Here is a 72,089-nt window from a genome sequence, read left to right as displayed (position 1 = left end):
TGTGTATTATTCTACTCTTCCTTAAAACCCTAACAAAATTGATATATTTTGTAGAATCTTCTCAAGTTATTTAATAATATCATACTTTTATTTAGGGGTAGGAAGAGGAGCTCTTGAGATCCTAAAATACTCTTGACATGGGCTACAACACAACTAGGGTTCTTTAATTTAAAGGTATTTTATATGAAATGAGGATTTATCAATGTGGCTTATGATAGAATCATATTCATGGGATGTTTTAAGTAACAAATAGTATGATTATAGTTATTTTGTCCTATTTTTTCTAAGAAGTGTTAGAATTTGAAACGATAAATAACCCATAATACCTAGTACAAATGAATAGAAATAAAATTGTGAATGCAAATCAAAATAACAACACAAAGTCTCATCTTAATGTATGTCCGATTTGGGTTCGCCTTTTGAATCTTCCCCTTCATTTCTGGGAGTATTATTGTTACGAGGCTATTGGTAACTTTATTGGCCATTTATTGAAGGTTGATGATGCCACTTCTTGAATGTGACACTCCACCTTTGCCTACATCTTAGTCAAAATTGGTATCTCTTCACCTCTCCCAAGAGATGTGGTTCTAATGGTTGGGATAGGCCTTGGACACGACTGTTGGATTTCAAGGGCCTCCCCTTCCACTACTGAAAATGCTTTTCTACACGACATTTAGCTTCAAACTACTCTATTTTGCATCAAAAAGGTGCTACTACTTGATGGAAGGATGATATAGTTGATCACTTAACTATCTATGCTTCTAATTCTGATTCGGTTGGCTCCTCGCAGGAGGATGAACTCTCCTCTTAGGATGAAGCACCTCTTATTGTTGTTGATGATGTTGTCGATACCACTATTATGATTTCTCATGTACCTAAGTATTCAACTCATGTTGTCCATGTTTTGCAAATCCACTCTACTCATACCGATTTTGCTCCTGATGTCATTCCTCTGTAGTAGCCTATTGTTATTCTACAATAGTCAAGTGTTGTTTTGTAGCAAAATTTGGTTGGCACTACTGATTGCAACCCTGTGGGGACCTTATTGCTTGATCTCTCTCTTGATGGTCTTAATGATAGTATCACATGGACTATGGTTTGTCATAGGCAGAAGGGGAATTCTTCCCCCCCTAAACCCCTCCTTGAGTTGGGTTTGGGTTTTTGATGGTTAGACATGTTTTCCTTTTTTCCTATCTGACCTTGTTTTTTTGGCACTTTCTCCCATGTTTTGGTGTTCTCTTACTACCTACGGGTTGTTGTATTAAGGATCGAGACTCCTATTTTTATTTCTTTCTTAATAAAAAATAACACAGAGTCTCCAAGAGATAAATCCAAATGCTAAAGAAACAAAATAGTATTCGGAGAATGCAAGAGAAATTTGTTGTAGAATACAATTGTGGTGCAATAGAATAGAATAGATAGCTAAGACTAGCTAGGAGTGAGTATATATAGAAAATGAGAGAGGGGATATGTGGAAAGTACAACCAATGCAAAGTATCCACCACAATAGCCTAAAATAGGCAAGTGGAACTCACATGGAAGATGCCAACATCTTGCACCCACTCACACTAATACTAACTTTATTAATCCTAAGAAAACTTAGTTAAATGTATAGGAAAAAACTAGGAATAGGAAAACAAATTACCAACTATGAAATAAAAACCTACACTAACAAGAAGAAGATTGAACTTGATTGTCATTTAGAAATATTTTTTAGTAAAATCCTAGGTCTACATTAGGAAAAATAAAGTTGCACATATAACATTAATCTCATCTTGGTTTATTAAATCTTGGACATACTTTTTGGGATTCATGCATTTTTTGTTTGTATACCCTTAAACCTTATCAAATTTAAACTATTTTGGGTCTTTATACCATGTTGGGTTGAGCTTGTTTATATCAAAAAGCTTAGTAAGTGGGAAGGTAATATATTATCTTGTGGGAAATTTTTGAATACTTCTTCCCAAGGTTTTGGTAAGGGTTGTATTGTCATTTCCTAGGCTCTTTCTTGTGTTAGTATGTAGGTAAAACAAACATAATGTGTTTAGTGGATGAACTGAATATATTTTGTCTTTTTTGTTCCATCATTGACTATATTTTTTAAAAAAAAAATTGGCTTTTTTTGAATTGTTGATTATTTTTTCACAAAAATAAAATAAAATAAAACTTTTGGTAATCAAGGCCTTTTCTATTTGGACCATCTTTTGAATTATATTTTGATGGTGAAGAAATAATGAAATTGTACGTGAAAGTTCATTCCTATATTGAGATTTGTGATGAATATGTGTATAAGTTTTTTTCTTAAGTATTGGCTATAAAAACCTACTAGAAGGGCTTTTCCATCATTAGAGGAAAGATGCTTAATTTTACCCTAGTTTTATTTATTGTTGCATAGATCAAGCATTGTAGGCTAATGCTCTATGCTATATGTAAATATGTTTAACAAATTTCTCTATAAGGTTAACAAATGATGTTAAACTCCCTTTTTGGAAATATGGTAACTAGTCTAAAACCTAAAACCCTAGGCTACATGGGAAGAGGTAGAGTAATTATTCATCACTGTAAGCCACCTCTTAGAATGTCATCTAAAACTAATGGATGTGATTTGTTAAATCAACTTTGCCATATATTTATCAAATTTTGGTATTTCAAAGTGTGAGGGCAAAGGTTTTCATTTCATAAAACTATTAAAGAGGTGTAGAAAAAGTTATTCAAACTTGTACCATTTGGTAGAGGATTATCCCATTTTAAGACTTTTGAATTTATGTTTTGTCTTTCAATTATTGTTCAAAGTGATAGGAAATTTCCATCCAATAACAAATCTCAACATAACCCAAAAGAGAAATCTATGCAAACAAGTGTTTAGAATCCATATGCAAAAGAATAGACAACATACTATCAAAGATGCCACAAGATATACCATGGTAAAACCCTCAAGAGAGAAAATTATAGCCTCCAAAAGTATCCACCACTCATCTAATATTTGGTAATGAGAACATTACAATACATTTATAGAGTCCTCCATAAAAACTTCAATAAAACAAGCTCTCTACAAGAACTCCATGTGAACAAGCATGTAACCACATCCATTTCCATTCTTCAAACCCTTGCAAATGCTAAATAAGAGATGATCCCAACCACTTATCCAAAATGAAAAACTAGTCAACCTTGGACAACTAAGCTTGTGTTTACTTTTATAGAAACAAGCTCACACAAAATCACCAAGTGGTATTACGTAAAACCATGTGATTAAAATCATGAGATTACAAAACTATTGAATCCCTATTTAGTATTTGAGTACTAAGTATTCATGTTATTAATATTTCCCCAATTTTAAATTAAATACATTTTTCCAATTTGGGCCCACACTTTAAATATATTTCCCAATGTAAAATACAATACATAATGTGGCCCCAAGAATGTTAACTCTTAGTTATGCACATACTTCTAGGTCCCTCTAGGTGCACCACACATATAATAGTAAAGTAAACATTATAAACATTATGGTAAGGTGCACATCACCCAATTTAAAATATTCTCCCACTTGTTGTATGCATTTCATACAGGGTAAGAATTAACATCAAACATGAACAAGGGAACAATCCTTATGGCCACATATACCATCAAGGAATCAAATTTCTCTATGTGCTCCATCAAGATAATTCTAACAAGAATCAAGGCCAACACTCTCCTAAGCATGAATTCTTTCATCCTCCACCATATCAATGCACAAAGATAAGAAGCCCTCCAAAGAGAACCCACATTATTTCTCACAATGAAACATACATGCAACGTCCATTGATATCCCAAACACAAACACTCAATCCAAAGATATCAATATGCACCAGTAGATGTCAAGAAATGAACTCCATAGCTAAAATAATCAGTGGTGACACTCCCTTTCGGAATTCAGACGAATCACCTAGCTGAAGCAGTTGCTACCTATCATGGTATTAAAGTTGTTCACTCTCAGTGGTATAAGAATGTGTAGATCAAAGGTAACTCTCTAAATATAATTTAGAGTCTTAAATTGGTTCATAAGTCAAGTTGGTGTATTGAGGCTTTAATTAATAACTCTTTCATCTCCTTAACTTTTTTGATAAAGTCCATATTTCCCATATTTAAATATAGAAGGGAACTCCCCAACAAACTCCTTTGCAAATATTGGGGTGACTAGGAATGAGGAATTTTGGTGGCAAAGGGGTGACTCCCTTCCATCTAATATTTAAAATATCATCAATCATGAGATGCTTCATGACTAGATTAGAGGTGTCATTTAAACTTTTTGATATGCAGGAGAACAACTTAATGATTTCATAGGAGTCTAACTGTGAGATTGTCTAGAGGCAATGGAAAGCACAAATAAGAGAGACAAAATATATGATAGGAATAAACTGTATTCTATCAAGATGCAAAATATGATCAACTGGATCATTACAAGATGTTCAATGATTGTCTATACAAACAATGTAGATGAGCCTGCTTATATAGGCAAGGCTATATGGATATGTGAGCACACAAACATGACATGTGGCTCAATAAGAAACGAGGGTGGGTAGGAGAAATAATATAATATTCCACATGAGGTGGAATGTAACAACAAGATAAGATCAACACCATAAAAGGTGGAAATTATCCTACACACACTATCCCAATGTGGCACAAACACCCAAGTGTCTCATACCCAAACTACTATGAAATGCATGTACCTAAGTAAACTTAAGTATAGTGTAATAATATCCATGATGAATAATTATTTACACCAACACCCCCCCTTAAGTGCAACTTAGGGGAATGCGCTAAAGTCTACAATGCAACTAAGCAATGCAAGATGGGTCCTGACTACGAGGCCATGTCAGGTACCCATGTTCAAATGCAAATGCAATCTCCCATAAATGGAGAAAGAGAGAAAACCCAATGGGAAAAAACCCTCCCCCAAAAGAGATATGATGAAAGCACACAATGCTCCCAATGATGAATGAGAAGAACAAAAAATGTCCCCCCCTGATAAGAGAGAAGAAGAGACCATGAAGCCCTCCCTCAATGTTGAATCTCCTGCAAGGATGGTCGAATGATTTTGACTAGAATACCTCCCCATAAGGAAGAAAGAGAGCCAATTATGCACCAATAATTGCAAAGTGTGACAAAACCAGGTACCAATGTCGATGACGATGAATCACTCGCTGCAACAAAATAAAGATCGAGCATGGAGACAACCTGCTTTGAGCATCATCTGGATACTCGTAAATGGCAGAAACACTGGTAAAATCCAAGTCTCATAGGATCCTTGCACAAATGTGTACAATCTAAGTCTCAACTGGAGCCATGCACCAAGTCTCACAAGATATTCCTAATCTACGTGTACAAGAAGATTACATCAAATAGTCAACAACAACAAGATACAAAGAGGTGTGGCACTTTATGATAGTGCAAGTACAACATTGCTCAAGAAAGAGCATACATCGTGATAAAATATTCAAATGTGGAAACATGAAAATGATGCCACCAACAAAGAAGCCCTGTAGAATACTGCAGATGAAGATGCCTCCGAATGGAATTTCACCAAGAGATATAAATGAACAACTGACCCCCCATAAAAAGATCATGTTGGCACTTGAAAATAATGGCAAAGTGGACTTCTAATTTTAATTATTACAACTTCTCAAAATGAGATATAAGAGACTTCAACAAATACTGCTAGTGATCTAAACTAAGATCCAAGCAAAATACAAGTCCCAAATAGGCCAAAAATGACCAAATACTGAAAGTACAATTTCTACTCAAAATAAATGCAAACTAATGTCTGATTATGAAAGTAGATGAAAAATTATGCACTTACAAAAAAAACGGCACCTGAAAAGGAGTCCATATGAGCCCAAATGAAGCCTCCAAAGTTATAAAAATTGGGATTTCATGATTTCCAAAAAAATTGTATCCAAAAAATAGAAACCTCTTGCACCACTGTACAATAGATCATGAAATTCTACTCCAAAACAAAAAAATTGCTCGAAAAAAGGAGTCCGGATGAGTGAGATATCACTATTTGAACATTGTCTGCAAAATTATAATTTTTGGAAAATTTCCGTCGCAGCTTCAAACTTCAAATGCCTCTAGATTTGGCCTCTGAAGTCTGATTTCGATGAAATAAAAGACAAAACTAACTTTCTTGGACCTCCTCAATCCAATGTTGACCTCAAATTTGACCCATCAAGCTTCAATAAAAACCTGCAATAGAAAGTTCCAAAATATACAACCCTAAATAGCATCAAATTTCTCTCAATTGATAAACCAATGACACTCTAATGGCTCTGATACCATGTGAGATTTTTCCAAGATCTAGAGGTAATGAAAATCACAAATAAGAGAGACAAAATAGATGATAGGAATAAACTGTATTCTATCAAGATGCAAAATATGATCAACTGGATCATTACAAGATGTTCAATGATTGTTTGTACAAACAATGTAGATGAGCCTACTTATATAGGCAAGGCTATATGGATATGTGAGCACACAAAAATGACATGTGGGTCAATCAGAAACAAGGGTAGGTAGGAAATAGGTGTGGGTAGGTAAGAGAAATAATATAATATTCTACATGAGGTGGAATGTAAAATCAAGATAAGATCAACACCATAAAAGGTGGAAATTCTCCTACACACACTATCCCAATGTGGCACAAACACCCAAGTGTCTCATACCCAAACTACTATAAAATGCATGTACCTAAGTAAACTTAAGTATAGTGTAATAATATCCATGATGACTAATTATTTACACCTGTAGACGTATAAAAATGACCATATTCCTAAATGAATATTTTATGCTCATTTCTATGTTGAATTAAATTCAATTTAATTAAATTATCCGCATTCCTCAATTTAATTAAGTAAATTATTCAATTTATTTAGTTAAATTCATAAGACCCCTTTTAATTGAATAAATCAATATATTTAATTAAACCCCTTTCTAGGTACTTTTAATTAAATTTACATTTAATTAATAGTCCACCCCAAATTGAATAAATCTAATTTATTCAATATCCCAACTTACAACCAAATTGAAATAAAGCAATTTATTTTAATAAAACCTATTTTCCCTCACCCACTTGCAAAATCCTACACCTCCCACTTGCATCCTAATCCTATTCCTAATTCTTCTAGAATTCTTCTAAACCTAATCAATTAAACCAAAACCCATCTATTATCCCTTTCCCCTAAATTTGAGGAGGTCACTTCTCAAATTTGGAGTAAAGTCTTCAAAAGCCATTAAAGCCTTTATCCATTCAACAAGCTAATTTGGAAGGACTCTTACAAATTTGTCCCCAAAGTCTTCATAACCATTAATGGTTAACTCAAACCTTCTTACATGGTTAAAGAATTTCCATAAACTCAACCTCCATGTAACCCAAGGGTCTCATCAAGCATTTATTGCTTTGACCATGGTTATCCTTAAACCTTTGCACAAGAGTTTATCCTTTGGGTAAAAGCTTTATCCAATGGATAATCTTAACTTAACCTTAACCCTTAACCCCTAGGGTAACCATGAGGTCTTCTCAAGCATTAAATGCTTCCTACCTCTCCCCTCAACCCAGTCTTATGTTCACAATTGTCACCATTTCATTGGTGCCAATTGCAAACATGGATTCTCAACTTTCAAACTCAACCCTTGATTGCCTCTTTCAATCCTGACCATCCATTGCCCTATTTTTGCTATAAATAGAGCTCTCATTCCTCCATTTTTGAGATCATCCAAGACTTTAGCATCTCACTTATACTCAAATCCATTCAAGCTTTCATATTTTATATGCTCATCATTTAGTCTCTCTTTTAAATCAGGAATTAATCTAAATATGCTAATTTAGAGTATGTTCCTTATCATATAGCTTAAATCATTGAACTAATATAGTATGCTAGGATAGTATTTGTTTACTAATCTTGTCATCTTATAGCTAGTTTATTGCATTTATAGCATCATGCATAGCTTAGGATGCATCTCATATTAAATCAACAAAAAGCATCCCTCATTCTTGCATTTGCCATCCCTAAACCATTTTGCTCAGTGATCTGAGAGCAAAAACATTGGTTTGAGGGACTGTGCAAGATAGAGAACCATGGAACCATCCTTGGGAAGCTGAGTTATCCTTCATAACTCCATAGCTTGCACCAAGAAGTCCCATGGGTGTACGAGCAAGGCTCCATAGAGCTCGGTTTCTCACATTTTTAGTTCTATCAACCCGCTTTTCCCACATACAACACCAACACCCCCCCTTAAGTGCAACTTAGGGGAATGCACTAAAGTCTACAATGCAACTAAGCAATGCAAGATGGGTCCCAACTACGAGGCCATGTTAGGTACCCATGTACAAATGCAAATGCAATCTCCCATAAATGGAGAAAGAGAGAAAAACCCAATGGGAAAAAACCCTCCCCCAAAAGAGAGATGATGAAATCACATAATGCTCTCAATGATGAATGAGAAGAACAAAAAATGTCCCCCCCCCCCGCATAAGAGAGAAGAAGAGATCATGAAGCCCTCCCTCAATGTTGAATCTCTTGCAAGGATGGTCCAATGATGCTGACCAAAATACCTCCCCATAAGGAAGAAAGAGAGCCAATTATGCACCAATAATTGCAAAGTGTGACAAAACCAGGTACCAATGTCGATGACGATGAATCACTCGCTGCAACAAAATAAAGATCGGGCATGGAGACAACCTAATTTGAGCATCATCTGGATACTCGTAAATGGCAAAAATACTAGTACAATCCAAGTCTCATAGGATCCATGCACAAATGTGTACAATCTAAGTCTCAACTGGAGCCATGCACCAAGTTTCACAAGATATTCCTAATCTACGTGTACAAGAGGATTACATCAAATAGTCAACAACAACAAGATACAAAGAGGTGTGGCACTTTATGATAGTGCAAGTACACAACATTGCTCAAGAAAGAGCATACATCATGATAAAATATTCAAAAGTGGAAACATGAAAATGATGGCACCAACAAAGAAGCCCTGTAGAATACTGCAGATGAAGATGCCTCCGAATGGAATTTCACCAAGAGATATAAATGAACAACTGATCCCCCATAAAAAGATCATGTTGGCACTTGAAAATAATGGAAAAGTGGACTTCTAATTTCATTGATTACAACTTCTCAAAATGAGATATAAGAGACTTCAACAAATACTGCTAGTGATCTAAACTGAGATCCAAGCAAAATACAAGTACCAAATAGGCCAAAAATGACCAAATACTAAAAGTACAATTTCTACTCAAAATAAATGTAAACTAATATTTGATTATGAAAGTAGATGAAAAATTATGCACTTTCAAAAAAAACGGCACTGGAAATGGAGTCCATATGAGCCCAAATGAAGCCTCAATTGTAAAAATTGGGATTTCATGATTTCTGAAAAATCTGTATCCGAAAAAACAAAAACCTCCTGCACCACTGTACAATAGATCATGAAATTATACCCCAAAACAAAAAGAAATTACTCAAAAAAAGGAGTTCAGATGAGTGAGATATCACTATTTGAACATTGTTTGCAAAATTATAATTTTTGGAAAATTTCTGTTGCAGCTTCAAACTTCAAATGCCTCTAGATTTGGCCTCTGAAGTCCGATTTCGATGAAACAAAAGGCAAAACTGACTTTCTTGGACCTCCTCAATCCAATGGTGACCTCAGATTTGACCCATCAAGCTTCAATAAAAACCTACAATAGAAAGCTCCAAAATATACAACCCCAAATAGCATCAAATTTCTCTCAATTGAGAAACCAATGACACTCTAATGGCTCTAATACCATGTGAGATTTTTCCAAAATCTAGAGGCAATGGAAAGCACAAATAAGAGAGACAAAATAGATGATAGGAATAAATTGTATTCTATCAAGATGCAAAATATGATCAACTGGATCATTACAAGATGTTCAATGATTGTTTATACAAACAATGTAGATGAGCCTACTTATATAGGCAAGGCTATATGGATATGTGAGCACACAAACATGACAAGTGGCTCAATAAGAAACAAGTGTAGGTAGGAAATAGGTGTGGGAAATAATATAATATTCCACATGAGGTGGAATGTAACAACAAGATAAGATCAACACCATAAAAGGTGGAAATTCTCCTACACACACTATCCCAATGTGGCACAAACACCCAAGTGTCTCATACCCAAACTACTATGAAATGAATGTACCTAAGTAAACTTAAGTGTAGTGTAATAATATCCATGATGAATAATTATTTACACCAATACTACCTAATAATTATTCTCATATGGATTGTGGGTTTCCATTTTGCACGGTTTTCCTAGAAAGGCTATCAAAAGGTGGTTTTCTAGGATCATATGGTGTTGGAGATCTTGTGGTGTAGCCTCTTATTGATGTTTTTAGTGCTTTCCTTCTTTTTATTCATGAGGGGTGGCGAGAGGAACAGAGTTAAGCCTTTCACTTGTGACAATGTTAAAAGTAATCCTTAGGCACAGTGTATTCTAAAGGAAGGGGGGTCAATCCATTCCTTGAACATATTCATGGTTCCAACCCTAAGGCATCCAAATTGTTTTATAATGGCTAGAAGAATCAGGTTCTCTTTATGTATGGGAAGAATTTTTAAATTACAGAGGAGCTCATTGCTAGTATTAGAGGGTTATCAATGGAAGGTAGGAAGATGTTTAGAGATAGGAAGTCCTCAGAGGTGGTAGTACAACAATTCCTTAAAAGAAAGGAGGGCAGTAAGTTGATTAAGAAGGCTAATGAGGGCTATGAGGTCAAGTCTCTCAAACTCCTTTGGGCTTCAGTGGTGAAGGTAATTATGAATTTTTTTACCCTCAATGATAGATACAATACTTTTTTCAGTTTTCACTTCACCTTATTGAACCATTTTAGGCGTAATTGAAAAGTTTCTTTTCCATTTTACAATGGAAATAAGTTGTAATATGTTATAATTTGTGAGAATTTCATCCTCTTTTTTCTTATTTTTTAATGTAATATGTGTTTAGTTAAGTAAAAGAATGAATTCATAGCTTCCTATGATAATTTGTATTTTTGTTTGGTATGTGATTTTCCCCCTAGTCACAATCATGATGATTTATTAAGAAATGCCTTTGTTGTGTCTTTAGAGAAATCTCCAAGTCCTAAAAGGCTTACCACCCTATTCTCTCAAAAGTGATGGGATTTTATTGGCAAATATGCCCTCTTAGAAATAGAATAATCTGAAAAACACCACATTTTCCTTAAAAGAAATGAATGTCACTGTACTATATTTAATTTCCAAAAAGAAATGCCCTTCCATATTTATTGATTTCCAAAAAATAACTCTCTCTCTCTCTCTCTCTCTCTCTCTCTCTCTCTCTCTCTCTCTCTCCTCTCTCTCTCTCTCTCTCTCTCTCTCTCTCTCTCTCTCTCTCTCTCTCTCCTCTCTCTCTCTCTCTCTCTCTCTCTCTCTCTCTCCATGTGTGTGCATATATCCATAAATTTATCTCTCCCTTTACCTATCTCTGTCTCTATATCTATTTCTCTCCTTCTCCCTCTATTTTCATTTCTATCTATATATTTCTCTCCCCTCTTCTATCTCTAGATATGTACTCCTCTTTGTATCCATTCTTATATTTCTATTTTTCCCTTTTCCTGGACTTATATATATATATATATATATATATATATATATATATATATATATATATATATATATATATATATATATATATATATATATATATATATATATATATATTAGCATATCTATCTACCTTCTCTCTCTCTCTCTCTCTCCTCCTCTCTCTCTCTCTCTCTCTCTCTCTCTCTTTGTGTGTGTGTGTGTGTGTGTGTGTGTGTGTGTGTGTGTGTGTGTATCCATATTGGTAATGGAGATTGATTATCTTTCTAATTTAAATATTTTTTTTTTAGCTATATTTGTATCTTAGTTCTTAATGAGGGGTGTAAGATAGCTTCCCCTCCCACTTTTGTTGCTAGGGAGGGAGGGAGAAATAGGGAGTTGGTTTGTGTGTGAAAGTGTGAGGGACATATTGAGATAATGATGCAAATGGTAGGATATACATATAAAAAAAGACAAAGGGAGGGAGAGGGAGAGAAATAGAGAGATGAGAAGTAAAAAAATATAGAAAGAGGGAGTGATAGGGAGAGGAGAGGGAGAGGGAGAGATATGGATAAAAAAGGGGAGAGATATATAAACATGGAGAGATAGAGATAGGGAGAGAGAAATAGGGATTGTATATGTATGATTGAGAGAGCCTAGGATGAAGAGTAGGAGGGGAGGGATAGATGGAGAGGTGAGGGGACATACAGATAATTCTAGAGAAAAGGGAGTAGAGGGAGGTTAGTAAGTAGGGAGGAATAAAGTAAGGAGATTTAGATAAGTGTAAAGCTTGAGAGAGAGAGAGAAGGAAGGAGGGATTGAGGGAGAGGTAGAGAGATAGGTTTAGAGAGATGTATAAATAGGGACAAAGAGAGAGGGAGGGAGATGTGGAGAGATAAGTATAGATATTAGAGCATAGAGAGAGAGAGGGGGGGGAGTAGAGAAAGGGACGAAGAGAGATATGGCGATTTGTGCCAATTTATTAGTCTCCTTAATAAAAAGCCTAAATGTTTTATTATTGATTACTCCCTTAAAAGTTCCCAGTATTTTGATAGAATTGTTGAAAAATCATGAAAAATGGACTTCATATGAAAAAGTTTTGAGTATTTGATGTTTTAAAAATGAAGGATGAATTTTAAAATAATTATAATATATTTTTTATGCATAATAAAAAAATATTGAATAGTACACTTTGTAGAGCTTAGAATTAAAATTTCAATACGAAATGCAAAATTTATGCCCATTTTACTAAAATGAGCTTTCTAGACTTTTCAAAATGAATATTATTGACAAATATGTTTCCAAGAGATGTAAGTTTTTCCCCTCCATTTTTGCCTTGGGAAAGCTTTGGAGTTAGTCTTGGGGGGTAAAGCCTAAAAGATCAACTACTCCAACATGTTTAGAGGTTTCATATTCTTTCTTGGACTTTGCCCTTCCTACTGACAACATTTTTTTATCTGAATTTGATTAAATGAAAAGGGTTTATTCAGGAAATTATCATCTTTATACTAATATAATATATGCCTTATCATAAATTTAATACATAATTATTATTAATTTTTTACATACATTATGTCTAAAATCATGATTGATAGGTTGATTGAAAAACATCTATAATTTTCAAACAATTTCACATTTTTTTGAGTCTGAAAGATGCATTACACTTCATGCTTCACAAAGTATAGGTTAAAAAAATGAATTTCATTAAGTTTTTTAGCAAGTTAGGCTGTCTGGATAAATATGTTTTTAAATTCTTAATAATTTTTTTTATAACTAATCATTTTATTGCAAAAAATTATATAAAAAAATGTGTCATATTAGGGCATATGTCCTCTACTTGTATTGAAAGATTCAAAAAAATATTATTTTTTCTTGCGCTTAGGTTGGTCAGACATACACCTTTTTATTTTTAAAAAAAATTAGTACTTCTACATTGAAATTTCAATTTTTCACCAAATAGATTTACTTTTTCCAAAAATAACTGTTAGCATAAAACTAAATTAAATTTGCTACAAATTATGTTCTCATATATTTTCTAAATTATGATAATAACCTATTTAAACTTTTATCTGAAGTTGCCTAACTCTATTTTTTTTAATTTTCATTGTCACTTAAGGGCCCTAGTTTGGACCCTCATGACATTGACCCTATAATATGTAAAGACACTAAGAAATTTTTTTCCTTTTGGATTGATTAATTTAATATCAGCTCCACTACCTTGTTTTGACATAGAAATATCAAATACAAGAATCCAAATTTGATCATCATTGAGGTTTTGAGTTTACGGTTTGGCATTTTTATTAGGTTCTTGGAAACTTGGTATTTTCTTGTTGACTTTCTTGTATTAGCAATTAATCCCTTTTAAGTTTGAACTTTCCTAATTTCTCCCAAGTGTTATTCAATTTATTCATTATCACTAATGTCTACAATTAGCATGGTTGCATCCTCTTTTGTATCATCATGTCAGCCTATAAATTATCCCAAAGATCCTAATTAGGCTGATATGAGCTACTATCCTAAATAAATAAATAATTTTGATAGTGTTCTAAATTTGAATTAAAAAATTAGGCTATATTCCTCTTCTTTCTTCTCCATTAGATTCTTCATTTATCTTTGAATAAATTTCTTCATAGTCTGACATGTCAAAATATCCATGAGGGTATTGTTGATTGCTATCTGTTTCAAGATCTAGCAATTGATCTTTGAGAAAATCGTAATTATTTAATCTATCCAAAACTTTAATAGAATCAACATCAAAGCATCCTCACTAGTAGTTTGATGATCATATTCTAAAGCATTGTCAAAACAATACAAGAAAAGTGAATATATAACATTAGAGTCAATTACTTACATTGTATCTAAACAAACCATACAAGATCATTTTGATATCTGGACTAGAAACTAATGGAACATGTTCTTGAGTAGCATATTCTTAGATATTTCATTTTCATATTGAATATTTACATCAAAATAAACAAGAGTAGTAAGGATTTCTTCAACTTTGTATACCTTTAGTTCTTCTTTGGTATATACAACTTCATTAGAATGAGTGTATTATGTTATCATACGTTTTATCTTGGATTCATTTCAATTCTAACTTGGTTTTAATTTCCTTTCCTTTCAATGGTAGTCATAAGTGTGAAAAATAATGATGTAGAGAAAGGCAATTTTACCTTGACACATTTCATGTACAATGATTCATGGCATTCAATGACTAGGTGAATCTTAGTTCATCATAGACATATTTCTTTTAGGCCTTCGTGTGTACACGTGATTAAACCCCAATTAAAAATATAAATTCTTAGGCTTTTCTAATTCTCTCACAATGTATATTGATGATCTACAACCAATCATTTCATCAAACAACTCAAAATAGTGCATTATTTTTTAAACCCTCTTTCACCAGGGTCTTATAATAGTCTTCCCACAACATTAAACTAACAATCTTCCATAAATCACACATAGGATCAAATTTTAAAATTTCCTTTTTTGGAATATGGGAAGCAATGTAAAGAAGGTTTTTTATCAAGTTTTATCAATTTTTAAAGGTTCAATGAAAAGATGTGAATTTTTCTTTCTTGCTGGAAACCCTAGTTTCAAAATAGAGTAGTCAAGAGAAAAAAATGTCATAACTCACTCAAAACTCAATGAAATTTCACCAAGTCAATGTAATTTAAAACTAGAAACATAGAAGAAACTTTTACAATTGTTTTTAGGCTTTTATCTAACTATACAAGGTGACACCACATGTTTCTTTCATAAAAAACTATTAAACGGGGTAGTTAGTAGTGTTTTTGTGATAACTTGAACAAAACACCATGAAATATCCCCAAACCAATTTGAAAATGGAAAGTAAGATAGAGCTCTAACTTTCCCAAGTGAGTGAAGGTTCGTACTATGTACGAAGAGGCAGTACAATGCATGTTTTCAGGCTATTATACAGAAAAACACTTAGGAAAATGGTCTATTCAAGAGTAAAATGAAGTTTTTTCTTGTTCATAAATTCTCCAACCCATGGATTCGAGTTGGGATCACATGTTTATGCATCAAAAACCCTTTCTAACTGTCCAACTGACCAACTAACCAAGTTATTAAGCATTACAACAAATATGACAACTTGATAGTTTTTCTTAACAACTTTTTATGCAACATTCGCAATTTTTGTGCAACTTTTACAATTTTCAACATCTTGGTCTCAAACCTTCCAAAATGTATCAAAAATTATCCCAACGGGTCTTAAATGACATTGTTAGACACAAAAAACCTAAGCAGACTAAAAATCAAAAAGTGACATAATGCATGTTTATGAGGCTCCTGATGCCCCTACATCATACTACCACGGAAAAGAGATTTGAGTTTCATCTCAAATATAAATCTTCTTTATTGTCTTCCAATTACTTTGCATGTGTGCATTGTGTTCCTTTTGCTAGATCTCAACTACATTTGTGACAACTGGTGCACTTGTGCTTTCCGATCCAACAACAAGCTTGTTGTGCCAAGGCCAACTTGGTGTTATATATCCATGGTTTTCAGCTTGTCTCCACATATGAGCTTTAGTTGTGACTATAATTGGAGATTTATCTTCTCCTTCATCCACTTTGTCTTCTTTACCTACACAGGGAACAAACATATTAAAGAAATCATATTCTTTGTTTTCATACTTCACTCCTTCATCCACCTCATGTAGCTTGTCAGACATTCTTTTCTCCTCATTATTCTCCAAAATCTTTATGTTTTCAAGAATATATGTTTTTAATGCAACATTATTATGTATTTCTTCAATACTTTCTTTAGGACCAACAATAAGCATTATGATATCTTCCTTCATTGTCTCTGCATTGGTCTCTTCTTCAAGTGGTGTTTGGAATTCTTCATCTTTCCCTTCTTTCTGTTTTTTGTCCTTGCATGTTGTTCTCTTGGTTACTTTACTTCCTTTTCATGTGGCTCATTTGGAAACTCTTCATCTTTCACACCCCTATGGTTTTTGCCAATGTTTTTTTCTTATTCTCTCAAGGCAATCATCATTTGCCTTCTTCGTCTCTTGGCCAATAACTCTATAGGCCACTTCACTCTCTTTTTCATGTGTCAACCACTCCCTTGCCTTATTACTTCCAACCATTGCTTCAACAAGAACTTACATTTTTCAAAAACCTCTCCATAACTCCGTGAAATCTCTAGCCAACTCTAAATCTTTTTTTGCCATATTTTCTTTCTTGTCTTTCTTTTTGAAACTTTCCTTCTTGTCTTGAGGTTGCATCTCTATCTCTTTTCTTTTATTCTTGATACCTCACCTAGGGCTCTCTTCCTATTCTTATTTTCCTAGTCTTTTGGTACACAAGTTCTCCACAACCTGTCAATCTTCTACACAAATATTTTCAAGAAAATGTCAATATTCATCAAGATCAACAACTAATTTGTCTTTGCCCAAATCTTTAGGGCTATGATACCAAAATGATGCAAAGAAAGACTACACTGAAGTAACAGAATACATGAATTTCATATGATTTAGCATGTTCAAAACATACCTACCCCCTATGTCAAGTCATTCATTTTTTTTGATAAACCACTAAATATGGTTTAAATTGGCATAATGAAGGTTTTTTTATAAAAAAAAGTGAATTTAAAATGTCAAACTAACAAGTTTTTCAAATTGATTGTGGGAATTTTCATATAAACCTCTCAAATATATTTTTTGACATTTTTCCATGCGTAATGAGTATTTTAACATAGTTTAATGAATGTGTAACTTTGAACACTCCATTTACACTTTCAATTTGCCATATTGTTTTGATGTCAATATATTGTTACTATGGAATCTACACTGTAAAGAGCTATAAAGAAATAAGGAGTTCCTAGGATATGATTTCGAGAAAGCTGCACTTGAATTAATCACGAATCAGTCAGTTTCAAAGAATTTTTATAATAGCTAAAAAAAAAATCTATGACAATGCGACTAATAATAAAATTATGTTTCAAGAAATATATATTGCATGGATTAAAAAATAAAAATATGTTGTAATGGAATACATCTCTAATATTTAGATGTATTTCCCATACTAGAAATGGGTATGAAGATGTCTCAAAATGTGTCATCTCCTCTTAGAAAGACCCTAAATTACAACATCTTGACCCCGAAATATATCAAAAATAAAAAATAACCCTAAAAAACACCACAATATTGTTTTCATCATTGACTTAGATTTTAAATTTCAATCCCACAACATTATTTTCTCTCATTTCCATCACATGATATTATTTTCTTTCATTTTTATCATAATCCAAATCACTAGAATTTGTGCATGACTAGGGAGGAGATGCAAACAAGAAGCAAGTTACACCAGTGAATGAGTATGTCAAATACTATTAATAAAATGGAGAAGAAATGAGTTTGTTCATTCTATCTAAGAACTTTGCAACAAGATACAATGATATACAAACTTTAAAAATAAACAAGTTTAATATATTCACAAACTCTAAGTATCTAAAACATTACTCTTTCAAAATATACTAAAAATACATTTGTAATCAATTTAAGATTCATTATTCATTCTCAAAACTTGTGTTTGCATAACATAGAACAAAATTATGTGTGAATGCCTACGATGGCATCCCGAGTGATCGTTTGAAAAATGATGGATCTTCTTCTTCGATGGCTGACCCTATCGCATCTCCGATTGCTGTTGGATCTTCTGTTGTCTCTGCCTCTCTGGATGTTGGCTCTGTTCCTCCTGATGATGGGAGGTCCTCTATTCTGGACCCATCCTCTTGGCAAAAGGTTGCTGCTAGGGTTGAGGAGGGATGGATTACTGTTAAAAGTAAAAAATCTAAATTGTCCCAGTCTTCTTTTGATATGACCCTTCAATCCCATAAGGGTAGGTCAAATTCTTGATCTTTCCTGGTTGGGGTAGGGCTGCTGGTCTTTTGCAGCTTGTTGGTTTTTGGAGGGGGTTAATGTTGTTCCCCTTCTTTTGATTGGCTGGGCCATATCTCTTTTGTGTTTTGTTTCTTTAAGTGGTCTTTCATGTTTATCTTTTGGTTCGGGTTGCAGGTCCTTCTAAAACCTGTCTTGTATAGGGTTTCTGGTCCCTTAAAAACTTGTTTTTACTTAATCAAAAACATAGAACAAAATTAAAAAATATTTAAACTATGAAACATGCCTAAAAACCAAGGGTGGTCCCACAATAACATAATCAATTTTATTACAATCAATAGATTATTGAAGAAGATAAACAATTATCGTTAACAAAAAAAAGTCATAATTTGATAATAAAAAAAATATTTTAATTTTAAATGTTGTTGTTAAGGCCTATCCGACCTAGGATTGTTATGGGTCAACACCCTTGCTTTGGTGCCTATTGTTTGTATTAAGGGTAATCGCTCTTGTTTTGCTGCTTATTTTAATTAAAAAACAAAGCAAATTTAAAACTAAAGGGAAATAAAATAAAAAACATATTTAAATGTGAAAAAACAAAACCATATTATATTTGTAAATTGAAAAAGAAAATATCAACTTAAAATTTTAAATAGTTAAATTTACTATCAATCTAATTTGATTGAGTATGTTGTTTTTAATTTTATAGTTTTTGTTTGTTCAATTCTCAAAATGCCAAGTGGAGGAACATCATATTTGTACCGATTATGGAAACGTCGTGATCATGTTCTTGGATTGAAGGGGCTAGGTGGAACAACTGCCATCAATTGTAAACTACCATAAGACATTTCATAGCATATACTCAAGAGTGAGGACTCATTTTCTTCATATAACTACAAAAATGTTGAACCTCGTTTGAATGGGCTATAACAATATGAAACTATTAAGGATCAAGAAAGGGGGGATGGAAAGTGTCTCATTTGAGCTCTCACATTTCAACAATAAGGGCAACTCAAAATCAACATGCAAAATTAGAGATGGATGTGGCTTCTAGAGATGTGGCAGTAGAAGATGGAAGATATTCTTATAAAAGATTGTTCATTGGCAGCACAAACCCCATTGATAATGTGTGTGAAGGTTGAGATGTGGACGATAAACAATTGGATACTTCTTTTATGCAAATAGAATACATTTGATGGTGTTCACTCACCTTTTTACAAAGAGATGGTCCAAGCTATCAATAATTGGCCAATAGGTTAAAAACCACTAACGTATGAAAAGTTTGACTAGAACAACAAATCACACCAATGAAAACAATGTGGTTTACAAAAGAATGCAATATTATGATGAATGAGTGAAAAATGCTAGATATTGTTGACTTCCTAAGATCATGGTGATGAATAATGATGAACAACAGATACCCTAACTGGTAATGAGAGGGAGGGGGTGAATCAGTATAGACAAAAACTTTCTCAACAACTTATCAAGTTAAAGCAATACCAACTAGTTGTCTTCATTACTGAACTTAACCATGGCAATACCGGTTAAACATAGTAAAACTTCAAACACCATAAACTGATAAGTCTGAATACTTCAAATATATTCAATACTTGATAACAACTTCACCCATAAACATATGCATGAGGTATAACAGTAATACCTTACCCTAATAACTCTACATGCATAATCACTCAAACAAAGAATTAGATGAAAAATACACAACACATGACATGCAGATTTTTCACGTGGAAACCCAAATGGGAAAAACCACGGTGGGGATGAATACCCACAAGCTTGTTTTTGAACTCTTTTGAACCTTGCTCTGTTAGGAGCCTATTCCGGTTAAAGACTTTACAATAAGGTTCTGCTAGGAACCGATCTTGTTAAAAATAATCCGGTTAAGGGATGACTATATACCCTGTTAAAGGTTACCTTGCTAGAGGATTTAAAGAACTCAACAAACTTGAGTCACCTAGTTAGAGGATTTACAATAAGCCTGTTAAAGCTACCTGGTAAAGGGATTTTCCAACTGTTGAAATGGTTAGAAGACAATAGGTAAAAACTCTGATCTGATAACAACACTACATGCCAAGGCAGACCTTTTTTAGTTCCTCTACTTCTGCAATCACACTCTGCAGTTTTCTTTTACTGGTTTGGCAAGTATCTCATCAATCGGATACACACACAACATTTCCCAACAACTTACAATAACAAACATCATCGACCTTATAGACAACAGTTAGGTCGGTAGCATAAACCCTAAACCCTAAGCATGTTTACAATACAGACGGTCCAATCCTGACCATCCAAACACATTGCATAGAGTAATACAATTTCAAATAGATCACAAGACAATCTGCATCGTTCATTCTTCACCGCACATGGTAATCAATAACTCGTCACGCTTTCTTCTCATACCGCCAAGAAGAATGTTCATTCTCGAGGTAGATTTTTAATACAGTCGATCTTCTCATGCAAAATCCTCAAGGAAATCCTTCACGTGCACAAAGTTGACGTGGCACCTCAATCTCATCCTCATCTCTTAGCTAACTCATCACAGAATATCATCGGTTGCATCGCACAAGCCGGATTGCCAAACCAGAAACCCTAGAGCTGAGACTACCAACGGGTAGTCATACTTAGTGAAACCCCGACACCAGTTTACTGCATGTCTTCATACCTCTTCATACCGGTTCACCAACTTCTTTTAATCTACATATCGGTTCACTTACACTTATTGACATCAATGACAACATACATTATCATCATACCAACATGTCAGTTCATCATATGCCAACACATGGTAATATGCAACAAAGGCCTTTAGCCTTTAAAGGTAATAAACTATTCAAGGAAAAAAATGTGAAGTTCCTTCAAAACCAGCTGTGATGCCATTAAGGAGATGGGGGCATCACATACAATCTAAGGTACACATATTGCCCATATTTGTGAAGTACCAAACTTGTCAATTCAAAAAAGATGCAAGCATATATTTTGGACACCATGTGTGCCTTCATTAAATAACACACAAAGATATTGCCAAATTTCAATGGATTTTAGATTTGACCAATAAGGGTATAAAAATATAAATGTCCATAAGTGATTAGACCAAAGAAAACATTTATCAAAAGTTAACCAAAGTGCAACTCAAACTTGCCAATACACAATTTGCTTTGTATTTCATCCTCCTCGAGCATTTCTATGTTGTCAAAAAATCTTTGTGTTCTATAATAGTTAAGGATGTGTGTGTGTGTCATGGAGACAATATCTATTAGATACTATAGTTGAGGTTAGAAGTATGATCCTTGACGATCATTTTTTTATTGATGTTAATTTTTAGTTGACTTCATTCATCCCATATATGACATGATCAAAATTGTAGATTCAAGCAAGCCATGTGTGGGAGAAATTTTTGAAAAAAATGGATTTTGTGTGAAAGAATTAAAAAGAAAACCGATGTTAGAGATCTTTCTCCATATCTCTTGATAGAAGAAAAGATACATAGAAGATGACACAAACTTAATACACCCCTTCATTTTGTTGCTTACACCTTGCATCCTAGGTGACATGATATAGAATTTATGAAGACAAGGTCTCCATATAAAAACAAAGAGGTAATAAAGGGGTTTTAGGCTATTACAAAATAAATTTATGGTCAAAATGAGGATGCTTCAATTATCAAGAATTAATGGAATTAGTTTCCTTGTGGGCGAGGTAATTTTTCTTTTGTGGAAGAGTTAAAAGGCATGCATGCAAAGAAAGATCCTAAGAATGGTGATGGAACCACGAAAGTTAAAAACTACTATTGCAATAAAAAATCTCTCACAAGTAGCCACCTCTTCATCTTGTGAGAGGAATTGTAATACTTGTGATTTCATTCATTCACTAAAAAAGAGCCAGTTAGAATGGAAAGAGGTAAACAACATAATCTTCATTCATATCTCATTTCCTCTTCTCCATGATATACAAGGAGGGTGACAAAATGGGACCAAATTCTACTTGGTAGAGTAACAACACCCTTTGAAGATGAAGTGGTTGATGCAAATGGCCTCAATGATTTATCCCCAATTCTATTGCCTATAGAGGAATTTAAGCTTGAAAGTGGTGAATATCCAAAGATCATCAAAGATCATCGCAGCTAAGGACTTGAAAATTAACAACATAATTTATGCAAAAGTGGATTTTTTTTTTTTTTTTTGGTATGTAGATCAGCATTTTGATATGTAGTATGAACTCTTTAAGTATATATACCATAGTTTTAAGACTTGTGGACTCGCCATAGACTCGCGAGTCTATGGGGGCCACAAGTTCATCTGAAAGACTCACGAGTCTTTTAGATGGGACTTGTGCGACCCAAAAAAAACGTCATGCAAACTTTAAAAGTGAGTTTTTTGTTTTTTTTGCCTTCATTTGGCATAACTAAGGGAGTGAAATATCTCTTGAAGGGTTGTTTTTCATAGTGTTCCACGGGGATGCATCCCTCCCCCCCCCCCCTTTTGACTTTTTTGGGGGTTAAGGGGTAACCCTAATTGGACGTGGACCAATAGAAAAATAACACTCGACGCCTTTATAAAATAATAAAAGTATTTTTGGCCTCGCAAGGCGCTGCCCCTCGACCCCACGACAAGGAGCGCTGCCCCTTGACCCCGCAAGGGGCGATACCCCTTGAAAAATATATAGGTAAACTGGGCTGATGGAAGTAGAGAAAATTTAACCTCCGAATCTAATTAGGCTCCATATAACAACATAATTAGCATTGAAGAAATCTTGGTATTTAGATTTAGTATTTCAAATTTCCTTTAGTTTCATTTGAAATGTAATTCTTATACTATTATACTGTCATACATCTTTGCAAAACTAGTTTTTCAAGTACTATATGTATATGTATAACTATCTCAGCACCCCCCCCCCCCCCCCGCTGTCCCCAAACTTAGGCCCTTGGTCCCCACGTCCCCAACGTCGGTGGAACATTGGACTTTTTCTCTTTAGTTTGTTCATTGTTGTTTTTCACATTTGGAGTTAGACATATCATTATATGTAATTTTGTAAACATTTATAAACTTATGCTGCTATTATACATTTTAGAGTTGAAACTACGAGTTGAATGATGAAATTTCAAATATTGCGCGTTTGTAGATCATATGACATGTGTAATGTTTCAATTATGGCTCTTATGTTCTCTAAATGCATTAATTTCTTTATGTTTTTTTGTAAAACTACGGTTTTTTTTTTTTTGCCGAGTCTTTCGCGAGTCTGAGTCCGAGTCCGAATTTTTGATTTGCCGAGTCCGTGGCAAGTCCGAGTTTTAAAACTTTGATATATACCTTTTAAAAAAATAATAATAATAGTACCAGTACTAGTCTCCTAAACTGCAAGAAAAACGTAAGTTTTTAACTTCAAACATATACAATAAATTATTCTGTCTAGAGATCTCTTTTTGCGTAATAAAACTGCCAACAGTATGAACAAAAAGTATTATGAGGTTGGTTTGAGCCTTGAGAGAGTGTCTTGAGTACATAGAATAAAAAATATATTTTACATCATTGTTGACTTGTAGGCAGTAAATATGATTGAACTATACATTGAATGGCCTGGCATGTTTTTGATAAACTGATCCATGCAAATATGCATCCAAAAGAGCTTTGTAAAATACACTTCGAAAGGAAACAGTGAGTGCTTCTACAAGCAGATGTCAATGCACTCATACATGAATATGCATGAATCATAAAGAAATTGATTTGGAAAAAGTAGTACAGAATATCTATAGCATGAATCTTTTATAGGATAAACATTAAGACTATGGTTTTAAAAAGCTAAATAAGAAAAAATGATAATTATGTGGAATGACCTTTACCCAATCAGATTTAAGTTCTTCAAAGAAAGCCTCTGAAAAAGTTGAACAACTTTGAGGCTTCAATGACTTGAGCAGAGTTTCTTTATGGCTCTTATAAGATACAGGGTATGCGCGCTCAGTATGATGTATTTATGAAATTCACTCACTCAAACAACGTGACCGAGCCATGAGATATCAAAGAACTTCAATATAAGAAGACACTTTGATGACATATACCAGTATACAATAGGAAACCTTGAGCAAACCACCAATTATGGTATTAAAACCATGGTTTCCACACTAACGTATGAGGAACATAACTAGAGACAGAAATAGTTACCAATATGAATGACTAAAGATACGAGAAAAAGAATATTCTTTGGAAATGAAATGAATTTCCAGATAGCTTTGGCAGCACAAATATCTATATCAGTTTGATAGATACCTTGGCTAACGATCACAGAAACATTTTGAATGTATGTTTGCTTACGAGTCGAAGGCAAGTATAATTTCAAGCATATATTGTCAATCAGAAAGTCATAGTGCACTCTGATATAAGATGTATATCTTTTTCTGGGTATGGCCACAGTATAACATGTACAAACAAACACGTAGAGTAACACATGAACAAATTCTTAAAAAGATAGCGTAGAAATTACACCATGCACACACAAAGAGTAACACATGAACTAAATCTTAAATAAATAACCAAGAAATTAAGACATCACATATAAAATTTGAACAATTAATATTAGTAATCTGCACAGAGTCTGAATGTGCATACAAACTGAAGATAATAATGACAATATTCTAGGCACATTTAAGCCTGAGAAAGAATAAATAATTTCCAATTCAACACAGAATTACATGATAACTCTCACAAATCCAAATCCCGCTACCTTCCACCTTTGTTTGGTAAGTCTTTACCAGACAAAAATGTCTGAAACAAGACCAAGGATCTAGATGGTTGAGAAAATGGAACCATATGAGCTGCACCTCTTACTGTTGCAAAGGTCAATATCTTGCCATATGCTGTTGCCCAGCCAGCTACCTGTCGATCATAGACACAACTTTCAGGAAACGTGTCATCTTTTGGCACAGCAGTACCATAGGGTTACAAGAATTATATGTTGAAACAAACCATACCTGTCCATTCTGATACCATGCACCATACGGAACAGACACTGTCAAACTTAGTTCGTCTGCCAACTGGCGAACTAGTGATCGGGAACCCACTAAAGGTACAACAGAGTCTTGATCACCACTGAGGATAAGACAATTCAATCTTTTAATTGAGCATGATTGAACTGGAAATTTCAAGGTGTTGTTTTGCAGGAAGCAAGAAAAGTTATAAATCTGATATGATCAACCAAAGAAAAATATGATAAACTTATTACTAAAATGTACATTAACACATGTAAAATGGTTGGCATGAGTTTTCCAGAGTCCATTGTGTATGATTGCTTTTAGATTCAACCGTGTATATTTTTCAATCAACATTTCAGTGCACACAGTAATCCATCATCAAGAAGAGGAGAGTGATGGATTGAATTGCAGAAGCAACCAGCATCTTTTTCCTCTTGTCCTGCACTTCATTTTCCAGTCCTCATCTCACAATTCTTCCCCCCACCTCTTTTTAAGGTTACTTCTGCAATCCAATTGATCACTCTGCTCTTGCTAATGATGGATCATTGAGTATGATCCAGAACATTGATTGAAAAATATACAGTCAAATCCAAAAGTAATCATACGCACATGTGAAGTGACTTAAAATTACAAGTTCTAGAAGGTGAGAAGTCTGGAAAAGAACCAAAACAACATCTCCTGTACTATACTTGAATAAAGAATTAATTCGTCACAAGACAAGTCCATGTCAATGTACAACACATTAACATGGTTATGAAATAGTAAATTTGGAAACAGGGTTGCACTGGAATCACATCTATGGTCACTTAACCAAAAAGTAAATCCACTTATTTCCTATGCAAGTTTCACTCCTCAAAGCAAAATGAAGTCAGCATGGGAAAAGAAGGATGATGCCAGAATTTTTATTTGACTTACGTAACTTATACTCAGATGCAAATGCAATGCTGAACGAGTTGCATATTACAACCAACCCATTTGGTTGCCTCTCTAAAGATACAATAATTAAAACAGACAATAGCCTTATTTGTTCATGCTTACCTGAAAATCCAAACACGTACACCTTGTTGAATTATGCTCTTTAGTACTGGAAGAATGTTGATGTTCCCATCAAGAGAGTTGTAATTCAAGACACTGGTTCAACAACAAAGAGTAAGTTTATATGGAAAATTGTGTCTTCTATTTCATGTCTATTAAAGTATTTGGAAAGGACAAAAAAAGTGTTCGCACTATAACTAAGGGATCTGAGGAAAAACAATCTCCAGAATACAGTCGTGCCAAAAGCATCAATTTTGCAGGCTCAATTGTACAATGCATTGCAAAACTATGCTTCGTATGTTACATATTTTTTAATTCTGACCAGGTCATGCAAATAATGTCCCCTTTGGGGAACATAGAGAGCCAGAGATTTGTTAAAATTACTGACATTTTTAACAGCCGTTATCCCTTCAGAAATAAAGATATCCATAAGCATAACCAATAGTTGAATTTGCATATGCCTGAATATTACATTATTTTGCCTGCCATTTTTAGACCAATTCCTCTGTTGATTAGGGAGTATATTTCTAAACTGTAGTATACTGAAGAGGCACTCGCTGCATTGTAACCAACATTAGTTATCTAGAATCATATACTGTCAATCATCCTACCATAGGTGACATAAACGGGCAGTCTAAAAATATTGATTTTATTATACCAGTGGTTACAGCCATTTCTTCTATTGAATGTTTGAAAAGGGATTTAGTTAAAAAATTGTGTGAAAAAAAGCCTCATTTTGATTAGTATACAAATTAAATTAAATGTTACATACAAAATACTTGTGGAATAATGGTGCAAATTTTAAGGAACTTGAAATTAGCAGGCAGCCATGCATTGTCTCAGAAATTAAAGTGAACTTTGCATGTCAAGAATACTTTCTATGGACTGGAGAAGGAACATGAGCTTTACACATTGAATAAAATATTTTTTCTATGGACTGGAGAAGGAACATGAGCTTTACACATTGTTATAATTATTTTTTCTATGGACTGGATAAGGAACATGAGCTTTACACATTGAATAAAATATTTCCTGTATGCCTAAGCATCCTGCATACCTAATAATACTGTAATAGTTATGATGAGCTAGAAAAGTGTAAAGTTAAACCATATCCCACCTTGTCAGCAAAGAGGAATTTTGATAAGTATGCACCACAGTTGTCAAATATCCAAATAATTAAAATAGAGAAACGCAGATGGAAATAAATGATACCAGCTCTAGACCATCCATGATGTATTTTATTTTTGTAAGGAACCTTAGTAAATACATCATGCTTTTTTATTAGTCTTTTTTCTAATTGCTTATGATTTGCAACATATGGACAGGTGCTTGAGCTACTCTACAACAGTAAAACTGTCAACTTCGAGTCTCCTGATAGCTCATTTAATGAAAAAGCAAAAGATTTATTTTTATCCTACTCAATTTTTTAAAATTTTCACTCAAGCTTCAATCAAAACATCATTTTCCCCTTATACACTTCATTTTCCCCTTTACCTTCTATTAAATTCAATAAATACACTACTTTCCTAATTTCTAAATGTCACAACAACATTACCATATGTAAAAATCACTGGCTATAATAAACACGTAAACTATCTGTAAAATGGCTTCAAATGTGAACTTTGACCTCATAAAATTTCTTTTAACTGCCCTCGCAACCATTTCTACAGACATTGTTTTCCTACTTCAAAAGTTCAGGAGAAGTCCATGAGACTAAAAAAAGAAAGGTACAATCTTACCTGAAACCCTACAATGAACAAACAAGAGCCAAAATGATCAAAGGTGAATTCCAATCAGCAGCTAAGATATTTCCAATGCAGCTAACCCCGATTTAACAAATATTTTCAAGTGTTTACAGATTTTGAAAGTTGGCAGTACACAAAAGTTTGACTTCATCTTAACAACAAATCAGAGTCCAGGAAAAAATTCCAACGGTGAAACATTAAAGTTTATCTGAAAATCTCAGCTACAAAATATTGACACATACAAAGATTAATGATATCAGGCTTCCACAATCCATAGCAAATTAATGTAGTTATTTTTGGATTCGATTGTGTAAAGAATTTTTTCCATCAACGTTTCAGATGTGATCTGAAACGTTGATGCAAAAAATTCTTTACACAATTGAATCCAGAAATAACTACATTAACGTACAAAGATTCTAAAGAAAAATGTCAACTATTTATCTATTGCCCAAAACAACAATGGAGAATTTTTTTTTCCTAGCAACAACACAATTTGTTAACTGCAAAGTCAACAGAACAATAGAGACTAGTTCAGGAAGCAATAGACTCACCTACTGCACATACTCCATCCATATGGTAATTTAGTCCTGTTAGCATGTAGTGCATGTTGAACCTCTGGCAAGTTGAAATAAAAGCGTCTTTCATAAGTCATACAAACATCAACCCCAAGACTCATTTTGGTCACCTATTACATAACATATATAATAAAACAGTTATCATTTTTGAAATGTCAACCTTAATTGTCATTTCATCAGTTGAGTAATTCAAAACAGCAATTACTTCTTCTAACTTATATTTGGAAAAGACAATCAAGAAATAAGAAGAGCGATAACATGAAAAAAAATGGAACCTTTCTTTTCAATCGAAGTTCTTGTTCAACAATGGATGGATAACAAACATCGAGTATGACATCATACTGATTGACATAGTCACCAAGCTCCTGATTTCCTTGTTCCATTGCCACAGTACACTCTTGAGATACATTATGGGCGTCATCACTCATAACATAATCATCAAAGTTACAGTGGTCCATTATAGCACTATTGGTCTCTTCAGAAATTAGTCCATGTGACCATAAATATTCCCAACTTGCTGCTGCATCTACATCAAGCTTAAGAAGTGGATTTCCAATCTGCAAGATGAAATATGCTCAAAGAAACTTAAAAATGAAAAATGTAAATTAATTCAGAATTCTATTAACAAGTAAGAAATTGAAAACCTCTAGCCATTTTATTGTACTCTAGAACATGCTCTAGAAGACAGTCTGCTAATTGCGGTATATAAATTCTATTAACAAGTAAGAAATTGAAAACCTCTAGCCAAGCTTTTTAGTATTAAATTTTCACTTACAGCAATTCCCTTGATGTGAAATTGAAAACCTCTAGCCATTTTATTGTACTCTAGAAGACGGTCTGCTAATTGCGGTATATAATGCCCTATTTAGCAATTACACTCTATTAGACATAATCGATTGCAATCTAAATTCATATTATGTAAACAAATGACCATTAGAAAAGCTATACCATTAAGTGGCAAAGTAGAACCATACAAAATATTTTCAAAACCCCACATGCCTAACCTGCATAACTTTCTCCTGTAAGGAAAAAATCTCTGGATCTGTATTCAGGGAATTTGTCAAACCATTTCAGAAGAAAAATCTGCATATCCACAGCTGTATCTAACAACTATTAGATCACATAAGATCATATAGCAGTTCCAAATTTTATTAAAATCAGGTTAGACAGGAAAATGATCCAAAATAAGTTTATGGTAGTATCCCTCAACTCTCTAGTTCATTACTTTCAAGCTTCAATCACTAGTGTCATCAATATCAACTAGAAGACGTCCATAAAAAGAAGAATAGATATGGTCAATAGACACAATTGCTCACCAGTTGAAGCATCTCCACATGTATAATCTGAACTGGAGTTTGAATATGACCAACCAACACCAGCAGGAGACTCAACAAAAAGGAGGTTGGATACTGGAAGCACAGATCAAGTTCCACAATGTAGCAGCATAAATTAGTCAAAGGAATGAAATTCGTTGACGAAAATCATATCCCAAAAAGACAGTATACAATTACTGATTTAATTATCACAACAGTAGAATGCACGTGAGAAAGACAAAAGAAGAAATTAAAACATCACCATAAACAAAGACAAAGAAAAAAAATGGGATTAAATTATTAACATTTTAGTGTTAAGCTACTGTTAAAGTGCTGTTATTGTTAATGCTGTCTGTGTGCTATTAGTGTAAAGGACCAGCACCCTTGTTTTTGCTGCTGTTTAATATCAAAAACATTTCAGTGTAAAGTAGGAAACATGCATTTCCCACTAAGATAAGAAATCATTCATAATGTCATCCACAATAGCATTTTGTTTTATTTATTTATCTGTTCCAAGATTCCAACTGTGAATAAATAGATCATAAAACCTTTATTCCATGATTTAGGATTTTTTATCAACCCTCTGCCATCTCCTCTTGGGTAAAAGGGACCAAGCTCTGTAAAAGCACCACCTCCAATTGAAGAACATCCTGGGCCTGCACAAACGTGTTAATATGTCAGAAAATTATCCAGGCTATTCATGCATAAGAAGAAGAAATCACTAGAGCTTTATAAGTTTATACAATTATGGCACACATTATTATTCAATATCAAATTGCTAAGATACATCTCGAGGCAAGTAAAACTCCAATACAACTGAATGACAAAATCAATCCAAAAAACTTCAACTATCTCTAATACAACTACTTTGACCTTGACATTAACCAGCTCTCAATTCTTTTCCAATTCTTAAGTTATTCCTACTAGAGCAAAAAACTAACAAAATAAACTACTTCTCACAAATCACAGTATAACAACTGAGAAATAAATAGTGAAAAACTAAATTACCAACTGCTGAACTGCAGCATCCAAAGATGTTGCAATTTGCTGTGAAATTAAACACAAAACCATACATCCTGAAGGATTTTGCTAGAACTCAGTAGCCCAAAATTTTGGCTTGGACTCAAGACTCAGCTAAAACTTGGTATAACCAAAAAAGTAATGTATAAATGCATAAAATACATCTCATTACATGCAACATATTGTTAAACGTAATAACTGGATTTGAAAAAAAGAAAATATCACTTCTAGATTAAAATGTAATACAATGCATATCATAGATGATTGATCATCATCACTGAAAATTACAAATCCATAAAATATTTTATAAATTTCTCTTTCAAATAAAATTCCTCATTTGCTGTGGCCTCAACCTAGATAGTAAACAATCCTCATCAAATACAAACTTATCCTCAAATATGAATTATATCATCATCAAATGCAGCCCATCCTAAAGATTCCACTTTTTATGATTGCTCTTTTCTCATGTCCTCCTTTTTGAAACTATTAATAATATTAAATAACTAAATTTAAGTTGTTGAAAAAGTGTTGGTGTGAATAGGGATATTACCTAACTAGTTCTACTATTAGGTCCCATTCAGATCTCATCAGTTAAGCTTACTTAGGGTACACACAGGGGGCTTTCTAGAAATATCTAGGAGTCATGTGATGTTGATTTATCTTATCACTTGATATCACATATCATAAAGATTAAGACATTTGTCATGATCTTATGTTATCCTATGTCTCACCTTGGCCTATATAACCAAGGGTTTCTCATTCATTGTAAATTCATTCTATTTGCAATCTTTGATAGTAATACAATTTATTCTTGTCATATTGATCTTCTAAGTATTTTGTGCTTTCCATTAGGCCTCTAGATCTTGGGTGGCTATCTCCATAGCCAAATCTGACATGGTATCGGAGCAAATTAAGTGTCTTTAAATAGACTTTTGGGAGATCTAGAATGTTGATCTTGTATATTCTTGAAACGTTGAGTATGCTCTTCTCTTGTATCCTAGGAAGATTTAAAGAATTAGAAAGGTGTGTGTTGGGTGAATATTTTGTCACCAGCGTACTAATGACAAAACATAGAATTCACACAACGCTATGCTAAGAAATTAATCTCTCCTCTCATCAAGGGGAGTTTCCCTATGAAATTTCTCCTCTAATTAACAAGAAATTAAATTTGTGGGTTGGTGTTGGGCATATAACTCTTTTTTTTCAGAGTTTATGTATTCTCCCTTCGCCTAGTTACAATTTCTCTACCTCTTCAGATACTTAAAGAAAAGAACTATTAGTCTAATAAACTACACAAAGAGTTACTATTAAGCAACACAAAGTCTCCTTTATGGTAACACTAATTCACACTGATCGTTACAAATTAAACAATTAGAAACTTATCTAAAAGCTCAAAGTCTTTAAGTATAGATTTCTAATCCATTGAACTACAAATAACCGTAGCAATACAAAGCTTACTACAAGTCATTTAATTTATCAGTAGAATTCTCAAGTATGCTAAGAGCACAAAGTCTATTGGCAAGATTTGAGAGTTCTTTAACCACGTAGCAATATCTTAAAGATCAAAGAAGTAAAGGTAATATGTATTCAATGGACATAGGAACATTAAATAATATAAACAACTTTCTTGATACAACACAAAGTTTGCAATCAACAAAACTGTTTTCTTTATTTGTTTGATTGAATTTTCACCACAAAAGCCCAAAGTCTTAATTGGGATAAAAATCTAGCAGAGTTTTGCTAAGCGTGAAAAAGACCCATATTTACAAATGAGGGTCCTCCTTATATAGGAAAATGTTGGAGAAAAATGTGGGCACAATTGACTAATCCAACTGCACAGTCCCACTTGACTACAACTTCAGCAGAAAGAAAATATGCAGCTGCGAGAAAACTTGCAACATCTAACAATGCAACTACATGAAAAGAAAGTGTCAAAAAGGGGACACTTAAATCATCTTTCTCCTCCTCGTTGGATTTCTGAAGTTCTTCAAACCGAGCTAAATCAACTTGCATCTTAGCTTTGTTAAGTGCCATATCAGCAATCTCATCAGCGCATCTCCTTTTCTCTGTCGATTTGCTTGGAGAGGGCTCGGACATTTCAACATGGATCATTAGTGTTTTGAAAATGATCACCATCAGATGAGCAAATTTCATCAATCGGAACAAGAAACAGGAGTCAGAAATGACTTAGGAAACAAAATGAGAAAAACTTGCAGGTTGGACTTTAAAGTCCGAACTGCAAGTTCAAACAACATCATACGCAGGTCGGACTTTAAAGTCCGATCTGCAAGGGAAAAACTTGACAAGCAACTACATGTTGAACTTTAAAGTCCGATCTGCAACCTGGGAAGGAAACTCAAAATTCACACATCAGACTTTAAACTCCGATGTGCAAGGAAAATCAATCAAAGATTGCATATCGGACTTTAAAGTCCGATATGCGACTTCATTCTTGCTAAACTGCACATCACATCGAACTTTAAAGTCCGATGTGCAAGGGAAAAGTCCCTACAGGTCGGACTTTAAAGTCCGCTCTGCAGGAAAAGAACTGCCTCCAGGTCGAACTTTAAAGTCCGATCTGCAGGAAAAGAACCAAAACATTGCACATCGGACTTTAAAGTCCGATGTGCAATTCTAACAAAGAAAAACCCTACAGGTCGGACTTTAAAGTCCGATCTGCAGAGAAGATTGTCAAAACATTGCACATCGGACTTTAAAGTTCGATGTGCAATTCTATCTAAGAAACACCCTGCAGGTCGGACTTTAAAGTCCGACTTGCAGGCAAAACTGCAAAATCTAAAAAAAACTTAAAAACGAGAAAAACAAAAGACGAAAAACAAAAGAGGCTAACCGACGGAGTCAATCAACCTTTCCCGGAGGACGTGAGGTACGAAATGGACCAATTTCGTAGGGTTGCCTCACGATTTTAGCCACACTGAAATCGAGGACAACAGTGTGATAGAAATACCAGATTTGTATTGCAGGTGCATTTTGGGAGCGTTTTGGATTACATCTGAGCTTACCATTGTATCCAAAATTCTCGAGGAAGTCAAATTTACATTTTGTTTCGACTCGATTGGATATTAGAATCCAAATTTGCAAAGACTTGAAATTGAAGGTGGTTGCCAAACCTAGAAGGCAGCTGCCACTTCGGGGCTTTTTCGTCGGAACAGACCCCACAATCATGCTCAAAAGGCCCAAAAGCATATAGATCAATTGTCAAATCATTGATTTTAGACAGTCATTTTTGGGGCAAAAAAAAATTGTAGGCAAGACATACAGCCCAACCTGTGTAGGAGTACAATTTTTTTTAATTTCAAATTCTTTTTATTTCTGCCAATTTTTTATTAGAAAAAAAAATAAATAAATAAAAAAAGAAATTCAAGATAGTTTTTCTAAAATAAAAAAGAAAACTCTTATTTTAGCCTGCTACCTATGCAGACCGCAGGGTACGATTGTACTCGCATACCATCAACCAATTAGCTCACAAAATGGGACGCAACTTAATTTTTTTCTTTCCACCAGCTGATAGTCCATGCCAACTTGCACCAATACCCGCTAGAGAATATTCCTTCATTCCTAGCACCAGCAAAAGAATATTTCATGAGCATATTTGAGATTTTTCTTGGCACAATATTCCTTCAAAATATTCTAGAAGGAGAATATTCCTTGTTGGCATCATACAGATGTCAGCATATGCTTAAAAAAATTTGCCCCTTCACCATTTGAGTTTTTGACTTTGCAATTCAACTTCAAAGGCTCGTAACTCAAGCTCACAACCTCCTTTTTAAAGCAATTTTGTTTTATTTGGGTTAATTTTGTGCTCTATGCAGTGGTACAGTTGGTTTTTTATTTCGAAACAATTTTTTTAGAAAATCCAATTTGTCACAAGTGTTGTTCAACTATTCCCATTTTTGGAACTTTTTAGGTGCAATTTGTTTTAAAATGCATAATTTCTTGTGTACTTCACATTGGTGCTATCAATTTATAACCATTATGAACAAAAAATTGTACCTCCAGCATATAGCCTTATTTGGTAAATTTTGGCAATTGTAAGCACATAAAATATGAAGTGCAAATCATTTTGTCGGGGGGATGGGGAGGAGTGGTGGGCAGTTCTTTGATCGAGTGATCTGGGGGAGCTATATTGTGTGATTGTGCTTTGAGTTCTCTCTTGTGCTGTCCAATTTTAGCATGGGTCATCCTAAGTTTCCTCTTCTAACTCCACATAACTATGCAACATGGAAAATAGATGCATGGAGTAAACTACTAGAAAAATGATTAATTCACAATATTGATTGTATTGTCCCCTTTGTAAGAGACCTTAGTTTTTCCCTAGATACGATCTTTAACCAACAGGAAGAGGGTTAGAGGGGAAGTACCTTTATCTCTTTAGAAAATAAGAACTGCAAAACAAAGTTAGGAAACATTCTACAAATCATGCTACACAAATAAGTAATCATAACAACTATAACCAAGTAAAGAAATGATTATGTATAAAATAAAGAGAGAATGAAGAAAGCACAGATTTGACAATATTTTGCAATATTGACAACTTTTGAATTTTGACAACATTTTGCACTCCTCACAATCTCGCCCTTAATTTTCAATCTTGACACCTCAATCATAGTCCCCAGACTTGAAAATTGAATTCTTGTCTAGATCACATGCTAAGGATGAACTTTGAGCATAATTCCCAAATTGACAAGACAAAAACGCCCCTTACAAACAAAGGCTAAGACTATGAAACTATTGCCAAGCTAAGCAACTAAGCAAAAACAATAAGCTAGGAAGCAAAAAAGTGGGGTTCTCCATTTGCAATGGGCCGATGTGTGAAATGTCGCAAGAATTGCCCCTGGACTTCCTTCAAAAAGAGGAATTGAACATTCTATTAAACTAGAAGAACAAGAAAAATCAGTTCTTACTACTCCCTATCGCCATCCTCACAAAAGTAAAGAAAAATTTGAAAAGACCATAAATAATTGTAAGAGATGGAGCATATCAACCCAATCTCTAGTCCCTTTGCCTTATCCGATGTACTTTCAAAAAAGAAAGATGACACAATGAGGATGTGCATCATTTATAGAGCATTAAATAAAAAATAATAAAAAACCGATACCCCATTCCCCAAATGGATGAGCTAATTGACAAACTCCATGGAGGAGTCAGTTTCTCTAAAATTGACCTAAGATCAAGGTATCACCAAATTAGACTAAGGTGGGGAAGATATACCCAAAAAATAGCCTTTACGTGCCACTATGGTCATTTTGAATTTTTTGTCCTACCCTTTGGGCAAACAAATGCCCCAATCATTATTCAGTCCTGCATGAACCATATCTTTAGGGGGCAACTAAGGAAATTCCTATTGGTCTTCTTCGATGACATCCTAATTTATAGTAAAACCTAGGAGGAACACCTAAGATGTGGATGAAGTACCAAAAATATTTGAGCAACATTCCTTATTTGCCAAATTATCCAAATGTGAATTTGGGATGGAGGAAATATTATACTTAGGGCATAAAATCAATGCTCGAGTAGTTAGTGTGGATGAAGAAAAGATTGAGGCTATAAGAAGTTAGCCAAGGCCGAGAACTTTAACACATCTTAGAGGGTTCTTGGGACTTTGCAGCTATTATCGAAGATTTGTCAAGGGTTTCTCAAAATTAACTGCCACCCCAACTGATTTAACCAAGAAAGGAGCATTTACCTGGAATGAATAAGCACAAGCAGCTTTTAAAAGACTCAAAGAAGTAATGAGTTCTTGTCCGGTTTTAGAAATAGCAGATTATTCCTCGCCTTTTAAATTATATTGTGATGCTTCAAGAGAAGGCATTGGGGCAGTATTAATGCAAAACAAACCCCCAATAGCCTTCGAGAGTAGAAAACTCAAAGAAATACAAAGAACATATTTTGTCTAAAACAAAAAAATGCTAGAAACAAAATTCAAATAATACCTAATTTGTGGGAGATTTATAGTGAAGACCAACCATAACAATCTAAGGTTTTCCCTAAACCAAAAGGACTTAAATGATAGGCAACAAAAATGGGTGAGCAAGTTACAAGCCTATGATTTTGACATGGAGTACATGAAGGGCAAAACCAATGTTGTAGCCAATGCCCTATCACAAAGGCCCCACCTTGGCTCCATGACAACAACATCCACGAAATGGAGAACATCTATACTTACAAAATATCCTAAGCATGTATTCTCAAGTGACATAATGGAAGGAAAGGTACAAGATGAAAGGTACCAAGTTATTGATGACCTCATTCTTTACAAAGATAGGATATACATCACACTAGGGTCAAGGGTAATGAAGGAAATTTTGAAAACCAACCATGACAATCCATCATCTGCACATCAAGGATATTACAAGACTTACAAACAAATCAAGGCAAGGTTCTCATGGAAAGACCTCAAAGGAGATGTATTAAAACATGTTAGGGAGTGTATTGTGTGCCAAAGAAATAAAGAACATGCATACCTATTGATGTGTTTTTTATGCACATGCGAACACAGAATAAAATACCTAAAGGTACCTTATCCTCTCTTGAATAAAGTCTCTGAATGCTGAAGATGTCGCGAAAAGGATCAATCGGGATGACTTCAAGGTTCTTTGCTGTAGGATCTCTACGTGTGGATAAGCTCTCTGTGGTATGATGTGATTTGCTGGAATCACAAGGGGACTTACACTTGATGACCTGAACGTCTAATTTGAGGGAATCACAAGTCCTACCGGTTTAGATTTGAAAAAAAAGGAGAAAGGACAAGGGCGAAGAAAGGATCTAATTCTAATACTAAGAATGTAGGAGCAATGAATGATCTTTGATGAAATTCTAACTAAGTCTTGTTTTGACATCCCAAGACCATCTCCACAAGGTTAGTGCGATCTTCAAAGGAAAGCTTTATGATTTTCAGATCATCACTACAGGCATAGACACCATCAGGCTGATGCATATCAATGAAGAAGCGACAATTGAAGTTAAGCTTAAGCTGAATGATTCCAATTGACTACACAAGGCAAGTCTGCAATCAACAAATTGCTAGTAGTATGGATATACGAATTTCACCATCAATCAAACATATTTCTTCCACTCATCTAATAACATGAAATCAAATATGAGAAGTATAGAGACCATGCAAATTGTTGAATCGACCCATAAATTTCACCATTTCTTCAATGAAGTTTTACAAGTCTTTTACAACAACATCTTGGCAACAATCTTTGCCTTCTCTCTCTATTCTACTCTAATTGCTATTCTATCAACTGACTATCCACTATTAGCTAACTATTCCTCTTCTACCTACTCTCTACCTTCTATTCTCCTTTACAAATGAAGAGTCGGGGCTTATATAGTGCCCATAATACAATTCAATGGCTAAGATCAGTTTGAGATCAATGGCCAAGATTCAATAATGAAAACCCTAATTAGGGTTTGTTACAACCATTACATAGCATTTAGTGCTTGACCAATGATAAAATTACATCTTTAGGACACATGTCTTCTCTGGAAAATTCGACCACTAGATGGCTGGGGTAGGTACATAGAAGTTTGTGCCACCTCCCATGAGTTAGGTACATGGAATCTGGACGTGCTGAGGTGGACCAATCCGACTGGAGGAGTGATGACTAGGATGCCAACTCGTCTGACACTTGGTTGATGCCAATTTGATGTTGCTGAGAAGCTAGCTTTAATTAACTCTTCTGAAACTATCTGCTTCTTCAACGAACCCTTGCTCTGGCTTCTTTTGTCTTTGATGTGCAGGATGATGATGTACCTCGCCTTAGAATGCTGGATTGGAAGAGGTCGCCCTTATCCTTGCTCGATCTTCTTGGAGGAGACCGTCCTTGATCTGGCTTGATTTCCTTTGATGAGAGTCTGCCAAGTAATAGATCTTCCGACTCCGGGCCGCCATTTGATGCCTACACAAAAAATTCCAAAATTAGTCTTTAAGCATTATATCTTAAAATGTAGAAATTAAGACTCTCCAAAGAGAAAATTTAAGATATTGATTAGGAAATTTCATGATAAATCTAGAATTCTTCATTTCCTAATTAACGAATCAACACTTAGACTTTTTTTTAAAAAGTGCTCAAAAATCAAATCTTGAACAAGGATATTAAGACAATTTCGCCATACCTCCTCTTGAGTACTCAAAAACTTTGACCTTGAAAAAATGATGAAAGAAGGTTGGATTTTGGTAAATAAGGTTTAGATTATAGTCCTCCCTTGGATGAATTACGCCTCCATTAGTCTTCAAAAGAGCTACCAAAATTTCGCCTTCAATCTTCTGGATTTCGCTCCTCAAATTGCTCCTCATTTTCGCACTTAAGGCAATGATTGAATGATTTCAAATGTGAAACAAAACCCCTCCAATATATAGAGCGCTCACCTTCTTTCCTCCAAGGCCGACTTGGCAAAAGGGATAAAAAAATAAATAAAAACTCTTTAAAAGGGTGGCCGACTTGCCTATAAAGGCAAAATAATGCCCTTGAGCGCTCACTAACAAATTTTATTTCAAAAAATTAATTTTAGATGCCTCTAAGGTAAAATTTCGATTTTTTCAAGGCTTAAAATTAATTTATTAAATGCAAAATACCTTTAAATTAATGCAAATTTAAATTTAATTTTCCACACGCCTCAAATTTAGCAAATTTTGGCGATCTAGTGCAAATTGGGAAATATCCATGTCCAAACAAGGCTTAAGGATGCTTCATGATGATTTCACCCTGGACCCTCTCCAAGGGTCAGGAGCGATTTTCCAATTTTACCCTTGAATATTTCACATCTTGACTCCAAAATCTCCTGGAGGGTAAATTCATATCCAGTTAAGGTGTTGCACTTCAAATTTTGACATTTTGCATGAGGAAATTAGGTGGAAATGTAGATTTCGCCTTGGACCCTCTCTAAGGGTCAGGAGCGATTTTTGCAAATTGGGCTTAATTCTCCATTATTTTTCATTAAAACTTTATTCACCACTAGGCAATGTCCTTGCTTTAACCACTCCATTCAAATTTGCTTTGTTGTTGTTAGGAAAAATGAGAATTTTCATCATTTTCGCTCTAGACCCTCTCTAAGGGTCAGGAGCGATTTTTCATTTTGTGACCAAAATCATCAAGTTTCAAAGGCAAAACATTATTCATCATGCTTTTGGAGGTCTCTTCGCCTTAGCCTAACCTTGCCTTAGCACAACTTTGAAGACAACATGCATTTTCTGTGATTTTCGCCCTGGACCCTCAACAAGGGTCAGGAGCGACTTTTTGGTTTTAGGCATATTTCTTCATCTTTTGGACTCCAAATTGCCTCCAAGGCATAAAACATCACATCCTCTTCCTATCCACACAAGATTTTGTCTCAATTCCATAAACAAAGGAGAGAATCATGAAAATTCACTATGGACCCTCTCTGAGGGTCAGGAGTGATTTTTATAATTGCCTTTAAAATCCTCACTTTCAACGATCCTTTTTCACTTCAAGGCAATTTAAACATTATTTCAAACCCCTGCCTAGCCTCAGCTTATCTCAAACTTGGATGAAAAGGTCATATATTAGGTTTTTCGCCCTGGGCCCTCTCTGAGGGTCAGGAGCGATTTTCCATTTTTGGCTTGATTGCCTCTTTTGTTGATCATCCAAATTATATTCAACGGGCAAAACATGATTTCCTTCATCCCTTCCAATCATAAAAATCACTTTGACTTTGCAAGAACAATGCATATTTGAAAATTTCGCTCTAGGCCTTCAGAGAAGGTCAGGAGCGATTTTTGCAGTTGTGACAAAAATACTTCACTTTTCATCTTGAAACTCTTTGCTAAGGAAGATTTCATCTTGTTTCATGCTATGAATAAAAATTCATGTCCAAGAAAGGTCCAAAAATGTGCATATAAAGAATTTCACTCTGGACCCTCAGCAAGGGTCAGGAGCGAATTTCACAATCTAGGCTAAACCGCTCAATTTTCAAGTTTCAAACCACTTCACAGGGCGAGGTAAGATCATTTTCAAGGCCAGGAACAAGGTTTCAAATTCAAGCGAGTTGGCATATGATGTCTACAATGAATTTTGCTTTGGACCCTCAGCAAGGGTCAGGAGCGAAATTCCCAATCTTGGCCAAAATTCATCATTTTCTTCAAGGTTTTCAATCAATCCCAAAGTCCAAACAAAATGCTTTGCAAATCAAAATTTGGTCAAATAAGGCAAGGAATGAGTCCTAGATTGATTTTCGCCCTGGACCCTTTGGAAGGGTCAGGAGCGAAATTTGACTTTTTGAACTCTCCATCAGGATAATTTTTATGGAATATAACATTTAAGTATAAGTTATACTTTAAGTTATATTCCATATATACTTTCAGGATGTTTGAGAGTGGTTTCAGACCTCCAAGAGTTATATTGCAAAATCCAGTTTTTGGAGGTTTTTCAGTTTCCAAACTTAGCCAAATTTCAGGATCAGGACATCACTCCAGTAGGACCTGCTATCCAAGTGATCCCCTTGGCGACACTCAAAATGCAAAGGCTAACAGACAAAACCCTAAAAGACCTAGAAAACAAACCCTCGAAAGCAAAAAGCAAGGGTCCCCATTTGCAATGGGGCGATGTGTGAATACGTCACAACAATACCCAACAGGTCTACTTCAAATCTTGCCCATACCCAATCAGAAATTGGAGAGCATATCTATGGACTTCATAACAAGACTACCTAAGGTATAGAGCAAAGACTGCATCTATGTGGTGGTAGATCGCTTAACTAAATATGCAAACTTCATGGCCATATCAATAGATTTTAGAGCCCATCAAGTGGTCGGAATCTTCATTAAAGAAGTTTTCAGATTGCATGGCCTACCCTGCAACATTGTGAGTGATCGAGACAATAGTTTCCTTAGTCTATTTTGGTAGGAACTATTCAAATCAGTCGGAATAGAATAAATTCCCAGCACTAGTTATCATACACAAACCGATGGGCAAATAGAGATTGTTAACAAATGGTTGGAAGGGTATTTAAGGAACTATGTCACCGATCAACAAAATGCATGGATTAAATGACTACATTTGGGAGAGTATTGCTACAACACCACCCACCATATGTCTATAGGGATGAGTCCCTTCCAAGCATTATATCGATACATAGCAACATCCTTTGAAGATTTGATTCGTTCAAAGAGCCGCGTGCCAAGAGCTAGGGATTTTATATAACAAGATATGGATGTCATGAATGCACTCAAGGACAACCTCCACCAAGCACAAAACCAGCAAAAAACATATGCAGATAGGAGTACCAAACAGACATTTGAGATTTGAGATTTGGTCTTTTTGAGGTTGCAACCATATTAATAGTCATTACTCAAAGTCAATGGGGCTGAAAAACTTAAACCCTGATTTTATGGACCATGCAAAATATTGGGGAAGATAGGAGAAGTGGCCTATGAGTTGGAGATTCCCATAAATAGCCAGATTGACAATGTGTTTCACGTGTCTCGCCTCAAAAGGGTGTTGGGACATGTTACCTCAAGCTCAAAATTGCCACCACTAGATGATGAAGGCAATGTGATCTTGGAATCAGAGACCATCCTTAATGTGCGAGAACAAAGACTAAGAAACAAAGCTATTGAGGAGTACCTAGTCAAATAGAAAGGATCTACCTATTGAAGTTGCAACTTGGGAGGGAGTTGAGATATTCAATCATCCAAATCTAAAGCTGCTTAAGGACGAGCAATCATGGGAAGGGTGGACTGTCATGCACCTGATTGACATCCATTTACCTATAAAGAAATTGTCTTACAAAGTAAGACTTCACAATTTCATGGACAATAAAAACAATCATTTGTTAACAACAACCGAACTTTTGCAAATTGAAGGCAATAAGATTTAATTGTTTGATCGACCCTTTCTCATTTAGCAATAGCGGGTCCCTCTATAACAAGATCATTAGTTAGGAGAAACAATCGAATATTAAAGGTATGAAACAGCATGAAGAGTCATGCAATTTGCAAGGAAGGGACACCGCAACTCCAGCAAACATGTCTTGATGGAAGGCCACCAATCTCCACCCCGATGGAGGGATATAAGGAGAACACACCCAGCAGTCAAAGAGGCATTGAAGAAAGGCAGATCAGATTGAATAATAATAATTAAATATACAGTACTTTGACATACTTGTGGTTCTTAGTAAGAGTTTTTTATACATAACATGATGAATATTGTCGATGATTAATAATATGTTGTTTATGACTGTTCATATTATATATGTATAGAATACATGTCATACATAGAAATCACTATATATTCTGCTCAATTATTAAGATCAGCCCTGATAGGGGCATTGAAGAATTACAAGGAGGGGAAACAGCATTGGGGTGCTCTTCTAGGTATGCCACCTCATGTAGTAGACCAAGGAGTCCCGTGAGGCCAAGGGGGTACAAGGGATATTGCCTTTGGGCTTAGAAGGGATGGACTTCTGGTGCACCCTATTGTGAATACACCTCAACCCTCTGTCATGGTGGATTGATACACTAAAGAGCCCAATTATAGGAAGTGGGAGATGGATGGCATGATGAAGGGGAACAATTATAGGACACCTCACTAGGTACACCACCTCATATGGATGGCACAAGCCACATGAGGCAAAGAGGGATGGTATATCCACTCTTGGACCTAGGGTAGAGGATCTTTGTGACACCCTATCGAGTCACCTTACCCTAGATTTCCAATGGTTGAGTTTCCTTAGATAGATTAAGATATCTTATGATTAATTTTTTGTTTCTAATATATGCTTTAAATTATTCCTAATTATGAAGATCTATTTTATAAATGGTTTCTAACTTGTTTGTAGGGTCTCAATCTAGTGAATGATATCTCTAACCCTACTCTTGTTTCGCTTGAAAATTGTGATTTAGGGAGAAACTAGGGCATTCGCAAATAGAAGACATTACACATATGAGCTTCAAGTTTCAATATTAATGAAAATTATAATCATAAATTTCATCTACAACTAAAGCTCAAGAAAGTTTGCTGTTGTTGTGCGGGTGTTACTAAAGTAGATGGCGTAGCTTCAATATCCTCAATAGGAGTCTAAAAAAGTGCCTCATCCATAGTGATAAGATCAAGCTATGTGTAAGAAATGTGTCCCTAGTAGCTAACCAAGCTCGCTATCTGTCTTCCCATATGCTGCCACATTCAACTGCCATTCAACTACCTCCCTCTCCCAATCAGCTAACTCTCATCAATTAACTATGGATCTCACATCAACATCTTTAGGCTCAACAATCCCATCTAAATATGGATCAATGTCATTAGAGTCAAGTGCTTCATGTGAACCTTACACTTGTACCTTCTTTTCATGCAACCGAAGGTTGTACCAAACATAGACAAGGTCATTCAAGCGCTTTTAGGCTTCTTTGTGTGAATGGCCTAAAAAATAGTCTAGTTGAACTCACAACCAAAAGCACTACTATGCTTGGCTAAAATGCGGATGGCAAATTTTTGAAGATTAGGCATTGTGGCACGATACCCACCCCAAATCTACAAGGATAACAATTGCAAGTTATAACAAAATTTTATTCAGCTTAACAATTAAAATAAATATTAAAAGAAAATTCAACACATTTTTTTACCTAGCTATAGAATGGCTCTCCTACGAATGTAAAAGGTTTATAAAAAACATTCGCTAGTCTCTACCTTGAAAATTATTCCTACTTCCAACATCCTCTCAATTTCTTCTTGTACTTTGGCGGCATAATTCTTATTCATTCTATAAGATCTTTTTCTCACTAATTGTGCACTTGGTACAAGAGGAATTTTGTGCACGCATAGTTATGATGGTATACCCTTAAGATCCTTGTACATCCAAGCAAAAGTGTCTCTATTCTCCATGAATATTTTGAATGTTGCTTCCTTCAACACTATATCCCAATCGTCACCGACCATGATCACTCTTGGGCTATCTTCGTCACCCAAGTTTACCTTCTTCACACTCGACTCCTCTTAATTATCTTGTCTCTTTCAAAATGATGAGCCAAGGTATCATCCAACCTTGCTACTCCCTCATAGTATTCTTCATACTCTAGAGGAAATGTATGACTTGTTGTACCTTGGTCCACTTCAATTTCCCCAATTTGTAGCATGTTGCATTCAAGGTGAAAAACTTCATAATCTTCCATCTGCCAGTGAAATAATCCGTTCAAGGAATCATCTCATCTTCAGAGCAATTCTCAAGATCGAGCAGCCCCTCATCATTTGATTCCATGTATTTTATTTCCTCATCCATCCAAGATTCTCCATCTTATGACTCTAACTCAGATGATGCTAACTCTTCACTCACTACCTAATTCCCCAAGTCAATGACATACTCCTATTGCTCTTGATCAAGAGCATGTTCTATTTCCAGTTGTGGTCCACCTTTGCAGCAATTAGCCATCCCCTCTCGAGCAGTGCGTTGTACGCCTTCTTCTAAAATAGAATGACTACAAAGTCCAAGAGGAATTGTTGTGTCCCGATCATCACCTTTTGTTCCATCAAAGTTCCCAATGGTCTAATACGATGCTGGTCAGCACCGACCAATTGGACTGTCGGTGGCCAAAGGGTAGGTTTTTCAAGGCATTTCCAAGTGTCTTCAGGCAGCACGTTTGTAGAAGTTAATGATCAACCACGAGAACCAAGAATCATCTGCTAGTAAAACATCTATTACACAAAAGAGATCAAGCAAAGATAATATGCTCTATAACAACCAGAGAATTTTGTATTATTGCACAAAACAATATTGGAGATACAATTACAATGAATTAATGAATCCTTGTAAAGGATGAATCAAAACCTATGTGATGTCCCCTTCCAAACCGTAAAAACCAAACTAACAAACAGTATGCTGTGATAAAGCTCCTTGTATTATCTTTATGAATGACGTGAATAAGGATAGTGAATAAGACTATGGTATATGATAGTGACTACATGGTATCTAATATATGATAGCGACTACAAGATGATGCAGCAATAATCTGAGTTACACAGCAAAAATACATAGCCAAAGTCTTTATAATTCTGAACTATTTGATTACCAAGTTGATTCAGCTTATCAAGCCATCATTAGATATGAAAGTTCGACTGCAGCATCTATACTAAAACTCATGGAGGTCGTGTTGGACCTGATAGAGTGCCGGGATAATTAACTATAGACACAGCAATATATACCAAGAAGACACAACAATTATTAATGGAGTGGTCTTACTAACCAACTCAATGAATATTAACCTTGTTATGAGAAGACGGAAATTGAATAATCAAAACACCATCGGTTATGCTTAACCGTTACTATGCACATAATCAAATTGATATGGAGGGTATGATTAAGATAACAAAAATTACAATTATTAATAGACAAGAAACATGTCTCTTGAGACACCTTTTCACATTGTATATTAAGGCAATCCCGATAATTTCCAAAGGAAGAGATTTGATTATTCTATCGGACTCCAGCAGAACTCAGAAAACAAATATTAATTCAGCAGCATTTATAATTATCTTGCGATGTAGAAGTAGATCATAAAGGAAGGAATACAATTTATATGTACTGCGGTTCTATTGAGAGAATTTCATTTGTTAAACAAAGTGATTATTAAGAAGCGATTACATGAAAACACACAGATTTGTTAATGCAATGTCACCATTACATGCAATGGTGTGGTTTCATTTAAGCAAGGTGTAATTAAGAAACGATTCAAATAAGCATACTTATTCTAAGTGGTGCAATGCATTAAAAAGGTAAGAATTATTTGATTGAAGATAATAAGAAGGGATACAATCTGCATTAATATTAGTTAAGATGCAATGAATCAAAATCAACCATTCACATAATAGAAAGTCATGGTAATGAATGCATGCAATTCTTATAAGAGTTAAATTTTCTTGTAGTAGATTTCCGGATAAGATCGTGTGCGATTTTTTATATCAACGTTTCGGATCACACTCCGTGATCCATCATCAGGATGCATGAGAGCACAAGAAGAAAGAAAGAAACGTTGATCTAAAAACTCGCACACGACCTTATCCGGAAATCTACTACAAGAAATTCTATGGATTGTGGAAATATTATATCACTAAGAGTTAAATTGTTAATACACTCTTTTTGAAGTGATGCTATTCATAATAATTAACAATACAATTCCTTAGGGGTATGAGTGATGTTAAGGTAATGCTCTAAGCAAAGATTACCAAGGAAGTAGTTTGTTTGGACAAGAAATTAATATGTTAATAAATTTAAGTTAACAACAAAAAGGTGTGAAAAAGGTAGAGGCATATCACTTATGAAAAGTTGTACCTTTCAAAGTAAAATGAAAGATACATATATAGAGATTAAATATGAATAAGGGGGTACGAAATATATATCACATATACACCAAGGCAGATATATATAGAACGATTATAACAGATTTAAAAAGGAGTACATACGAAGAATTTATAGCAAACTATTGAGAGAAGATGTGATCATGTTGTAGCAGAACTTTGATGAGATTTATAGTAGTTTCAAAAGGGATATAAAGAACTTCATTATGAAGAGAATTGTGCGGCAGACTGATAGTCATAGCATTTGAAGATCAAGTTGATAGGGAAAACTATAGCCTAAGTTGAGAAAAATCTATTTTATTATGACTTCAATCTGGAAGCTCAGTTGAGCAACAACAATATACAACATTGAGGCATATGTTTCAAGTATACGAATTAAGATAAGTTCTATCCTCTATATTATTCTTAAAGTTTTAAGTTAAATATCATAATTAAATATTTTAAGAATTGATAAAATTATATTTGTAAATAATTTACTATTCTCACTTTAAGTCGGGAATGTTGTCTCAAGATTAAATTGAGGTGTATCCGAATTAGGGACATTACACTCTAGGTGCAAACCCTAATGCTAAAATTAGGAGAACTAAAGCAATGCAAAGTAGGAGCTAAATTAAGCTCAACTACAGCTAGAAATAATACTAGAAAAGAAAACTCTAGATAACAAAAAGCACCTAAGTTTAGCTTAAGTGAAAAAGCAATTAAAGGACCTAATTAATAAATAAATAATTAATTGTCCTAATTACTCCAGCATAACTCCCAAGCCTCCATCAACAATGGTGTTCATCAAGTTCTTCCCCATTATTTCCATCTCGATGACAGCCAACTTTCTTCAAATGCTCAACGTTACCAACATGGGATCACTAACTTGTTTGTCTTTGGGTTGTGGTTCCACTATCAAGCCTTCTTGTCACTTGCCTTCAATATCATCAACAAAGTTGTCACTGACTATGTTGGTGATTGCTACTCTCAATTGCGGCATAGTCGATAGGAGGTCTATCACTTTTACAAGTATTGTTCTCTACAACATCCGATGTACTGTGTTCTTCTTTGACTCCGACCGCAATGAGGTAGTTGCCACTTCATTAGAGGTTCTTCTCTCGTTCGCCACTACCTGTTCTGCATTGGCTTTGGCCTCTCGAAATCTTTCTTTCTCTATAAGAGGACTTGGATACATTGCCTTCATTATTGTAATCTAGTGATTGCTAGAACCTCCTCATTCAGATCCTCCATTGCCAACATATTGATTACCTTCCTGCTTCAAGCAATCAATGTCTTTGTGATTGCCCAATCCACACGACTTGCACAACATTCGTAAATTGTTTTGACTGTTTTGACATTCTCGAGCAAAGTGACCCCAATCATTTCACTTTTGACACTACATCATTGGTCTTCCTTTAGTTTCGTATTGTATTCTACTTCTCGGACCACTATTGTTATTGTTGTACTAGTTATTGTTTCATCACCTTTGCAATATCCATTAGGCGATGCATTGGAACTGTTTTTTGATTTTGGAGGTCTTGTCGGTGGGGTTGATTGTTTCCCCCAAGTAAAGATCACTTGTGTGCTTCTTGTTCCTAGATTGTATAGACAATCCTTGATGGAATACCCCAATACCTGACAAATGTTGCAAAATAGTTTCTTTGGATAATTTGTTTTTCTATGACCTACTTTGCAATTGATGCACCATAGTTCTTTGATGATTTTAGAACTTTCCTTTTGAGCATTTAGTTCCTTCATCGTACACATTATGCCTTCTCGTAGGGTTTGGATAGTCTTTGATTCTTCATTGCTGATATCCTCTTGTCATCGTCTGTCTTTCTTTTTCCCCAAGAGGAAGTTTTGGATTCACTTGCAATGTCCATTGCCTAATTATAATCATCATCATATAATGACAGAGGTACCACTTTCATTTTATTGCACAGCAAGGGAATCAACCCCTTAATGAAATACCGCTTTTTCAACCCATTGACTAACTAATTATCCAACTTAACCAACAACTCCTTGAGCTTACGATTGTAAGCTTGTACATACTCATTCTTCCCTTGTTTAGTATTAGATTTTCGCCACGGTCTCATTGTCATCTCTCAACATTTTAAACTCTGCCTCAAGCACCATCTTCAATGCATCCCAAAATTTTATAGATTTTTTGTCAATTTTTGTGTACCAATCAATGGCTATGCTTTGTAGCGTTGCTCGAAACCCTCTCAGACAACAGTCTTTGTCCTCCTGACCACTTGTTATCTAGATAGTTTTGTACGTCATATGATTTTAGGGAGTTTCTACATGTCGACATTGAAACTTGCCCTCACTTAGTACTGACATTGTGCCTTGGACTTGGTTGGATTGTTTTGTTCTCGACGTTTTGATGCTTCACTTGCACTCACGGCCATGTACGAATCCTCTTCATATCCACTCTCGGTGTCCCTTGCACTTTGGTTACATTTCACTTCATTATTGGACTCTCTTCTCCTCGAAGTCTTTGGTTCAATTCCCCCAATTCTCAGTGCTTTCGATATGGATAGTTGTTCTATGCAGTGTAAGTTACTCTCGAGTATCTCAATGAACCCATTCTCAAGATTTCCTTCTTCCTCCTCTTCATCTGATGCTAACTATATGGATGGGTTGCCTATTTGGTTAGCAAGGTATTCGTATGCTTTGTCCAGGTGTGGTAGGTGTCTTGCAAGTTTTACCCACTCACTCTTCGTCTACTCACTATCGATGAGATTCTTCATCTCCTCCCAACTACAACTTTGACTAATGCTTCAATTTTTGCTTCTAGGCGAACTTGGACTTTCCATCAATAGCCCATTTTTTTCTTCAGTGATTCTTCTTAGTCGTCTTTGTCACTCGCTTTGTTCTCTCAATTGAAGAGATATTCTTACCTATCTTTCTATGACTTCCTAACTACTTGGGATACATCATTTGTCTTTGTTTGGTTGCACAGGCATTAATTTCCAAAGGTACGTCTTCTAGTAGTGTCACATTCTTCATCTCCCTCCTGTTTGGTTCTTCATACCATTGTAGTATTTGTTGTCTACGACTCTATGTTGTTCCCAATCCCTCTCTTCCTAGAGGTCTCGAAGGGTAACAAAGTTACGAGTGAGCAACCTCAGCAATCTTTGAAAAATATTGTCAACTTCGTCATTCACTATTAGGTTATCCCTAATGTCGCTCTTGGGAACCTCTTGCTGGAGAGATTCCCTTCGAACATACAAGTTTACAAATACTTTCCACAAGTAAACCAAGTCTTGTGGCAGTCCGTCTTCAATCATGTATTCCTCTTCTTCGGTTTCAATTACTTTTGATTCTTCCATAGGTTGGCCCATTACATTGCCATATTACCTATCTGTGAATTATATTTTCCCAAGATTCGTATCAGCAATGGCACCAAATGTTTACTGGCTAACTCTACCAGTCACAGAAGTAAATGAAATTACAACTACAAAACAATTATGCATTTACAACAACATACAGAAGATATGTCATTCCTATTCTTTATTACTCAATAATATGCAGTGATTACAATACTCATATGTCAATCTACCAATCGATCGTGAGTCCCCGACTATGAACCAAACAAACAATATATAGTAGGCCGACATTGGTTAAGATGACCAACCATCGGTAACTACTAACAAAAAACCAATTGGGAACTACCTACTACAATGCATAACAAATGACTAACAAAACATAAAGAAATAAACTCACTTAACAATTATATTTAATTTTATTACTTGGTTGACTACAAAAACCCATCCAAATATAGATTGATATTATCCAAGTCCATCACATCTGGAGTCTCCTTCCCATCCAATTGTTGTATCACACAAAAGCAAGGTCATTAAGGCACTTTGTGGACTCAAACATGCTTCAACTACACTCACTGTCAAAAGAACTATAAGGCTGGCGTAAGCTCTTCATAGAAAGTTTGGTATTTTTGTGCCACAACTTTTCCCTCTCAAAATCTACAAAGTAAACATTTAAAACTTTGTAAGTAAACTAGAATTATAGGTATTGAACAAATATGTTGTCTACAAAGCTACAATTGAACTATAAACGATTCAATTTCTTTTCACCTACTTGTTAACCCATTCTCCTTCAAATGCATAGATGTGTAGAAAACAACCTACTACATAAACCAACAATCCTAGGTAGCATAGTCTCTACAACTCACTCTACACCTTTTAAGTTAACTCGGTTACATTTAGAGTGTCACTCACTTCCTTAAACCAGCTAAAGCAATAAGTCCAATTACGCCAAGACTCTAAGAATAAATGCATCATTGCAAAGTCTGAAGAAAACAAGCTTATCCTAACTACAAGACAGGTCACTCAGCCTACTGGTAAATTGATCTTGAATGAACTATAAGTCTATAGGTACACAGCTACACAATTATACATATACAACCCTAATTCAATTCAAGACTAAGGCCAACAGTGTCTATGAATATGAAGCTTTTGAGACTTGAGTATTTTCATTTTTGCAAATTATGAATATGAAGTATTTAAATATTCTATTTATCGGAAATTATGAGTATCATTGTTCTTATAATTTATAATTATGAACATATATTATAATAATTATTATTATTGTTATATTCCCATACCGTATCTGAATCGATAACTAAGAAAACATCTATATATTTTATTTTTTTATATGTTTTTGTATGACAAACCCAAAACAAAACCAGCCCCAAAAAACAATTCGACTAAACCCGCATACCAAACCACCAAACCTAAACCAATACCAAGACTAGTAACTCAGGTTTAGGTTAAAGATAGTGTTTAGTTTTCAAGGAGCTTCCTTTGCAAATTAGAGCAGAGGTTTATCCTTGTGTGTTGTTTCATTTTGTGTTGCCAATACCAGTAACTTAGGTTTAGGTTAAAGATAGTGTTTAGCCTTCAATTTGCAATTCAGCCGAGAGGTTTATCCCCATGTGTTGTTTCATTTTGTGTTGTCTCACTTTCTAGACAAATTAAAAACTAACTTGATTGAAATTATATCTAGGCACACCCCCAAGCCTACCTATATGTCTTACCATAGGTGCATTTGGGGGTAAAAATTTGAATTGGGACATCCCATATACACTTACAATTGAAAACTAAATAAGGAAAATAAAGCTACATGGAACAAAGGAGAGAGATGGATAGATTAAATAGATTCATAAGGAGAAGTGTGAATATAGGTTGGATAGAGAAAGCACATACCAAGTGCCCAATTCTCAAATGCAAAAGTTTGTAGTTACACAAGTAGTTTACATACAATCAAGAACGGCTCCAAAGAATTAGATCAAGCATGTATCTATGATAAGTAGAATGGTAGTAATAGTTACAGAGAGAGAGAGAGAGAGAGAGAGAGAGAGAGAGAGAGAGAGAGAGAGAGATTTTCATCATTCCTTATCCACTTAGAGGATGGTGTCCCCCATTTCCACAACCAAATCAAAACAGCCTTGTGGCTACCAAGATGAGCCCAAAGAAAGTGGCAAAGATGGTTGAGTCCCAAGATGAAGAGAATCCAGAGTTACCCGGGGACGCGTCCCCGACCTGAAAACCCCCGTCCCCATCCCAGGGACGTTTCGGGGACTTGGGGATGGCCAGGGGACGTTTCCCCCCATCCCCAAATTGCCCTATATTTTGAGGGGATGTCCCCAAAACGGGGGGACGCTTGCCCTAGCTCTGGGGGACGTCCATACGTCTCGGGGAGGGCTGGGGACGGCTGGGACGTCCCCAATACGTCCCGGGGATGGCTGGGGATGGCTGGGACGTCCCCAATCCGTCCCGGGGACGACCAGACGTCCCCCATATCTAAGGCCCTTAAAAAATATTAAAAAAATTTAAAAAGTTGTATTTTCAATTTTTTATTTAAATGTTTTAATATAGGCCCCTTATTAATTCAAATTGTTATTAAAAATAAAAAAAATTAAAAGATAACATTAATTAAATTTTAAATTTATTAATTTAATTCATAATTTTGACAATGAAACTATATGGCAGCAATGTAGCCTTTGGGCATTTTGACACAGAGATTAGAAAATCGCCAAACTCGGCGAGTCAATAGAAAAATAACACCCAATGCCTTTATTAAAGAATACATTTTTTTGGCCTCATGGGGCGCTGCCCCTCGACCCCGCAAGGGGCGATGCCCCTTGACCCCACCTTGGGGGTGCTGCCCCCAAACCCCCGTTGAAAAATATGGGGGGAAACTGCATCGATAGAAGTAGGGAAAATTTAACCTCCGAGTCTATTGATATGCATATTGACAATGTGAATGAATTGAAATTCTGATTTATGAATGCATAATTGCATATTGTCTATTGAGTATTAACAATGTTGTATGTTCAGAATTTACATTCTAAAATGTTTTCAACTTTTCATAGTATCATACACATGCTATATCCATGTTTTATTGTTTTCATATGAATATAATGTATGTATGCATGCTTTATCCATGTTTTCATATGAACATTTAGAATTTTGAAATTTTCCTATATATTTTAAATTTTTCCTATATTTTATATAGCCGTCCCCTTTGATGTCCCCCACCATCCCCAAATTTGGCAAAAAAATTTGTCGTCTCGGAAACGTGTCCCGCTGTCCCTTGCCGTCCCCGTCCCGGAAACTCAGGGTAACTTTGAGAGAATCTAAATGAATAATTAGGACTTGGAAAACCCTAGGGATAAAAGGGAATTATCAATGCCAAAGGATGCTCATATAACTCCAAAATTTTATGATCTCCTTGGAATATCTCCACAATAAGGAGATAATTGAGGAGTGACATGAAGATCAAGTACAAGTGTATAACCTTGCCATATGTGGAGTCCCTATGTAATTCCATTGGGTAGCCTCCCTACTTATGAATGAAACCTAGGATAAGTAGTGAAATTGGGGGAAAAAGGTGCATTCTTACCACAGAGTGATGATTGAGTCCCAAGCTGAATAGAATATAAATGAATAATTAGGACTTGGAAATCTTGGGAGAACACTATTGAAGTCAAAGGATCCTCATATGAAAACTTGTGCTGCAAAATTTACCATCTTTGGGGAAAAAAATATCCATATTAAAAAGATAGTTGAGTGGTGTCATGAGGACTGGATAGCTTTGTTGCATGTGAGATCATTCAATGCAACACCATTGGGTAGGCTCCCTACTTAAGAATGAAACCTATGGTAGACCATGAAAAAGGGGGAAACAAGGACAATACTATTAGAAGTCCATTTGCAACAAGAAAGTGTGTCCATGATCAAGGGGATGACCAACAAGAGACAAGTGAGGTTCATCATTGCTATGCTTGATGTATGCTTGCCTTGAGAAGGACAAGTGAATTGATGTTGGAGAGATTGGAACAAGCTAATCAGGGTGCAAGTGGTTCCACCCTAAGGATTGAATCGCTAAAAGAGAGAGTGTGATTGTGAGATGTTAACCTATAGGCTCACTTACAAGTGAAAACTGTAGTAGAAGACATGCAGTCTGAAACAATATGTAAATTGTGGATCATGTGAGGTGTTGGTCAATATGCTTGTTCAAAAGTGAAATATCCACTAGAAAACTTGTAGTAGAAGAAACAATATGAATTGTGGATCGTGTATCATGTATCTAACCATCTATGTGATGCACAAGGACTCGAGATTAGGATGGCAAAGATCCTATGAAGCTGGCAAAAAGAAAAGTTATCAATTTCCTTGACAATTATAGAAAACAAAATCAGCATGATTGATTGTGTAGAAAGATAAGTTGCAAGGTGGAGATGCATAAGTCCAACAATTGTCAAGTTCCACTAATATCAAGTTGTATAATAGGAAGAGGAATCATTTTAGAGATATTGGATGGTTATGCTTGTTGTTGTACATATCAATTTTTAGAACAGCTCATCATGTATTGCATAAGTGGAAGTTCAGAATCCCTTTTGGTGCAGTCATTGGGCATGAAGCTTCTGTACAACCAAGTCAGAGTTTTGGGTAATGCCTAAGGGATTCTTTGGAATTCCTTTCTTGCCTTGATGTTTTATCTTTCTAAAGAAAAAATTATAATATGACATAATATTATAGAAACAGAATATTCAACAAAATGCTGATTCTAATAAAAGATTCAAAGCTATAGAAATTTCATTTGTTGTGAAGTTGAGCACAATAGAAAATAGAGCAGAAATTGCAACAAGCAAACAAACTAACCACAGTGCAAAATGATGTGCTTGGAGTTTGTGGCTTAAGAAATAGCATACCTGTAAACGATGGATATGGCAATGTCTCCCAGTAAGGTTGCAACAATCTCAAAATAGCTGCTCCAGCCCATCAACAAACAATCATAAGGATAAAGATGACATTATTGTGTTCTTGCAGCTACATTTGCTAGAAAAAACAAACCAAAACCAGCAACCAGTTATGAAACAAATCCAGCCCACACACGAGTATTTCAGCAGCTAATCAAGACTGAGATGTAATGTAATGTCCCTTTTTGTAAATGCCCTAGTTTTTGCCCTAAAACCACAATTCTAAATAACTTTCCTACTAGGGTTAGGAACATAAACTTTACCATAAGATATCCCTAATTTATTGGGGAAATTCAACCATAGGGAAGCTAGGATAAGGTGCCTCAATAGGGTGCCCTAGAGATCCTCTACCCTAGGCCCAAGAGCGGGCATACCGTCCCTCTTGGCCCCATGTGGCCCGTGCCATCCATATGAGGTAGTGTACCTAGCGAGGTGTCCTATAACCATTCCCCCTTCATCTTGCCATTCATTTCCCACTTCCTATGATTGGACTTCTTGGTGTATTAATTCACCATGATAGAGGGATGACGTGTATTCACAATAGGGCGCCCCGGAAGCCCATCTCTTCTAAGCTCAAAGGCAGTACCCCTTAACCCCTTGGCCTCATTGACCTCATAGGACCATGAGGTGGCATACCTAGAAGAGTACCCCATCGTCGTTCCCCTCCTTGTAATCCCTCATTTCCCCTATCATGGCTGACTTTAATAATCAATCAGTTAATATAAATAATCCAATACTATGCATGTATTGTATATATATATATATTAATTAATCAATCATAAACCACAACATATTATTAATCATCAATGAGCATATATAAATAACATTCATCATGCTATGCATAAAGAACTCATATCAAACCGCAAGTATGTTTGAACTGCTATATATTAATTATTAATATTTAATCTGATCTGATCGATCTTGATTGACTTCCTTTTATTCTTCTGCTAGGTGTGCTCTTCTTATATCCTCTCGTTGGCTAGAGGGTTGTGTTGATGTGTCTTTCGTACACGACCAAACAAAGAATAAAATACATCAAGGTACCTTATCCTCTCTTGAGTAAAGTTTCTGAATGCTGAAGATATCGCAAAAAGGATCACTCGGATAAACTTCAAGGTTCTGTTATGTAGGTTCTCTACTCGTGGATAAGCTCTCTGTGGTATGATGTGATTTGCTGGAATCACAAGGGGACTTACACTCGATGACCTAAACGTCTGATTTACTTTGAATATTACTGGAACACAGGATTTCACTAGCCTAGATTTTTTTGAAAAAAGGAAAAAAGGATGAGGGCGAGGGAAGGATCTAATTCTGACACTAAGAATGTAGGAGCAATGAATGACCTTTGATGAAATTCTAACTAAGTCTTGTTTTGACATCCTAGGACCATCTCCACAAGGTTAGTGCAATCTTTGGAGGAAAGCTTTATGACGTTCAAATCATCGCTACAGGCATAGACACCATCAGGCTGATGCATATCAGTGAAGAAGTGACAATTGAAGTTAAGCTTAAGCTGAATGACTCCAGTTGACTACACAAGGCAAGTCTGCAATCAACAAACTGCTAATAGTATGGATATACAAATTTCACCATCAATCAAACACATTTCTTCCACTCATCCAATAACATGAAATCAAATCTGAGAAGTATAGAGACCATGCAGATTGTTGAATCGACCCATAGATTTCACCATTTCTTCAATGAAGTTTACAAGTCTTTTACAACAACATCTTGGCAACAATCTTTGCCTTCTCTTTCTATTCTACTCTACCTGCTATTCTATTTGTTATTAATCATTAGCTATTCTAACCTCTAAGAACTAACTATTAACCTTCTAGCTATTGACTAACTATTAGCCTTTACAAATGAGTATATAGCGCCCTCAATACAATTCAATGGCTTAGATCAATTTGAGATCAATGGCCGAGATTTTACAATGAAAACCCTAATTAGGGTTTGTTACAACAAACTCAATTCTGGCCAATGAAATAATTGTATTATTTGGACACGTGTCTTCTCTGGACTCTTCGACCAATGGATAACCGGGGTAGGTACATCGAAGTTTGTGTCATCCCCGACGAGTCAGGTACATTGAATCTGGACACGCTGAGGTGGACCAATCCAACTGGAGGAATGATGACTGGGACGCCACCTTGTCTGACACTTGGTTGATGTTCAATTTGGTGATGCTGAGAAGCTAACTTTAATTAACTCTTCTGAAATTATCTGCTTCTCCAACAGACCCTTGCTTTAACCTCCTTTGTCTTTGATGTGCAGGATGGATGGTGTACCTTTCCTTGAAATGCTGGACTGGAAGAGGTCGTCCTTGATGATGCTAGACCGAAAAAGGTCGTCCCTGATGATGTTGGACTGGAGAAGGTCATCCTTGTTGATGCTGGACTAGAGAAGGTCATCCTTGCCCTAGTCTGGTCTTCTTTCATCTGCACAACAAACCAAAAGATGATTAAGGTCATATAACATAGCATTTTCCACCTTAGATCATCAACAAGAAGATATAAAAAAAATTAAGCTTGTTCAAGATTCTCCCCAAGGACAGGCCCTATAAGAATTTCGCCCTGGACCCTTTGGAAGGGTCAGGAGCAAAATTTGCTATTTTGCCCAATTTAGACCTCTCTTTAACATTATTTCACAATTAGCTTTTCGCCTGGCCCAAACAAGGAAGAAAACAAGAGATATACGGATTTTCGCTCTGGACCCTTTGGAAGGGCCAGGAGCGAAAATCATGTTTTGACCTTGATTCTTGATTTTTCAAACTCTAATCTTCCTTGGGAGGCAAACATAGACTACTTTCCTTTCATTTCCACCTTGGTCCTAACTTTGGCTAAAGGAAAAATGAGTTCTTTCAAGAATTTTTCTCTGGACCCTTTAGAAGGGTCAGGAGCGAAATTCTCTTTCTTGGCTAAAATCTTCACCTCATCCACCTTTACTCACCTCCTAAGGCTTAGAACAAGTCAAAATACTTCCATACATGCCTTAAAACTAGGAATTTGGTCTTGACAAGTGAGAAATTTAGGTGTTCAAGGATTTTCACTCTGGACCCTTTGGAAGGGTCAGGAGCGAAAATCACTTCCCAGGTTGATTTTCATCTTCCTTTTCAACTCATTCTCACACAAACTTGGTCAAATCAACTTCCTCTTTACGCAATCAAGACAATTCATCATCCAACTTGGTCTAGGCAAGGAAACATTTCAAGGTCAAAGGAAGGCAAAAAGGAAGATTTCGCTCTGGACCCTTTGGAAGGGTCAGGAGCAAAAATCTCCTCCCAAGCTGGCTTTCATCATTTCAAAGTCAAAAAGCTCTTCTTCAAGGCGAAACATGTATCAACTTTCCAAATTACGCCTCAAAAGTCAACAACCTTGGTCATATCTTTTCAAAACTCCTTCAATCATCATCAAGTGCATTTGTTCATCAGCTTCTGAAATCGCTACTTCCATCTCTCTCTGACCACTGACTCCACTTAATAGGCTCCAACCGGAAGGAAAACAAGACTCTGACAAGAAAACCATCAATCCAGACCTACCCTGACCTGAGACCTATCACTTCTTCAATCAACCTATCCATCTTCATTCCCTGAAAGGAAAAGCTTCACTAAGGCAAACCTAGGGTTCCGGGCAGACAACTAATGACCTCCCAAAACCAAGCTAGACTCAGCTTGAAAGAAACCCTAATACGAGCTCTTAGAGAAAAAAAACTTCAATATATCCAGCCCAGGTGACCACTCACTCACTCCAAACCCAGCAAGAAGAGAGAAAACCTAACTAGGGGAAAGCAAAACCCTAGAAAAAAGAGGGGGTCCCCATTCTAATGGGGCAATGTGTGAAATGGTCACAACAGGTTGCAACTCTCTTCTAAAGTTATGACCTGTGGGGTGAGGTGTGTCCCTTCATGAACCAGGTGTCTCTTTATGCTTGCACACCCCTCTAACCATTGTTGTCTAGTCCTAACTAATCCTTCATTTCGCCTAGAGGGAATTGCTGCTGCTTAGAAGGGAAAGAATAATCAAATGTTGTTGATTCATCAAGCAAACCTCATTACCTTTGTTCTGCAGATTGCTGATTACAACCAACTGTAGAATGCCTTATGACCATGAAATTGTGGAGTCTTACTGGCCTAAGACAATTTCATAGTTTGATCTGTTGTTTCATCTAATGCTAGGATCGGGTCATGACATGTAACCCCAATTGGCAGCAATTCTCAATTTATTTGCCTAATAAAATTTTTGGAAAGGCTGTTGGAAGCCTTAGATGGCATCTGTGAAGAATCCATACGAATTCTAGGAGATACAAGGGAGAGAAAAGTGTGGGCATGGGTACAGAAAGACACCACAAGATATTTCCCTCTTCACAGAATTGAACATCTACCATGATCAGTTTTATGAGCAATGGAAATAACTTCAAAGCATAACAGAATTAGGAATCTTAAAAGAACTGGGTTGCCCATTTGCCATGTTAAGATGACCCATTGCCCCAAGGGACATGTTCCTGATAAAGTAATCTGCATTAATGTGGCTATGTATACACCCCTATAAGGGAGCTATGACAGGACAGGTACAGTGATATGGCAGCTATAATAAAACATATAATAACAGAGCCGTAGAGGCCCTCTGTGAATAAAGAGATATTTACCAATTAACTAAAAGCATGCTTAACCCCGTGAATGCAAAAAATCAAATTAGGTAAAGTGTTGTTGTATGTAGCTAGGTCGGAGCCCTTCTAGGGCCGACCTAGCACACATAGCGTGTGTATGAGCCCACCGACCTTAAAAGGCATAAAACGTGGTTGTATTAATCATGCCCTATGTGAGCGGCCTACGTATCTTATGTAACTTGTAACTTATTTGTGACCTATTCCTTTTTGGTGCCAATATTGACAAGGCCGATCTAATGGTCTTGGAGTGCTAGCGGCACATACATATTCAAGTTAGCATTCATTGTTCAAACACACAATTCAGTGAATACAATTCCTATCTTCTCTGTGATCAGCGAATTATACTCAGAGGTTAGTGAATTACATTTAGAAGACAGTGAATCAGTATTAGAAGTCGGTGAACATCAGCAGATGCACAGTGAACATCTTTAGAAGTCAGCGAACCTTATCAAGGCACAGCGAACTCTCTTGAAGGACTGCGAACTGGTCTAAGGGGGCAGCGAATATCATCTGAGGGTCAGCGAAACATCATCTTTGTGACAGCAGATCAATCTTGTAGACAGCGACCTCAATCTGCCATCCTCCTTGTCACAGCAGCAGTTGTATTGCAGATAAGTTTATTATTGCTAGCTGCCCTAGGTTTCTGTGCATAGTTGCTGACAGCTTCAAGTGTTGAAGCTCATTGTAAATTCAATTGGTTATTGCCTAATCAATATCTGAGAATTGTTGCTGGGTTTTTCACCTCCGAGAGGGAGGTTTTCCCAGGGTATATTGGTGTTACTGTTCATATTGTCTTATTTTTCTGTTATTGCTATCTAATTACTACAGTCTGATCCTAAAATTAACATAGAGTTCATAGCACGATTCTCAAATTGTTTTTACCATAGGCTTAGAATTCCTCATCCCAATTTTGACTAAGTCGTGAAAATAAACTGCAAAAATAAGACTTGACACTTGCAATATTCTTAACTTGATAAAATAAGGCCAAGCAGAGCAACATGAAGAGTCAAAATAAGTGGCAGATTCCTCATTATGTTGCTTAAGCATTATTATAGGAAAGGATGCGATATCTACCCAAGAGAGCATCCATAAACTTAACAACCCTGAAAGTTCTCTTTCTTATCTTAACCAGCAGTCAAACAAGGTAAGTCATTAGTCAATAGACCCTTGATCTGTTGGTGAAGTTGATTGGTTCTGAGTAAGTCCACCAAGGATCCAGTCATGCTGAGAGCAAGGCCCTGACAGCTAATGGGATGAAGCCAAGATCATGCACCAGGAAACTTTGGGAGAAAGGATAGCCCTCAATCCTTGACGCTAAAAAAGAGGTTTCAGTTTAAGGCTCATGCTCCCATATTGGATAGCAAAATGATCTTATAGATGATATAAAATCCTCCATCAAAAATAAAACAAGGTAACAACTCTCTATAAGTTGTCAAAATATTCAACCAACCCTTTTGTAAAATTATTATTACGCAATCAAATAGATGGGAGAGAACTCAATGACAAAACACGGAATACCAATGTGTACATAAATTGGACTTGATGAAATACAAATCTATGCCTGACTCATTGCATTATTAAACTAAAGTTAAGAGATCAAAACTAGATTGAGTAAGCTTATGAATTTCTCCATGTCTTTTTTGGTATAGCATAAAAAGCTCAAAGAATATGACAAAACATTATTGGTACTCAGAGCTTATTCCTTTTTGTAGAAATTTGTTCTGACATCATGTAGAAATGCACAAACTGTTTACTTCGGAGAAGAGTAACATAATATTGAATCAGCGACAAATTAAAAGAACACAGGACAAATGACTCTGGAGAGATGCTCTTGATGCCCTTAGGAAAGGGGAGAAATAGGGTGACCCTAGGCACCTTCAACTTTGTAATAAGAATCATTGAATCAAATTAGATAGGATGATAATAGGATGAAATGGTGAGAGGAATACCCTCTATTTATATACCATTTCTACATATGAAATGAGAATGGACCAACTTAAACGAGGTACATAACCTATATAATATTAAAAAATACCTTAAACAGGTATGGCACCTAACATGAGTGGGCTTATTAACACGTATAGATTATAATCACAAAGTACACGGTACCAATCACTACTTAAAGGTGTACCACATGAGTCACTAACTCAATGGGACACCGGAAGGGAAAAGGTCTAAGTCAAATTATACATGCTAACAATTTTCCTTGTGCATTCTCATCAAAAGGGGCTCACTAGATTACAGACATCGAACAGAGATCTATTGTTACTCTATTCCAAAATTCATGTGCATTTCATTGAGATTCATATAGAAATCACCCCAGTTCATGATCCATACTGCCCTTGTGAACATGTTAGCTCTTGCCAATGCTCCAACATATATCGGGACTTCAGTCATAGCTTCCTGGTCCTAATTTTAGCCCCCTAACACACACCACATTGCTAATGTCAGAAATGGAGAAAATTACATAGATAGTGATTTGCAACAGAATTGGTGACTTCAGTGAGAAATATCTCAAACATTGAAAAAAACACCGGCCTCTTCCATTGACCCCATAATTCAAGCATAAATACAATGTAGATGATTTCCAGAAGATCCCAATGTAATTCAATAATAATTTGGCAGTGGGACCGATGAAAAGTAATAGCTAAAACGTAGACAACAATAGTGCCTAAGCAGAAAGCAACGCGTGTAGTGCCAAAATACAAGAAGCCACTATCCTTGGCATTTCGTTAGATGAGATGTATCTTTTTTTGTGTTCTTGTAGAAATCTAGAAATCTAAAGCTCTGGAGAGAAAAAGAAAATGGCTATTGATTCAGCCGAAAGAATTGAGGGAGATTTATCGACAAGATCCAAATCAACGCAAGTTTCCACTGGAAACATAAATTATGGGTACTTTGACGTGCCTCGGCGGGAGAGAAGAAGAAACAGAGTAGAAGCATTGACCTCGTCGTTGAATATAAACAATGCAAAGCATATGATAAATGCAGTTAAACTAGAGAATTCAAGGAAAATGCGTATGTAGGTAGAGCAGGGCAAAGCATATATATCTTCTATCATTAAGCCCACAAAATCTCAAACTATGGAAACAAAAGTGTCATAGACAAAATAGTACTGGGTATTAAATTCGTCCTATATCTCTTGATTTTCCCAATATTGAGCAGAGAAAACATGAATTGAAGAAACAATGGAGACAAAAGCTCCATAGACAAAATGATAATGGGTATTGAATTTGTTCGATCTAATATCAAAATTGATCCTCTATTTCTTGATTTTTCCAATACAGGTCGAAGAAAAGGGCGTAAGTGGTTACTGAAATACAGTGTACCTCCATTGAGCCACAATGCGAGAGGCTTTGAATGCGCGTCGTGCTCTGCTTCCACAAAGTAGTAAAACAATGCACGCCCTGCCTTTTCATCAACATCAACATAGCCTGCATATTGCTTGAATTTCACTGAAGGTTGTCCCGGAAGCCTCTGCACCAAATCATCTGAAGGACCTCCCCATACCGTAACAGCACTATTCATAAACCCAAATAAAATCAATATCCATAGTCCTCCCATCTTCTTTACTCCTCCAAGCCCTCGTTGGATCTATTTTATTGTACAACTACAGAGCCAATGCGAGGCAGGAGGAGCAATGTTCTCATTGCCCAAAAGTGAAATCCAGTGCAACCATGGAATTGACGTGAGGGGCCTAGCTATTCAAATTCTAATGCCAACTCTATGGGAATAGGTAATTGCTAATTACGACAAAATCTGAAAGTAAGACAAAATGTTAAGCCTATGTTAAGGCTATCATTCTCATTGAACAGGACAGGGGCATTATTGTCACCTTGCAAGGGCAATAATTTCTACACAGTTAGAAGAATAAATTATTTATTTTTGTCCACGTGCGGGTCCCTCTTTTTGAAATTGGAGATCGTGGACATAATTATCAAACCAGATTTGCCCAAAGAGGCTCGAATTTATTGTCAGAACACTCCAAGTTGGAACGCATTCCAAGCTCCCTGGTCTGTACGTTTATAGGTCTCTATACCTGAGCTTTTTTAAAAGTGGTCATATTTTATATTTCAAAGAGGATTTTTCACATTATAGATTTGAAGAGTATATTAGGGACATTAAAAATTGTGATACTAAAAATATGGTTAAATAAAATGAGCATACATAATATAGATGAGACAATATAATGAAATTACGAAGCAAATAGAAAGCTAAACAAATCTGTGGGTTTCATAGGCTGTTTGGCCTAGTGAACGTTATTAAAAACATTCATTTATTCATTGCAAACCAAATATTTCTTTGAGATGTCCCATCTTCCTCTTTTAGCGGAGCAATGACCTCCAAAGTGGCAACTCAAGAGTTGAGTAGCTACTTCATGATTAGGTAAATGATGTGAAATGCATGATTGTATGGATGATTAATCTAAAATGCTAATTGTTCTAGATGATTGAGATAAAATTGCCTAGTAATGATGCTAAAACTATGAATGCAAGGAATCTTTATTACTCCAAAATGAGGGGTATTTATAAGAATTCCAAAGCCAAAAGTTGAGGTCGCAGGAATTGACGGTCCAGATTTGATCTGAAAATATCAAGCACTGAGATTGAGGAAGTTGGAGAAGAGGTTGGAGGAAGGGACACTTGTTATCTCTGTGGTGACAAGTGTCAAGGAGTCTTGTTCATGAGAGGGCAAGTGTCCAAGGGAGGAGACATTTGGCAAAAGTGTCATGTGTTTCAAGGGAAGAATATCCAACCCATAAGAGGTTAGGATGTGCAAGAGGATAGGGTTAGTTAGACCCTAGGATTAGATAGAATGGGTTAGGTTAGGGGTGGTTAGGTTAGGTGGTTAGGTTAGGTGGTTAAAAGTTAGGAGCCATCTGCTCAATTTGAATTTAGAAATTCAAATATTTAGAAAAAAGATAATTAATCTCAACAAAACATGATTTGATTTGTTTTAACTAATTATGAGATTAGAAAAATGAATTTAAATGAGGGGAAGATTAATTAATTTAGATTAATTGATCAAAAGGGGATATGAAATGAACTATATAAATAAATCATGTAGATTTATTTACTAGTAGATGAATAGGGAAATTAATCAAATTGCTTATGAATTCAATTAATTAGGAAGGGGGATTAATTAAATAACTATATATTTAATTAATTATCTTCAGACCATTTTTAGGTGTATACATTTTGTCCCTCTTTGAAGCGATGTGTGACGATGCGTTGGTTCAAAGAAAACTCGATTGATGATGTTGCTGATACGATATGCTAGGATGCATATTCAATCTTGATTTCGATGTGGATTCAATTTCAATATGATACTAATTTGATTTGAGATGATAAATCTCGATATGATTCCCTAGAGCTGATTTATAGATTACAATGCGAGGATGCCCCCTCAGGAGATGAATCGGATAATTTTTCAATATTTTTTAATTTGTCACGATTTTTTTATTTTTTTGAAATTTTTACGATTTTTAATGATTTTCCGATTTCTTGATATTTTCAGAGTTGATCTGATTCATTACCTGATAAGAAATTTAAGAACGTTACCCTTCCAGACTGATTAGTTGACTAAATGATTGAAAATAAGTGGAATAAAAATCCCACTTAAATGCCCAATTTTGAGTTTTAAAAGGTGAATTTCATTTTACCACTCTTCATTTGTGCAGTTGAGTGTTGTGAAAATTTTGCTCTGGAAGAGAAAAATGGCGATCCCCTACCACCAACACAAATTTGAGCGAGTCCGACGACATGAGCATCCCACAACCTACGGTCCACCGGTATGTACTCCAAGAAAACCCAGCTTTGTTAAATTTTTATTTCATTTTTGAAAAAATTTAGCCAATTCTAGAAAAAACTATTTTTCTCTATTTTCGTCATGTGGGTTTTGAAAAAAAAAAGTTTTGAACTGGGTTTTTTGCATTTCAAAATGGGTTTCTGATGGATTTTTGAAAAAAAAAAATTTAAAATCGCATTTAAAAAAAAAATCAAATTGTTCACATTTCTTTTTAAACTTGGTGGGGCGGGGGGCGGAGGGGCAGTGGCACCCCGGCGACACCGCGACCAACACCAGCACCACGGTGCGTCTAGCGCTGTTGGTCATCTTTTCTTTTTTTTGTGAATTTTTTTATTTTGTTGGAATGATTTTTTCTCGAGATTTTAGATTTTTTGACGATTTCGAATTTTTGATGAATTTTTCGATTTGATTTGATTTTTTCAATTTTTTCAATTTTTGCGATGATTGATTATTTGAATTGATTTTTTTATTATTTGATGAATTTTTTCGATAATTGATTTTGATGATTCTGATAAAAAAATTGTTGCTCCTTTGCCCCCCCAAACATCACAATTTTTGATAAAGGCAATGAAATGTTGTCAATTTGATTTGATTTTTTATTTTTATTTTGATAGGGTAAATAGATTCGATTAGGTATCCAATTGATAAAATTAGATACTCTTGATTGATGAAATTTGATGATCCAAATGAGATAGGATTGATAATGACCTCATGATCGATGAGCGTCATTGATAGGAGCTCAACGAGATTTGATAGAAATCTCAAGTGAACAAGATAGACTGATAGATAGATTGATTTGATTGATAGATAAATCGAGATATTGATATAATTTGATTGCAAGAGCCCTTTAGTGTTCTTCAATCTCAGGAGTGTTTCTCGAAGACATGGATGTTGATACCCCGCCTTAGCCTGGCAGAGCGAGACCACATCGATAGATGTGGTTTATTTTCCCTTCTTGATATGCCTCGGCTTTTTATTAGTCGAGGATTATTGATAGCACTAGCAGAGTGTTGGCACATTAAGCACAATACTTTCCACCTACTGATTGGCGAGATGACAGTGACACCTGAGGATGTGTACCGGATACTGCGAATCCCTGTGATGGGCGAGTTGGTGTATTATGATCTCAATGAGCAAGGTGGGGCAGATGCACTTCTTAGAGTATTCGATGATGATGAGATTGGTGGATACGACATTCCTTGACAGGAGATACTAGATACAGGTTACTCCACACTACCTATTGTACTCGTCGGATTCGTCGGGGGTTTCCTTTGTCCTTATCACAGGTCAAAGAGATTATTTGTTGGATGGGGTCGTCTTCTTGAGCAGTTGGTGACACAGGGAACTTGATTCGGTTAGGGATCATGTATGTTGGCCCACTTACATAGTATGGTTAGCACCGAGTTGTGTACCAAGGATCAGTCGGATTATCAACAGGGGTGGCAGTTCTCTAGATATGGGCCTGGGAGCACTTGCCTATCACACGACCATTGGCTGACAGAGATAGACCTGTAGGTAGGCCTTATGCTTACAGATATTCAGGCATCATTGTCCAACGAAAGTTGGGCAAATTGGAGTATTGGCGACGGACACTAGATGATCTGGATATAATTATATGGAGACCGTACAGAGGTTGTGAGATCTGGCCTGAGGATTTAGTGGAGATGTCGAATGTATTCTCGACTCGATGCTTGATCAAATCTACACCCTATGCTATTGAGCGATTCCTTTGTATGAGGGTGTTGAGACAGTATAGCAGGATACAAAGGATACCACAGGGTATAGCTCATTATGCTCATAGGAGATTGGATGTGGCTACTTGGGGATCCTCTATTTCATATGAGCAGGCATGTGCAGAGTATCTATCATTGGGTCCACTGGATTGGGATTATCTACCAGGTATGATAGATAGTGGGATGATAGTTGAGTACCTTGTATACTTTACTGTACACAGGTTTCCTAGGTTGACATGTCTTGATGAACCAGAGTCAATTCTAGATGAGGACGACAAGAGGCCATGACGTAGAACTCCTAGATGACTGAGGGATGGTGGGGGGAGAGGAGGTGGGGAGGGAGATGATGGTGGAGATGAAGGGGATGATAGAGATGGATACGAAGGAGATGCAAGAGATCATGGTGTTGGAGATAACGATGGAGGAGATGATGATGGGGGAGATGGTCGAGTAGTGGTAGGGGTATCGATAGGCACTCCAGAAGTTAGCAATTATAGATCTACTAGAGAGAGATATATATGGATTAGATGACCCGGGTGGACAGATGAAAGAGATTGGGTCCAGTGGATCAGGGGTAGCAAGTCCCAAAGTAGGAGGTTCCCCAAGTTAAGTAGGTACCTATAGGAGTATCACATGTTGAGTAGTCACAGGCAGAGGCACCATGGTGGATCCTCATTAGGATGTCATCTCATCAGCAACAGGCTCAGATTACTGACTTGCAGGGTCAGGTTCAACAACTAGAGAGTCGACTAGCAGAGAGGGACTCCCAGATAGCCCAGCTAGAGATCCAGATGACACAGTTACAGGTACAGGCATAGGCACAGATGTCCCAGGTATAGACATAGGCACAGGCCTAGATTGCCCAGGTAGAGGCTCGGATGGCCTCTCTCATGGCTGAGAGAGATGCAACTAGGGATAGGTGTTGACAGGTCAAGGCACAGGTACAAATGTCAGGAGAGTCTTGTTTAGGGAAGGTTGTCCTGAAGATGATGCACTAGGCGGTCCAGGAGGTTGAGTATTATAGGACCTTATACTATATTGTTGTTCCTATTGATCGGAGGGCTCTAGGCTTTTCACAACTGAGTAGGAGATCGAGATAGAGCCAGTCTAAGAGTCAAGGAGTGACAGAGCCACTTCAGAGAGATCCCCCAGGTGGGGACCCAGGTACAGAGGTATCAGATGGTGTTACCAGACTCGTTGCATTAGGACAGAGTTCTTCTTTGCGTCCTAGTGGCCACACTAATATGGAACATTGATCCATTCGTGTACACCTTTTTTGATGAGATATTGATGATTCCCATGATGTATATTTGTGATGTATCTCATATATTTTTTTGATAACATTGTACCTTGGACATTAATCTTTTTGATGATATGATATGCAGTTGATCCTATTCGCTCTACATGACCTATGAGATTGTGGATGTATTCTATTTGTTATATGATTAGTTGTGCAGTTACTTTCATGATGTATGCTTTATATTCTATATGCTTATGGATTCTAGATGATGGATGTATGCTTCTTACACGATGATGGAGTATTTACATGATGTATGCAAATGTGAATATGTATGGTGATGCATATAAGTACTATGTAATGCATGTGTAGTGCAATGCTTTCTATTGTTATGATGTTTTATGAATTTTCTCATGTATGTCTATATGAGATGGATGCAATGCAATGATCTAACTAAATGAATGAATGATTAGATTTTTCATATGAATGATATCTTATTATGCAATGGTTACATGAGTTGAACTAACTTATCATGCAAGATGAATGAATTGATTAGTTTTGTTAATGTCCAATGTACTCAATCACTTAATAAGAGAGATAATACCATGTTGAAGCCTTTGGCCTTGGAAAAGATGAGCTTTTGTGATCCCATGCAAAATAAAATGCAAATCTACTTTAAAAAGGCAAATGAAAAATGAAATGCAATGTTGTGATCGGATTGGTCATTTGGTCATTACTTTTTGTCATCATTGAACCTTTAAACTGTGGGAAGTGAGTGTAAGCATCGATGGTATAATTGAACCATGATGAATTGAGCACTAATTTCCTGGGTTTTTGATATTGCAAGTTAGCACAAGCATCGAGGTATAAATGAACCAAGATGATCTGATTGTTGCTTGTGTAAAATAGGCAATATTAATCATTTCTATATGCAAATTCAAAATGTCCTCGATGATATTCCAGATGATCATGTCTTGAGACAAATTCACACATATTAATGATTAATTTATAGACAGTAGACAAGAAAATATCATGTTCCTTCCTTGTTCCTCTAGTCAAAGACATCCTGGAGTCACTCAGAAATCATGAGAGTGAAAATCAAGATAAAATAGTTGAACCATTATTGTCAAAGTGTTAAATTCATTAGTCAAAAGATATCATCCATTGATATGTGTTTGTCGTGTATAGACTGATAGCTGATAGTTGATAGTTGATAATTTGATCTTGCGTTCAACATTGAATGTGTCTCAGTTTTTGCTTGACAAGTGTTGCCTAACTATTGTTCTACCTATTGGATTAAGCTCAAAACAATGAAAATTTTTGCCCCCAACTCGGTTCAAGATTTTGCCCCCAGTCTAGAAACAAAATTTTATTATGGTATATACAATGATCCAAATCATAGTGAGAAATCACCTGCGAAGCTTGCGTATGTACAAAGGCTTTATTATGGATATGAATAGCGTTGATGAAAATGAATGCAAGTGGAATGATGCATGATCTAATAGATGGAAGAGCTAGCTAATAGATAGCACCTATTGTCAGGTATTCACCATCTATTTTTATTGCACTTTTTCTCATATTTGATTTTTTTTATTTTTCATTATTTTCGTTGTTTTTGTATTTTATGCTTTTTCATTGTTTTTGGATTTTCTGTTTTTCCTCTTTTTTTTTTATTTTTCTACTTTTTCACTTTTTTGGATTTCTCTACTTTTTAGACATAAAACTTTTTCAGATGCATGCTATCAATGGGTTCTTCGATCTGATCCCCATCTGGTGTTGATAATTGATAGGCTCCTGACCCAAATGTTATTGTGACCATAAACGAACCCAACTAGTTTGGTTCAAACTTCCCTTTCTTTTCTCAATTTGACTGGTTGCGTGGATTTTTCTTTAGCACTAGTTCTCCAACTTTAAATGCTCTTGGTTTGACCTTGTGATTATAACTTCGACACATTCTTTGTTGATACACCTTCAAATGATCAAAGACATGTTGTCGTCGTTCATGAATCAATTCTAGCTCTTGCAGTCTAGATACTCGATGTTATTCATCTGGGATAAGGCATTTTAATGATACTCGTAGAGAAGGTATCTCTACTTCTATTAGCAACATTGCTCCTGATCCATAGACAAGAGAGAAAGGTGTGGTGCCTATTGGTGTGTGGATACTAGTATGGTAGGTCCATAGAGCAAGGTTAAATTGAATATGCCAATCTTTGTCAGCATCATTCACTATCTTTTTTGAGGATTTTCAAAATTGGTTTGTTTGATGCTTCTTCTTGTCCATTCCCTCGTGGATAGTAGGGTGTGGAGAATCTATGTTGGATCTGAAATTTCTCACAAAGCTTTTGTACATCATGGTTCTTGAATGGTCGCCCATTATCAGTGATAATGGTCATGGGTATGCCATACCGACATATGATTTAGTTCAAGATAAATGCAGCAATTTTTTTTCCTATGATATTTGTGAGAGGTACCGCTTCAATCCATTTTGTAAAATATTTTGTAGCTTCAAGGATGAATTTGTGACCATTGGATGAAGGAGGATTTATCTTTCCTACTAGATCAAGGCCCCATTAGCAGAAAGACCAAGCTGTTTCCAAAGAATGAAGCTCTTGTGTTGGTGCATGAATTAAATTTCCATGGATCTGACATTGTTTGCATGTTTTAGCTATCTAAAAAGAATCTTTTTCCATTGTTGGCTAATAATAGCCCAAGCGTATGAGTTTTTTTGAAAGGGTGAGACCACTTGAATGAGTGCCACAAATGTCATCATGGACTTCATTTAAGGCCTTATCGGGGTCTTCTTTGTCAAGACATCTTATAAGAGTACTGTTCAAACCTCATTTAAAAAGGGTATCGGTGACAAGTGTATAATGGGACGATTGACAAATCAATTT

At 35.7% G+C, this 72,089-nt stretch overlaps 1 protein-coding gene across 1 annotated transcript; it reads right to left on the bottom strand.

Moving 5' to 3' along the window:
• Window positions 1–25,048: 25,048 nt before the first annotated feature.
• On the bottom strand, window positions 25,049–64,430 carry LOC131072836 (serine carboxypeptidase-like 42). Its single transcript, XM_058009117.2, has 10 exons — window positions 63,744–64,430; window positions 30,682–30,789; window positions 30,137–30,229; window positions 29,825–29,917; window positions 29,596–29,681; window positions 29,096–29,377; window positions 28,797–28,930; window positions 26,504–26,596; window positions 25,466–25,583; window positions 25,049–25,370 (listed from the first exon to the last, which is right to left on the bottom strand). The coding sequence occupies exons 1-10, from the start codon at window positions 63,976–63,978 to the stop codon at window positions 25,215–25,217; spliced, it is 1,398 nt and encodes a 465-aa protein (XP_057865100.2). The 5' UTR covers window positions 63,979–64,430; the 3' UTR covers window positions 25,049–25,214.
• Window positions 64,431–72,089: the final 7,659 nt, after the last annotated feature.

This window comes from Cryptomeria japonica, chromosome 5, assembly GCF_030272615.1.
Source record: "Cryptomeria japonica chromosome 5, Sugi_1.0, whole genome shotgun sequence".
NCBI lineage: Eukaryota > Viridiplantae > Streptophyta > Pinopsida > Cupressales > Cupressaceae > Cryptomeria > Cryptomeria japonica.
Note: the sequence above shows the minus strand (reverse complement) of the source record. Positions and strands in the feature narration are given on the sequence as shown.

Bases quoted from the DNA above. Each gene is read 5' to 3' on its own strand.
- LOC131072836 (XM_058009117.2), bottom strand. From the start codon at position 63,978: ATGGGAGGACTATGGATATTGATTTTATTTGGGTTTATGAATAGTGCT. The intron at 28,931-29,095 runs GTTCCATTTTTT...GTTATGTAATAG, and splicing joins AACTTCGATTGAAAAGAAAG to GTGACCAAAATGAGTCTTGG. The intron at 25,584-26,503 runs GTAAGCATGAAC...TCTTATCCTCAG, and splicing joins GTACGTGTTTGGATTTTCAG to TGGTGATCAAGACTCTGTTG.